This window comes from Argopecten irradians, chromosome 7, assembly GCF_041381155.1.
Source record: "Argopecten irradians isolate NY chromosome 7, Ai_NY, whole genome shotgun sequence".
Lineage (NCBI taxonomy): Eukaryota > Metazoa > Mollusca > Bivalvia > Pectinida > Pectinidae > Argopecten > Argopecten irradians.
The window spans coordinates 36,511,489-36,583,577 of NC_091140.1; the positions used below are offsets into that span (position 1 = coordinate 36,511,489).

Sequence of the window (72,089 nt, forward strand, 5' to 3'; positions counted from 1 at the left end):
CGCCATTGCGTCATCCGTTGAATGACACGAAATCCCCAGGTCCAAACCCATTCACCCTCCACATCCTTGCCATTGGCTCGAATCCACATTCCCCCTAAACCTGTAAAATTCTTAGGTATGTATAACATCAATATATGTATCGACAATTTTATGAATATATGGGAAAATAAACATGATGTTTATTTTCGAAACAGCACACGACAGCAGTAGACAATTTACTCTCATACTTTTTATAGGTTTTTGTTTAATAACTAAATCTGGCTTTTTGATTGGCCAATTCCTTTTTGAATACCACTATGAAATGAACAATTCGACAGTGGCGCGAAACCCCGACGTTATTATGATATCACAATGGAAACATTGATGTTGTGTTTTGATTTGAGAAAGAATTTTGAAAAACCAATGGAATCTTATTTTAACACGTATTTTATTTCATCAAATATTCTAAAATATTGATTATTAGTAGTGATGTCACTAATAAAATTCCAACGGGGTAGAAAAGAATTTTGTTTACAAACCTTTGTAAGAATCTGCGACGCTGATTCACTGTTTCAAAACAAAATTGTTTTCATACCCCGAACAAATTTTTAAAAAATAGTGATAGAATTGAAGTCTGAATTCCTATTTGTAGTGTGTCCCCGGAAACTTGTCCTCATTAACTTCATTGTCAAGATACAGGTATGCAGATGGTCTAAAACAATAGAACAAATATCAAAGGAAATGAATATAGTGAAAAGGAAAAGGATGGGGAAAATAGCACCAATTTCGAAAAAAAGGCGCAGATTTTCTTCCTCTCATGACCCGTACGCGGTGACCTTTATGGGACTTCAGGTGAATGTTGTACTTGTTTTCTGTGCTTTTTCGCGATAATAGCATCAAACCGAAATCTAGGTGTAAAATGCTTTCATAAATGGCATTTGTTATCAACTACTATGAAAATTGTGGTAGGTTCGGATGCTACCGGCCGTCGAAAAGATATGAAGTTTATTTCAGACGAGGAAGTTATATTTCAAATGCTAATCTGTAACTTTTTGATAACAACTCCCACGAAATTAACTCCATATTAAACACTCATTGTTAATTCTTGGTAAACTTACCCCGTATTTAAATGACAGATCTCAGGAAGGAATCGACCTCTTCATTGTCAACTCTGATAAGCTCAGCATCCATGCCCTCACAAAGCTCCTTTTGGAGGATTCAATAATTGCGAAGGTAATTTGTATAATCATTAATTCGAACAGCAGCAATACACATAGGTCGCATTGAACCATTCATTTACTTTACTCTCGTACAGTACAAAAGGTTTAAAAAAACCATCACAATTATTGCCACATTTGAGGAAGGAATTGACCTCTTCATTGTCAACTCTTGATAAGTTCGGCATCAATGCCCTCACAAAGCTCCTTTTGGGGGATTAAGTAATTAAGATTATTTTTAAAATCATTAAATCGAACAGCAGTAATAAACATGGGTTGCATAAAACCATTCATTTACTTTACAATGTCTCGTACAACCCATATAAGGGTTAAAAAAAACGACAATAATTGCCACAGTTGTAGTATTTTAATAACTAATTGAACAACCAGTATATACATGTAAACAGTTTAAATGCAGCATATATGAATCTAAAATCAATAAAATACCATTTAACACAACAATATCAAAATAATGACACTAGTTACGTTTTATATTTCAATTTTTCGTATAAGAATAAAACTTTCTAATTTGATTTGTGTTACAATAACATTTTAATTAGTTTGTTTCTTTTATCTATTAATTATTTTATCATCTAAGTATATATTTTATTATTATTTTTATTGTTTATTTTTACTGAATCCTCCTTCTTCTGAAACATCGTCACTTTTTCTTTTGTTGACATATGACATCTATTGTTTCCTTTTTTTTCATTTAAATATTCATCATTTGTTGTGGTTGTTATTATTTGTTCAAACCTGGTAATAAACAAAATAACGAAATACGTACGGCGTTTTCATCCAGAGATCTTGCACTATCAAAATAGTAGCATTTACGGTTAAAAGGCATCCATTCTTCAGAAGGACATACGCCTAAATTGTTGAAAAAGAAGATGTTACACAAACAACACTACCTGTAGACATTCTAATCTTCCCTTCGTTTCTCTCCGTGATTTCTAAATAGGTTGCTGATGGTGGTAAGGCTTAATCATAATAAAAACAGATTCCGTCTTTCCATGGCACAGTATTTGTGTTGCCTTTCTTTTTTAGTTTTTGCTTGTGTTCATTTGTGTATATCATGTTCTATTCAGTCAAGGTTACTAATAAACATGATTGGTATACTGTATAATTTGGTTTTATTGATTAATTATTCTTGATGTATTTCGTCTGATGCATTTTTTACAGTAAGCACTGATGCTCATGAAGTTATGTATTCCCAAGCGTGCTCAAGCATTAAGACACAACAAAAAGACAAATGTTGATGGATTGAAATAAAAAATGAGTTAAATATAGGTATTGTAGAACTTTGCCTTGGATATATGGATATCAGATAAATTATGTACTAGTAACAGGAATAGATGTACCTAGACCATGGTGACAAGTGTGATCTCCAATATTCATGTTTACAAAAACTTCCACATCTGAGCAATTGTGCTGGAAACAGCCAACATCCCCCATCTGTTACCGCGAAATATCAATATATGTAAGAATCCAGTAGAAATACATGAATTCAAATAACGAAATCAAATTCCAAAAATTATATCGCTAGGCATTAAATCGCGAAACTACCGCTTGCTTGTCCAGTTTGACACTTCTGATTAAAATATATTATTACATGTGTATGGAATCTGATCTCAGTTTAAGGTTCCGAATCATGTAAGTTTAGCGACCCTCAGAAAAAGATTGTTCCTAGTTTCTGAATGATCCCCGACATAAACTACGTTTCCGAAACAAAACTAAAAAAACTATTTACTGAAGGTCTAAGATGAGGTTACAACATCAAACAAATGAAAGAATCACTGTATGATCCATGTAAACAGTATTGTTTTATATTCCCATTTTGAAAATTATAACCCATTTTGGTAAGTGAGTGGATTTTAAACAATGGAATGGCTGTTAATGTACTTTTTTGGCGCAATTAATCTTAATTTTACAAAAGTGATATTAAACTTGTTAGAGTAGTGATAAATTCCCGCAATCCCTATTATTTGCGATACAATAGTTAAGGAGAAAAACATTAGGCAAACAATCTTTAGGGCAGAATATCTAGCGACGTGAAAAATACTTTAAATGATTTTTGCTAAAATATGTACGTGAGTGTAAGAGAATCAATGATAATTTAAGATTCACCGATTGCTTTAAATAGGGTTTTATCAGTTTCCATAAGATGACACGAAACTCATCGTTGATGTAATAAAACTGTATTTAAATATGCACCCAAATATAATTTTTTGAAACTACACGGGTAAACACACTTATCAAATTTAATAGGTATTGATTTGTTGTTATATTTGTATGATTGATATAATTGATTACTATGCAATGAGACTTTTTCTTAAATCATTAAAATTTGTCCAATGAAATACTTCATAAAGGCAGTGATATGGCGGACTCACATGTGAATTGTCTACATCTAATAGTGACGTCATGGTTCCTTTTTCAGCAGATACCATCATCAGATCACAGGTAAGCTGTTCACGGTCGTGGTGATTTTTTTTACAAAGTCGGTATCGCTTGCACATCCTCATACATTGTGTATCCCTAATGATTTCCAAGTGAAAAAATATAACAACTAATAAACTTCCGAACATGATCTTAGCGAAATGTTCATTAACGAGTGCAATTTGAAATAAAAAGCCTCTTGTTCGATATTTACAGAAATGAATTAAGCCTATCGTTTACATACTACCGAGTCCCTTCAAAGTCATGCACATGTATCATCTACTAAAGTATCTACAGCGGATCAGCAAAATGTAATGAGTTTGTCTTCTATAAATAAATAATGAAGTTACTCTCAATGTATGAAGCAACTTGTATAGTTATCATTTTTAATCAGATAGTTGAGAATTGGTTACTTAGAAGTGACTTTCCACGAATTGATACGATCTGTATGACACCGTGTATATGTAAATTATCAAATACAGCTACGTTCGTGTAAAAAGCTACTAAAATATTATATGTAACTAGGGGATTCCACTTTGGATGGTGTAATTGAGTTATTATTTATGAATTAGTCAATGTAAACGTCATTAAATTTTATCAATTTTCCTTTAGCTCAATAACTGAATCACACCAGCATGCGCTGTAACAAGATTACAATTTCTGACATGTATTGCATTAACCTTTTTCAGCAATATCATAATACATTTCTAGATACAAAAAATAAACTTGTAAAATACATTCGAACTAGTAAAGGATAGAGTTAAATGTTGCAGCTGTACATGGATTTGAAATTACATCAGTAATAAACAAAATGGTGGAAAATGTGGATTCTGCTAATCAATTCAAGAACGAGTAGTACAGCTTAATACCGCTATAAAAAGGAACACGAGAATTAGTCATAACAACAAATAAATGTCTATAAAGTGTAGCAGGTTTTAATTGTAAAAAGAAATACGGCCGTCTTCCAACTTCGCGTTAGGGGATTTTCATCAATCGCGGGTTCGAGCCCGGCTGGCGCTAAACTACTCTGGCCATGTTACATTTTGTGCCTTAGATAAATCTAAGTGGAAGTATTAGAGGCTTTCTTGGAGAGAAAATCTGGATTGGTGTGTGTTTGGGGACGAACACGTTTGAAAGCAGGTAGTATTGTAGCAGGTTTTAATTGTAAATAGTAGTACAGTCGCCTTCTTGCTTTTCAATGCCAACATTGCTGTAAATGTGTCCATCTTTAAAACAATATTTCGCTTCTGAAACTCTAAAATACAGCTGTTTTCCGCCAGTACCGAATACACAAAAATATATATAGTTATGAACTTTACCCCCTATATAGACACTTCAGCCTTCATATCAATGGATATGTTTTAATGTCTTTAGAGTAAAGCAATATACAGAAGAGATGAAGGAAGACAGACAGACTGAAAAGAGGAATGTGACTGATTACAAAAAAAAGAAGGAAAAAGAACAGTGAAAAGAAAGAAATATGATTTATTACAAAGAAAGAAAGAAATAATGCGAAGAAAAAAAATACACGAGATGTGAGCAATGATTTACAGGCATAATTCTTCTATTAAAATCTTGTACCAACTAGTATTTAACAAGACATCTGAATATAGATGTTACATGTACATACTATATACATACTTATATTAGCACAATTAAATAAATTGAAGCACAAAGGCTATCATAAAAAAGTAATTAATATAGAAAAAAAATATCGAAAACATATGATTAGTGGAATCATTTAAATCACAAATTTCGAAATATTAGACAAAAGCTTAATAGATCAAAATAGCTTCATGACATGATACAATAAATAATGAAATCATCGGTATATAAGTTTGTAGAGCTGATTATCAAAAAGGATTTGTTATTTCAACACGCACTTTAGCAGAACATTTGCAATATGATCATTCTGCCTTTTCATAAAACAAAATGTTTTCTTAAATGTAACAAAGTGATACTAGTCAGCAGAGTTTTCTAGAAAATGTCTTTAAATACACTACTTTCACTATCTATCTTAAATGTTTATGTATTAACTACTATGTAAAAAAACATAGTTCCTTTATTCATTCCAATAGGTCCAAATGTCAAAGAAAGGTATATGATATACTGTAGTGAATTACTAAAAAAGGCGGATCTTTGTCACCTATCTATTGACCACAAAACAGTGCGGGAAGACTACATGTCAAAATGAGAAAACTTATTTTAACGCACACACTGTACAGCTATTGAGATATAAATAAAGCGTCACGTCTAACTGACACGGTGATTTTTGCCCTGTAAGACTTCTTACGAACTTAAAACGGTATTTATTGAAAAGAAAATATTTCAAAGGAAAAGCTTCATCATCTGAAGACCCAATATGGTCTAGCATTCAGCTTACATTTGAAATGTTTTCTAGCACGTTAATGACGTAATACCAAAACAGAATGAATATATACCTACTGTTAACATACATGTTCTAATATTAGCGGAGTCAAATTTTAGCGCAAATCCGAAAATAACTGTAAAATTAGAATAGATTACCTGTCGTAGGTTTTCTTCTCTCCATTCTACCGTGAGCAGATAATTAGTCGTTGAATTTAAATTGTAATGTTCCTAAATAATTTTATATTCCTTTTCATTGTTGAATGCTTCCTTAACAATATCGAACTTCATTTCCACCTCGTTGCCATTGCAAACGGAAGGGAATACATTGTCTAAATGAACTATTTGTTAATTGAATTGACCAATCAGAGCACACTTGGTCAGGATCCTGACCTGTCTTGTCATTTAAGCGGAGAGAAATCGTACTATAACAGGTAATCCAGTCTGACTGTAAATCATGATTAATAAGCCAGATAAAAATTGGAGCAATTTTCACTGTTTCAATAACAGAACCACCCTTTTACAAAATTTAATGTTGAATGAGCGTTTCAAACACAGCTTGAAAAACGCTAAAATAAAACCTCCACTAAAATGATTACGTTTATAATGTTTATTATGGCGTTATCCATGGATGTTATGTAGAAGGTAGAAGTAGACATCTAGTATTGTAAAGTTTTCACTGGCTTTAAAATCATCTCTCACGGTTCCAAGGTGGTGTATGTCAATAACGTCGGGATGTTATAGGACGTTTCACATGCCATGGTAGCAGATCTCATACACCTGACATCATGCCAACCACGCATGCCTATCACAGCGCAGTTTTCGTAGCTGGCGCCATCGGGTTCGGTATCAAACCATGCGGTGAATGACGCGGGATCTCCAGGTCCCCAAACCCATTCTCCCTCCACATCCTTGTCATTGGCTCCAATCCACACATCACTAACCGAACCTGGCAAAATATGTATAACATGAATATGTATCGACATTGTTTATCAATATGGGGTAAATAAACGCGATGCTTAGGTTTAAAACAGCAAAGGTTGGTTTTCAGGGGAAACGACTTACTCTAATGTAAAGAAATATCAATATAGATTTTCTCAAATATTAAACGTTTAAAGAAATTTTGGTTCGAAGAGCTCTCTTCGAGAACTTCGATTTCTTTCCAGTCTTAGACCCATCACGCGCTTACAGCCGGACATTCGAAAATATTTTTTTTCTAAAACTTGTTTCAACATCGATGTAAAATAAATAAAATTTCATCGTTTGTAAATAGACAAAAATGATAACGAAGCTTGATGGTACCACACGATCCGCAGTAGTACACAAAACAAGTTTCGAATAGTAACCCGACTAAATTAAATGTGTAATAATTGTCTTTAAAACGACAATTTATGTACAACGCTTATAACCGAATTGCGATAATTTATCTACGCAATAATAAATCATAGCTTTCATTTTGTTTTTGCACTAAAATGTGTCTGGACTGTAATAGGTAAGTACGCAGTACCCTTATTTACGTGTACAATATAACTAAACCTTATGACACTAATAGTCAGGTTCCGGGAAATACAGGTTTTAATTCATATAAGTTAAGTTGGAAAGCGTCTAACAATCACACAAGAATACACAGGAATCCATATTAGGCTAGAGTTTGATTCGACAATCTATAATGCATATTATATCGGAAATTAAGTTTATGTTTTCTTTACCAAAGCACAGAATGTTATTGGATATGAAATTTATTTTAGACGAGTAAGTTATATTTTAAACGCTTCTATCTTCTGTAACTATTAAATAATAGCTCCCACGAAATTAACTCCATATTTAGCAGCCCTTCTCTCTTTTTTTTCTTTTTACACTCATTGTTGATTCTTGGTAAACTTACCCCGTCTTGAAACTTCAGACCTGAGGAAGGAATTGACCTCTTCAGTGTCAACTCTGATAGGCTTGGCATCCATACCTTCACAAAGCTCCTTTTGGGAAGGTCATTTGTATAATAATTAATTCAAATAGTAGTAATAAACATAGGTTACATTAAACCATTCATTTACTTTAAAAGGTCTCGTACAACACTTAAGGGTTAAAAACCACAACGGTTTCCACAATTGCAGTATTTTTGTATGTAATTGAACTATGAGTATATTATGTTTTTTAATTACATATATTTACATATGCCACTATATAGTCAACGGGAAGGGAGTTGCGTTCAAATTAGCGTAAACGCAACGACGTATGAATACAAACCCAGAGCAGGATCGGACTACTTCTAGTTCACGCTTCGGTAAAGATTCATATGATAATCTAAATAAACTTTAATTACTTAATTGATATTTTAACTTTTCACAGATAAAATATTTGCTTTGAATTAATCATAGGCTAAGAAAAAACCGATTTCGATCTTTTATTGGTCTCAAGACTAATCCTTAGGCGACACAGACAATATTATGTTCGTTAGTACTCGGTTGAAAGTAGGCCTACTGTATGAAGTTTAAACAAAGTTTCCTCGTTGTCGGATTTCAAAATAACAATAAAGAGTTGGTGTGAGTTCCAATTAATTATGCATTCGACATCAAAACATAATATGTGTTCAAAAATTGTAACGGTAATAAACAACAAAATGAATCGCTGGTCTGGGCTACAACCGGGGGCTTTCCTCAGGAATGTTCGGTGAATTCCATAGTTACGTCATTCAGACACCATGCAAACACTTGTCTATCATCCGTACAATCAAATAAAAATCATGACTATGAAGAATTTAGTCTCTATCGCGTTCGTAGACCGATACATACATGACAAATATGGAGCAGCTCAACGGTCATACCATCAACAAGCTATATAACTTTTCTCGATTAAAAATCAAATATGGCGGCTCGCTCCACTTCGGACCGCATCTCTACCCTGACAACGATACATACCGGTTGTCGTTCCGCCTGAGTTAGATCTATATCAGTTTTTATTTGGAATGGACTTTATTGATATATGATCAAATTGAAAAAAAAAACCAACCATATTTTAAACATAATTAAAAGGTTTCATTAATATATATTAAATCAAACTGCAGCTATAACATTTAACAATAAACTATATCTACGGCCATCCTGACTACCGTAGTTACCCAGCTTAGCAACCAACATCATTTTAAATTTGATCACGAACATGTAAAAATAGCCTTATTTATGTAAATATATAGATTGAACATTGTTTTGATTGCGTTAAAGGTGGTATGAACGCAATGGGATACAGACATATTCTACATGTAGCGCTAACGCGCTACATTGAATATGTCTATATCCCATTGCGTTCATACCACCTTTAATGCAATAAAAACACTGTTCAATCTCTATGTAAACATATTAAATGTAGCATATACAAATTTACAATCAATAGATTATCATTTAAAACAACAATTTCAAAATATTGACACTAGTTATTTTGTTATATATATGTATTTCGTTTTTTCGTATAAGAATGCAACTTTCTAATTTGATTTGTTTTACACTCGTGGAGGAAAAATGATTTTTTTTATTCATTAATTTTCTCACTAAAGTATCATTTATTTATTATACATATGTTTTCACAGAATCCCTCCAAAACTTTACCACTTTTATTGACTTGAGATATTTATACATCTATTATCTTAGTTGTTGTTATTGTTTGTACAAAACTGATATCCAACAAAATCACAATATACTTACGACATTTTCATCTGCAGAAGATTTTGCACTATCAAAATAGTAGCATTTACCGTTGAAAGGCATCCAATCGTGAAAAGGACATAAGTCTGGAAGGATGGAAGAGAGAAGCTGTTACACAATCAACACTACACATATACATTGTGATATATCACATTACTTTCCCATTCGTTTCACTTCTGGAATTATAAATAGGTTGTTGATAGCGGTATGGCTTTAAAATAATAAAAAGGTTATGTCTTTCAAAAGCAAATTGTTTATGGTTTACCTGTGTTCATTTGTGTGTATCACGTTCTGTTCCGTCAAGGTTGGCAAGAAACATGATTGTTTTATTTTTACCGTATTTGATTATCTCTTCTGGGTGTATTTCGTCTCATGAAATTTTAATTATGAATGGCAATCAATGTCGGAGTTAAAGATAGGTATTGTAGACGTTAAACAACTTTCCCTTGGATATGTGAAAACCAGATCAATGATATTGTAATCTAGAAACAGGAATACATTTACCTAAACGATGACAAGTGTAGTCTCCAGATTTCATGTCTACGCAAACTTCCGCATCTGAACAATTTTGCTGCAAACAGCCAATTGTCCCCGTCTGTAACCGCGACATATCGACATATGTAAGAATTTAGTAGAACTACATGGATATAAATCACAAAATTAAATCCCAAATAATATATCGCCAGACATAAACTCACAAAACTAAATTTTGCTTGTCCGATTTGAGAGTTGTAAAATGACATTCATCGTAAATCTGATTAAAATCAATTTTTACATGTGTATCAAATATGATCTCATTTTTGAGTTCGGGATCGTGTAAGTTTACTGAGAAGCAGTAGGAGATTGTTCCTAGTTACTGGACGATTACCGGCATGTTAATTAGCACATATTGTTTTCACTTAATGCATATTACGTTTCCGAAGCACAATGAAATAAAAAAAAACTTAAAAGCAATAATAACATTCTAAAATAATATTTACCGTTGGCCTAAGATGATGTTACAATATCAAACAAATGCAAGAATTCCTGTGTAATCTATGTTAACAGTATTAATCTCGTTTTTCATTTCCATTTTTAAAATTATAAGCCGTTTCGAACAGTAAGTGGACCTTTAGCCATTGGAAATGCTCTAAACGTACTATTTGGTGAAATCAAATCTTAGTTCAAAAATAATATCAAACATGGTAGCGAATGATAAATTTCCGCATTCAATATATTTGCGATACAATAGTTATGGAAAAAATAGCGCAGTTCTATTTTAGCGCAGCATGTCTGGCGGTGTGAAAAATACCTAAAACGAATATTGCTAAAATATGTACGTAAAAGTAATAGAATCAACAATAATTTAAGATTTATCGAATGCTTAAAATAGGCTTTTACTAGTTTCAATAAGATGACACGAAACTCAGTGTTGATGTTCGTTTTTGTAATAAAAACTGTATTTAAATATGCACAACATGATTCAATATGTAATGATATTCATTTTTTATGATTGATAGGATTGTTTACCATGAAATGATATTTTTTCTTGAAAATGTAGAATTCTAATACGTGATAAAAGCAGTGATATGGCGGACTAACCTGTGCATTGTCTACATCTAATAGTGACGTCATGGTTCCTTCTTCAGCAGATACCATCATCAGATCACAGGTAAGCTGTTCACGGTCGTGGTGAATTTTCTCACAAAGTCGGTATCGCTTGCACATCCTCATACATTGTGCTACCCCAATGATTTCCAAGTGAAGAAATGATTTGTAATATACATTGGAGCCCAAGTCGACGTGTATATAACTCGTACAAAGGCTTAATACAGTTGAAAGAAAAAGTGGTGCCATAAAAATAACAACAGCCAGTGAACCTCCGAACATGATCTTACCGGAATATCAATTAACGAGTAAGATTTGAAATCGACAGCCTCATATTTGATATTTGCAATGTATGCAAGCTATCATTTATATACTACTGAGTCCCTTCAAAGTCATGTACCGTCTACCTTAAATATCTACAACACTAGCTTGGTATACCTATCAAGTAACCTATCAGATAATTACAATGAAACTGCCTTTTATAAATGAATAATGTATGGAAGCAAATTTTTTTTCTCATTACCATTTGTTGAGTCCTTTCAATACTTTGAGATGGTTTTTCACGCATTAGTACGATCTATATTATTCCATTTATATCTAAGAATTAACATAGCTACGTTAAAAGCTACTAAAATATTGATACTTAGTATATACTTAGGATTTCCACTTCAGATGTTGCAATTGAGTTGATTTATGATTTATGAATTAGCCGATGTAAATGACGTCTAGGCATAAGTAGCAGTAATTGTAGGAAACTATATGTACTTAGCACTGCCACAGTTACGTATTAACATAAGTGTTATCACCCCTTTTTATGTGATAATACGAAACATTTTCATAAACAACAATAATTTTAGAATTAATTTCTTACTAATTGGCCGTCATTTAAATAAAATTATTCACAATTAGGCTTAGATAAACAAAGATAACAAATGATCAAAATCATTGTTACTAGAATATGCTGTTTAGGCTAGGGACCCACACAAAATGTACAGAGAAGACTATACTTTTTATCAAATTTTTCAAAGCATCATTAAATTTTCTACGTATTTCACATTAAAATAGATTAAAATATAATCATTGACTGATATGAAAAAAATGTTTTATCATTTTTAGAAAACCTTATGAATCACAAAAGTGTAGTAACAGTCATAAATACTAATACAAACAAACTTGTTTGTGCCAGTCTCACGAACATTCCTTAATTTTACGGTTTTATTCTTAACTTGAGACCCCCGAAAGAGAAACCTTTCAGAAAATAAGGAAAGTTTCATTTCATTTCATTTCAGAATATTTTATTGTCGGATGTTAAAGATAATCGAAATTGGGCGACAGGCAACATGCCTATATACGCCCTCTCCTTACATATTAACAGTACATACAAATCAATATATACAGTGTATATATACATAATAATCTCAATTGCTATTTTTATTTAATGATGATGATATCCTAAAACATCAAGCTAGATATTGATAACATAATATACAAAATGTCTCCTAGTTTATATCATTACAAATAGAAAAAATAATGATTTTACAATATATTCAACAAATTCAACGAAATCTATTGAACAAAATTCAGCGAAACCTATTGGTATCACTGGCAAAGCATTTTATTTTATCCAATATATCTTTATTAATGTTAATATCGTGTCTTTCAGAGCCATGTAAAAATGTTTGTATTGTCAGTGGTATATCATTGGCAAGTTCCAAGATAGAATTAAAGGGAATTAATTTACTTAAGATGTTTTCCTAAACTCCCTTGATGCTTTTCTTCGAAATTTTGTTAGTTAAGAATTCCTTAAAGTTAAGAAATATTCATGAAATCCCCCCTCCGGAATACCTATATCTCCAATGATGGCCGGTCCCTTCTCAACAGATAGATTCTCATTCCTTAGACGTTTCGACACCTTCCACATCGGTGCGCCGGCTGGATTGATCAGGTCCAGACAGGGGCGGATCGGCTATCCCCTCCGCTCAAATGTGACTGTTTGACTGCGGGTAGTTGTCATCTCCTCTGAAATTTGAAACATGTAATTCTCACATTGTCGTTATTCTAGTGTGTGGGTATCAAATATTGTAATGTGCCAGCATTATTTTCTTTGTAGATTCAGTCTGCTGAGGTCGACCACATGGTTTGTTTACGAAAGATTGTGTACATTACCTCTTGGTTTCACAACTCTCGTGTTACTTCGAGATTGTCGCGACGACGTTCGGAAGAGTTCGGAAGGATTCGGCATCTTTCGACCCTATTTTTTACTTTTATAATTAAAAATACTTCCAGTGCTGCAACTTTATAAAAAATGGTAAAATTAGAAAGATAGACCATAAAATTTTAAGAAAAAAATGAAAAAAAACCCACAAAACTTATTTATATTAACAATCTGTTAATTTATGCTAAGGCAAATATTCAGAGGCATGGGGTAATCGGGAGATAACCACTGGTTTTGGCCAAATTTCCGACATCGGATTTCACCGGTCAATAAACTTGTCACATATCATTCACATAAAAACGAGGTGGTGCAGTAATCATTCGGCGTTTGTTTCCAAAGATTTTATTCAAATTTTTTTTTTTTTTTTTTTTTTTTGGGGGGGGGGGGGGGGGGCGGAGGAGGGGGGGAGGGGGTCGCTATTGCTAATCGGCCGGTTATCATATGATGTCCGGGCGATAACCGACATCGTAGTCATATGCATATCGCCCAAGTATCTTACAGACAACGAATAATAGGTGTACTAGGCCCGGCCAAATGTCGGGTGGTGTGATTCACGGCCGGATATAGGACGATACTTAAACGATGTGTGGCTGGGTAAGAAAATCTACCGGAGAGTTTTAATTTTAAGTTAAAACTGTTCGGGCACCTCCCCGATGCTATCTGAAAGCCTCAGCAACCAGCCGGCCATGACTGTGTCCAGTCGGGGCCATGCCAAAATGGCTAAAAATCTAACCTAAGCCTAATCTGAAGGGTTTGTGAGCAAAGCATAAGTATTTTCCTTCCAAGTGATACTCTCTGATCAGTTGTTTGTGTTCGACCATTCTTCTATTTACCGTACTGCTCACAAGATGTCAAGTTCACAATTTATAGACTTACCATAAAGTTTTCCTTCATATTTATATGTGGAAATACTAATGTCCCTCTGTGAATTGGATATTTTATACGGTTCAGTTTGTTTGCCTAGTAGGTAAGTGATATAAAACAAGTACCATCAAATGCATACGGACGTTTTAATAATGGTTTTTATGTAATCATTACTTTGTACTTTGTTCCATTAGCAGTAATTGGCACCAATTTTAGCTCCAAACACGACTCAATTATCTGTCTAAAAGCCTTTTGAGCTACAATATTGCAGCTACCATTCGATATACTTTCAAAGATCATCAATAATAAATGTAGCTAGATTTGATTGCGAACACAACACATGATTTCCATCATATTATTGTCGAACAGACGTTTTCTCTTTAGATCGAACTTATGAAGAAATGAACGAAAGAAGGTAATAATGAGCGAATGAAAAGAACAAGCGAACAAAACAAAAACAAAAGAAAAACAATCAACGAACGTCCTTCTTTCCATTCGTATGTTACATTAAACGATAAATGCGCTGGAATCTCACAAATGACGGTAAAATTTATGGAAAATAAACGAATTGCCATATTCGCGGAAGCATATTTCCGCTATTTTCTTATACATGACCTTGAAAAATCATGAAATTTGCAGATAAAGTTTCAACCACAATCAATATGCAATAAATCGATAATGTAATCTTGTTTAATGACGCTTACAAATTTTACGGGGGAAAAATCAAAATTGCGATTTTTGATGTCATATGTCGCCATTTTTTATACTTTGGCTTTGCAAGTAGTCATTATAGTTTTACTTGAATGCATGATTTTTCTCATATTAAATCTTCAAGACATTTCTACGGTAAAATTTATTTTTGACCTTTGTTTGATCTCATTTGACCACTAGTGAACTCGTGATCATGACAAAATGATGACGTGTATCGCGAGAAAACGTGCATAGTCATAGTGTTTTTGGATAACTAATTCATAAACGCATTCGTAAGAAGATCTTACAAATGTGTTGTAAACCACTTCAAAATACTCAAAGTACTCAACTATATGATTAAAGTTTATTAATTTACCATTTGCTTCCATACATTGAGAGTAAATCCATTATTTATTTATGAATGGCAGGTTTATTGAGTTTCGGTGATCAGTTACTAGGTAAGGTATACCAAGCTAGCGTTGTAGATATTTAGGTAGACGGTACACGGCTTTGAAGGGACCCAGTAGCGTGTAAACGATTAGAACGAATATACGTACCCGGCCTGCTATACCTTTCGGCCGGGTACGAATTGGTCCCTATGTGTCGTAGTGGAGCACTGCCTCCGAAAATCACTCGGGCACAGTTTTCTATACTTTTTTGTAGGTTTCTAATTATTTTATACGTATACATGCATTTACATATTATTTTTGTCCAAAACAAACATAACTACCATTCTTGATATCTACCATACCGCTCACACGACGTCATATTCACAATTTCTTGACTTGCCGTAAAACTCCCCTTCAGAAAGACCTTCATATGTATTACATAAAAATAATGCCTCGGTGGGAATTTGATAATCTATGTGGTTCAGTTTTATTGCCTAGTAAATAAAAAGCGATATCGAACAAGTAAGATAAAATGCAAATAAACGTTTTACAACGGTTTGCATAATCATTACTTTGCTCCATTAGTTGTAATAGGCACCAATTATATCTCTGAAGACGACACCAATTTCTGTCTAAAAGTCTTTTGAGCTACAATATTGCAGCTAGTAAACGATAGCATCAATACACTACACTAAACATGAGGCTTTGTATTTCAAATGTTACTTTTTCATTCATTCCCTGGTAAGATCACGTTCGGAGCTTTACAAGCTGTTGTTATTTTTTTTGCATCACTTTTTTTTCAACTGTATTAAGCCTCTGCACGAGTTCTTTCCATGAAAACCTTGGATCCAAATGTATATTACAGACCATTTCTTCACTTGACAACCATTGGGGTGGCACAATGTATGAGGATGTACAAGCAGTACCGACTTTGTGTGAAAATTCCCCACGAACGTGAACAGCTTACCTGTGATCTGATGATGGTATCTGCTGAAGAAGGAACCATGACGTCACTATTAGATGTAGAAAATGCACAGATGAGTCTGCTATATCACTACTTTTATCACTGCTTTTATTTTTCATCAATTTTAAAGAAAAAATGTCATTGCATGGTCAACAATTATATCAATCATAAAAAATAAATAACATTACATATTGAATTATGTTGTGCATATTTAAATACAGTTTTTATTACAAAAACGAATATCAACACTGAGTTTTGTGTCATCTTATTGAAACTAGTAAATGCCTATTTAAAGCATTCGATAAATCTTAAACAGTTGTTGATTCTCTTACTTTTACGTCCATATTTTAGCAGTATTCATTTTAGGTATTTTTCACGCCGCCAGACCGGCTGCGCTAAAATGGAACTGCGCAATATTTTTATAACTATTGTATTGTAAATATATGAAATGTAGATATTTTTCACTCGCTTCCGTGTTTAATATTACTTATAAACTAACACTCGATTGCACCAAATAGTACGTTTAGAGCATTTCCAATGTCTAAAGGTCCACTTATCTTTCGAAACGGCCTATAATTTTGAAAATGAAAATGAAAAACGATATTAATACTGCTAACATAGATTACACAGGAATTCTTGCATTTGTTTGATATTGTAACATCATCTTAGCCCAACAGTATGTACATTATTTTAGGATGTTCTTTTTGTTTTTAATATTTTTTTATTATTGTGTCTCGGAAACGTAATATGCATTAAGAGTAAACAATATGTGCTAATTTATATGCCGGGAATCGTCCAGTAACTAGGAACATTCTCCTACTGCTTCTCACTAAACTTACACGATCCCGAACTCCAAAATGATATTTGATACACATATAATAAATGTTTTTGATCAGATTTACGATGAATGTCATTTTACAAGTCTCAAATCAGACAAGCAAACTTTAGTTTCGCAAGTTTATGCCTGGCGATATATTCTCTGGGATTTGATTTTTTGATTTATATTAAATAACATAAAGTTCTACTGAATCATTGAATCATTACATATGTCGATATGTCGCAGTTACAGATGGGAAAAATGGCTGTTTGCAGCACAATTCTACAGATGCGGAAGTTTGCGTAGACATGAAATTTGGAGACCTCACTTGTCATCGTTTAGGGAAATTATTCCTGTTTCTAGATTACAATAACATTGATCTGTCTTTCATATATCCAAAGGAAAGTTGTTTAACCTCTAAAATACCTATCTTTAACTCCGACATTGATTGCCATCCATGATTAACATTTCATGAGACTAAATACACCCAGAAGAGATAATCAAAAATGGATGTTATGTGTAACACTAAATACATGTAGTTATTAGATAAGGGAGATAACTCCTATAGTTATATTATCAATACACCCTAGGTCATATCTTTAAATAAGGTTATAGAACTTTCTAGAATAATATCATGTATAAATATACATGTTTGTAAACATGTTGATTATAAGTAGGGATCTAGAATGATCTATTTCCAGAAAGTTCTGTGTGTTTATTTGTTGACTGTGTTTAGTTAGATATTTCTAGAAGTAGAAGGTTCTCCAATATTCTTGAAATAGGGTTTAGCTATGTATACTCCAGCTGTCCAAGGCTAATCACAACTGTAATGAGACCTGTAATTAGACATATCAAGACTTGTACAGCGCCATATTAGATTCTATTGGGAGAGTTATTGTGACTTTATCTTAGGAGTGTTACAATGCATTGTGTGGATTTATTCATATTGCCCGGAACTTTACAAATTATCTGAGGATATTGATTTTCCTCATGGAGTTGTGAACATAGTTAATTAGGAACCTGGAAGGATTAAGGATTATACGAGGACATTCGCATACAGATAAGTAACATTTTAAATTCTCGTATTACTCTTGTACCACCACCAATTACTTTAAATATTGTAAACCATCTCTGTATAATATTGTATATATAATTAAATTGTGTTTTGAATTTAGCTGCTGGTTTCTCATTTATGTTGTTCTCTCTTGTAACACAGAAAAAAATAAAACAATCATGTTTCTTGCCAACCTTGACGGAACATAACGTGATAGACACAAATGAACACAGACAAAACACAAATACGTTGCCTATGAAAGACTTTACCTGTTTCTTTATTTTTAAAAAAGTGTTCTATAATACCAGAAGTTAAACGACTTGGGAAGTAATGTGATATATCAGAATGTATATGTGTAGTGTTGATTGTGTAACAGCTTCTCTCTTTCATCATTCCAGACGTATGTTCTTCTGACGAATGGCTGCCTTTCAACCGTAAATGCTACTATTTTGATAGTGCAAAATTTCAATAATATTAGAATCCAGCTTGATTCGTTAATCAGTGAAACACGCAAGTCATATATTGCCCAACACTGGTTGGCATGAATGTAAAACATGATGTCCCAAACTGCAAGTCAGTTGTCAATTTCAGCCGTCGAATTTAGATTTCAGCATAAAAGCATCCGGAGACGACTCCCAAATCGTATAGCCATATGACCTCACAACCCCGCATGCATAATGTTTTTGGACATCGATTCGCTTTAGTTTTGAGAGATCGACTGAATTGGACGATGTTTTCTCGGATTGCTCAATGTAGATGAAAGTGTTAGTAATGAATGTTACAGAAGGTGAAAGCTAAATATTTCCCGAAAACATTCTTGAATAGTTTGTAGAACATTATTTGGAATATATGTGTTTTTAAGGCGTTTTAGATAGAGAAAGTGTCATTTCCATGTGACGGAGTTGCCAGCATTGGTCTTTCCACTTAACCAGTAGCCTTATATATAGTAACTTTAAATCATAATCTGCAAGCGGCTGTGATGCGATACCGTCAATGCCCGCCGCAGTCAAGAGAACTAGAAATGCATGTAAATGTATCTTTAAATAATGAAATGGATAAGAGAGACAACCCAAAACATAATCTTAATATCATACTAGTCATCAAAAGGTGCTTAAAGTTACATTATTTATTTATTTTTGGGGGTTTTTCCATCTAAAGCTGTTGAGGTTAGAAAACGTGGATTCAATCCACGCGATGGGGTTTCTCCATCTAAAAATATTGAGGTTAGACCAAGAAAATGTGGATTTAATCCACACGATGGAACAGCCATTTTGATAATGATAAGTGATTGATTGACATTTACTTTCTATGTCAACATTAACATCGTCACCATGGTCACGTTTTTTTCGCGGGTTTATTTCTGTTTCTACTTTAAACAAAAATGCATATTAACGTAAACAGCCGGTAGAAATAGTTGAATATTTTGTGGGAACGCTGAAATACGGAAACAGTTCCACTTTGCCGACCCACCGCTAGCGACTTCTTTCGATTTCGGAAATGGAAACATTCAAACTGCCAGTATTGAATTTACAGGTATCCAAGGGCCTATTTCATGAACATTTCTTAACTTTTTTTTTAATTCCCAAACTTTTCAGTATCACAGAGGTCAAGGCAAAACATCTTAATGAACTTTATATAACTTCTGTAATGATTTCCTATTGGGAATCTTAAGTTAAGAAATCCTTAAAATTAAGGAATGTTCGTGAAACTGGCACATTCTTTTTTGTATTAGTATTCATGACTGTTACTACATTTTTGTAATTCATAAGATGACTTTTATGATTTTAGCTTAATGTGATATACATAGACAATTTAATGATGCTTTTAAAATAGGATACAAAGTATAGTCTTCTCTGCAACATTTGCTGAGCGTCCCAAGTCTCAGCAGCATAAGGATTTGGTTAATTATAGTTATCTTGCCCTAATTGTGAATAACTTTATTTAAATAATGGATAATTAGTTAGAAAACTTATTTTTATAGTATTGCTGTTGATAAACACCTAACTGTAAAAATTGCAGCTAATTATCATACACGTCATTTACATTGACTAATTCTAATGCCCAATTTCCAAATATTGACAAAAGAGGTAAAGTGTTTATAAATCAGGTATAGCCTATCTTAGTCTTCTCCTGATATTGGTGGTACATACAAACACTATAAAAGAGACCGCAAAACTAAATGATTTCCTATAGACGACAATGTTAAAGATGCTCCACCGCTGACAAATGTTATTTTTTCACTATCAAAAACAGGATCAGACGATTTAGCATTTTTCTTTAGTTACAAAAGTTACTTACTTTACACCATTACCGTCCTTGAAAAGTTTGAGCTTCTAATTTTACTTAAAGTTAAAAATATGAAAAATAATTAATTGCATCCCGAAAAAAATCCTGGGCACTATATCCTATATGGAATGATGTACTGATTGCGCATGCACCAAAGGAAAATAAATTATTTATATTTATTTTTTTCTGTTAATTAGACATATATATACACGATAAGACACCAATTATTGTTAAATTGATGAATATCATTTATGGTCTGTCGGCGGTGGAGCATCTTTAATGTTTGCCACTGTCCAGGTTAAATGAAGTTTTCAAGTCTGGTCATCCGTAACTAATTTTGAAGAAAATCATCTCACATACCTATGAATATTTTTTTAAATGGGGGGCGCCATCTTGTATTGAATACCGCACCAAAAATTGACCAAAATATAATAAAATTCCAATCTTTAATTACTCCCCCTGTCAGAAACAGACTTGATAGAATTTTATTTTTTATATATATATATTTTACATCTACATGTATTACCCAACCCACAAATTAAATTAAACATTTGAAACTGATCCACCCTGAATACCCAATCAACAGCCTCCGAAACATTCACCCTACTATAAAATCTTGTGCGCAAAAGGGGATTTCCAGGAATCTATTTTTGGTTTGATTCTGCGGTCCCTTTAACATATACAGGGTGAGGTTTATGAAAATTAGGGGAGGTAACTCCTTGATAAAGAACGATATAATTTTTAATCATATTTATTTCAACTTTATAAATAAACAACATATACAGGCTATAAAGTCTGTAAAGTTTTACACAAATTACTAAATGACAACTCAATGACAGCATTCGAAGTTGACATCCTAACTACGTACGTAACAATATTTTAGCACCTTTTTACGTAGCTATATTTTCCATTTAAAGGGACAATTCATTCTACATTGAAATTTGTATATATATCGGAAAACCCCCAGTTCTGAGATAATTCGGTTTTACGGTGATATGTCAGAAAATCGCATGGTAGTGAAATGCCAGTCCCTTGCTCGTAGAGTAATGCTACTTTTTTTATAACGGCTCAAATCGCTCTGACAGAAGTGTGTTAACCTTAATAGGTGAATTGTCTTGCATAAAAAATCATTATATCACCTGAACAGTGGTTATGTAGTTCATTTGTTTAACATGCGTGACTATGGCTCGGATATGGGTACAGCGTACACACTGTACCTGTCTAATCGTATTGATCAACGATTTGTAATGACAACGGTATCAATTGAAATATTAAACAATGACGTGGAATTTGTCAATATCTTATGTTATATGTTTCATAAGAAATGCAGAAAAATACATTTATGCCATATTTTGCTTCTTGATTACGTAAAAGAATTTATACAAGGGGTAATACAGATCGTACCAATGCGTGATAAACCACTCCAAAGTACTCAAAGTATTCAACTATTTCAAAGGGACGGATTCAGGCTTTGAGGTTAGAGGGGGCGTGGAACCAAGCGAATCAGGCGAGGGGTCTGGGGACCTAGGCGGCCCCCAGAAGCTCTTGAATAAATGGTGCAAAATCCTGCATTCTGTGGATTTTATAAACCTATTTTCCAGAAAATATTTGAAGCCATTTAAGGATGTTCCTTATGGTTTTTCATGTCTAGTGTCATTTTCTAAATTTTAAGTTTTAATCTAATCCCTCAATTTTGTTATTTACACAATTGCAATACCCAATTCTTAATATTAACACGGACATGAAGCGAAGAAAGGCGGGGTCTAAGGGCCGCCTAGGCCTCCAGAAGCTCTCGAATAAATGCTAATAAATCCTGCATTCTGAGGACTTCGTGTACACTTTTTCCAGAAAATAATTGAAGCCATGTAAGCATGTTAGTTCATTATTTTTTGACGTCTTATGTCATATTTTGAACATAAAGTTACAGAATTGCACTGCCTAAAATCTGAATATTTATAGAGACACGAAGCAAAGAAAAGGGTGGGGGTCTGGGGGCCGCCAATTGTAGGTTTTTATCAGACTAATAAAAATGTATGTGAACTTTTTTTAAAGATATAAGTTTATATTTTTATGCAATATCTTTCAAATTAGATAATTTACTTTCGTTAACATACACAATATTCATATTCGTGTATTGAACAATGAAAGAAAAGAAGGATAGTAGTCTGTCTATGGCCAGACGCTGCCAGGAATCTTAACTATCATCATGTTTTCTAATAGGAACACTTTCAAAAAATAAAAAATAAATCATAAGCCTTTTACCATGTACAATAATTCTTAACATCGTTTGTCCTATATTATAACATTATCGTTAAGATATGTTTTTGTTGAAACAAAAAATGAAGGCAACTGGCCATGGAGTGCACCCAGACCCCTATTTTTATTGCTCTTATAACCTTCTACAAAAACATGTATTTTATTGCCTTGATATCCTCTTTTGAAAATGCAATGAGGACCCCTTTTGATATACGTTTCCATCTTTTTTCATACATTTTCTGTCGCATTTGGTATCTCCCATTGGTTTGATTTTCCACTTTACACACATTTTCTTAGGACAAATAAAAGGCTCATAGAAGCATCCGACGTCAGTAATGATGCTGAATACCTAAATTAATTTCACTTGTAACTGACGTGTTGTTTGATTTTCCACTTTACACACATTTTCTTAGGACAAATAAAAGGCTCATAGAAGCATCCGACGTCAGTAATGATGCTGAATACCTAAATTAATTTCACTTGTAACTGACGTGTTGAAGGTACGCACACGTTTGTGCATTGATAGTCGGATTTAATACAGGACTTAAATGCTGATTCAAAAATGTGTAATATATCATTTACAAACGGAAGAACGAAGGGCATGACATAAAGTCAACCAGCGAAGACCCATGACCAACTACGGTCTTTTATTGCTAAGGATATCGAGATATAACCTGCCAATATTGGATATTAATGACAATAAATTATCTAATATATATAATATAGTAAACTTGGGAATTTACAGGTTTTTTTTTTGAGGAATAAAAAAATACAAAAGGGATATACGTTGCTCCTTTTAAGCGATGGGGATACCACCTTTACTAATACGAAAAAAATATATAATTATTCCATTGCGCCTGGATACAAGAGTTTTCATGCATGTATGTACCACAAAGTCGAATACATTTAGATTTTAAAATGAAATAATCAAACGGTAAAGGTAGAAAATGGAGCTTTCTGTCTAATTCTCACTCTTTATCGTATTCCTTCTTTTTTCCCTTTTCCTTTCTCCCTCTTTTTTTCTTTCTTCTTTTCCTTCTTTCCCCTCTTTCTTTTTCCCTTCTTTTTCCCTTTTCTTTTTTCTCTCTCTCTATTTTAGAGGGGGGGGGGGGGGGGGGGGGTTGGGTTACGCCGGGTCCGCCCCCCTTGGATCCGCGCCTGATATCTTTAATGATAATAAATCATTAACATTTGCTTCCATACATGGAGAGTAAATTCATCATTCATTTATAGGAGACAGGATTATCGAGTTTTGGTGATCAGTTGCTAGGTAATATATACCAAGCTAGCGTTGTAGATATCTAAGGTAGATGATACACGGCTTTGAAGGGATTCAGTAGTATATAAATAATAGCCTTGATACACTATTGAAAATATCAAATGTGAAGCTTTGGATTTCAAATTTTACTCGTTAATTAATATTCCGGTGATGTTCGGAGGTTTACTAGCTGTTGTTATTTATTTGGCATCACTTTTTCTCTCCACTGTATTAAGCCTTTGTACTAGTTATATACACGTCGATCTGGACTCCAATGTATATTATAAGTCATTTCTTCATTTGGAAATCATTGGGTTGGCACAGTGTATGAGAATGTGTAAAAGATATCGTCTGTGTGAGAAAATCCACCACGACCGTGAACAGCTTACCTGTGATCTGATGATGGTATCTGCTGAAGAAGGAACCATGACGGTACTATTTGATGTAGAAAATGCACAGGTAAATCCACCATATCTCTACTTTTATCACGTATTACATAGGACAAATTCTACTGATATAAAAAGTGTCATTGCATGGTCAGCAATTACATTGTATATCAATCATAAAATATAAATAGCATTACATATTGAATTCGATGTATACCCGTTGAGTGCATATTTGAATACAGTTATTATTATAAAAACGAACAACTTACCTGATACAGGGGATACCGTGATCAGCAAGGAGGTTCCACCGGTTGTCACATGGTGGTTCGCTTAGGTGTACTACCCTATCCCCTGTACAAGGTCAGAAGGGGGGGGGGGTTAAAAAAATGAAAAAAAAGAACAACAACAAAACGTTTCCTGTCATTTTCTGGAAACTGATAAAAGCTTAGTTTTTAAAGAATTCGGTGAATCTTAAATTATTTTACCGTTCACGTACATATTTTAGCAGAAATCATTTTAAGTATTTTTCACGCCAGATATTCTGTCCTAAAATTGGATTGCATCATATTTTTGCTCCCAATTTGTTGTATCGCAAATAATAGGAATGTGGAAATTTATCAATTCGCTTACATGTTTAATACTACTTTGAACCTTAGAATCGATTGCGCCAAAATAGTACTACTAGCTTTATACCGTTTTTACCTAACCAAAATAGTACGTTAACAGCATTTCAAATATCTAAAGGTCGACTAACTTACCAAACCGGCTTATATTGTTTTTGAAATGGGAATGTAAAACGAGATTGATACTGTTGTAGCCTCATCCTATGCCATCGGTATACCTTCTGATGTTATTGTTGGTTATTTTCGGAAATGTAGTGTGCTTTAAGAGAACAATATGTCCTATGTCCTATGTTAGGGATCGTCTAGTAACTGGGAACTGTCAAATGAGATCACATTCCATACACATGTAATGATTTGTTTGAATCAGCGTCAAACTGGACATGCAAACTTCAGTTTCGCTAGTTTATGCCTGTGATATTGTTTCGTGGATTTAATTTCGTGATTAAGATTCATAAAGTTCTACTGAATTATTATCTATGCTGATATTTCGCGGTTACAGATGGGGAATATTGGCTGTTTGCAGCATAATTGCTCAGATGTGGAAGTTTGTGTAAACATGAAGATTGGAGGTCACACTTGTCACCATGGTCTAGGTATATGTATTCCTGTTGTTAGAAAAGAATTGTTCTGTTACACATATTCCGTATTTGCATATTACAGACTTATCTGCCCTTGCGGGTATGTATTGATTGTTACGTCATGTGTTTTCGAGCCTAACGTCATACTTTTCGGAGAAAATGACGTGAATTGCGCTCACAAAATAATGACGTAATAATCGATACCTATACGCAAGGGAGCTAACTCTGTAATAAGCAAAGACTGAATATCCAAGAGAAAGTTCTACAATACCTATATTTAACTCAAACATCAATTTCCATCTATCAACGTTTGTCATTTCGTTGTGACTTGATGCTTGGGTACGCTTTGTAATAGATAACTTCATGTGCACCAGTGCTTACTATAAAAATTGCATGAGACAAAATACATCAAGAAGAGATAATCAGATAATACGATCTACCAATGATATTTATAACTGACCTTGACTGAATAAAACATGATATATACACCCAAATGAACACATGCAAAAACTAAAAAGTAAGGCAACACAAATACTGTGCCTTGGAAAGACGGAATCTGTTTTTATTATTATAGAGTCTTACCACCATCAGCAACCTATTTAGAAGTCACGAAGAGAAGGGAAGATTAGAATGTCTATAGGTAGTGTTGTTTGTGTAACATCTTCTTTCCATCATTCTAGATATATGTCCTTCTGACGAATGGGTGCCTTTCAACCGTAAATGCTACTATTTTGATAGTGCAAGATCTTCAGATGAAAATGCCGTAAGTATGTTGTCATTTTGTTGGATATCAGTTTTGAACAAACAATAACAACAACAACAAATTGTGAAAAAATAAATGAAAAAAAAAGAGTAATAAATATCAATAGTCAATAAAAGCGGCGACGCTTTGGAGAAATACAGTAAAAATAATGAAAATAAATACACTTGTACTTAGATAATAAAATTGTTAATGAATAAAAGAAAATAAAACTTATCAATGTTTACTTCACAAGTGTAAAACAAATCAAAGTTGCGTTCTTAAAATAAGATAAAACAAAATAACTAGAATCAATATTTCAAAATTGTTGTTTGAAAAGATAATCTATTAATTTTAAATGCATATGTGTAACATTTAAACCATTACATGTGATATAAAACATATAATATTAGTTCAATTACATATTAAAAGACTGCAATTGTGGCAAATATTGTTGGTTTTTAACCCTGATATGTTGTACAAGATCTTATAAAGTAAATCGATGGTTTAATGCGACCTATGGGTATGATTGCTTTTCGAATTGATGATTATATAAATAATTTTCGCAATTACTTAATCCCTCAAAAGGAGCTTTGTGAAGACATGGATGCCAAGCTTATCAGAGTTGACAATGAAGAGGTCGAGTCCTTCCTCAGATCTGAAATTTCAAGACGGGGTAAGTTTACCATGAATTAACAATCATTGCATGAAGGGAATAACACAAAAGAGTGGCTTGTTAATATGGAGTAAAATTCGTGGTAGTTATTATTTAAAACTTACAGAAGATATAAGCCTTTGAAATAGAATTTACTCAATTTTAATCTCATATTCAATAACCCCGTGTCGTGTTATTTATGTTGTCATACAAATAGCATTATGTTAGTTAAATAAGAAAAGATCAATATAATTTTATCTGATTCATACATACTATTTTTGCAGGTTGGTGGTATGTATGGTTTGGAGCCAATGACAAGGATGTGGAGGGGGAATGGGTTTGGGGACCTGGGGATCCCGTGTCATTCACCGCATGGTGTGAAGGCGAACCTAATGGCTCGGGCTACGAAGACTGTGGAATGTTAAGCAAATTCGGTTGGGCTGATGTCAGGTGTTGGAGGACTGGTGTCAACTCGGCATGTGAAACGTCCTATAACATCTCGTCGTTATCGAAATACACCACATTGGAGCCGTGAGAGATGACTAATAGGATGCTTAAGGTTACAGAATGGATGATGACGCATTTCATTTGAAATATTTTCATTTCATTCAAATGAATAACTACTGTTTTATGTTCGTAAGAAGCCGTACAAGGCAAAATCACTCTGTCAATAAGACCTTATAAATACCTTATGTATATCGTAATTGATGTACAGTTTGTGTGTATTAAAATACATTTTCTCAGTTTGACATGTATTCTTCCCGAAATGTTTGTTATGGTCAATAGAAAGGTGACAATGATCTGACTTTTCTGGTAAAACAATGCAGTTCAAATATTTCAGCCCATTTTGTAAAGTTGTGTTTGACACTCTGTACCTAATGCAATGAATAGAAATTGTGTTTAATAGAAAATAATTAATAAATGACCATTTTTTTTACATATCTAGGGAAATAAAATGTTTTTGTGTAACAGAACGTTTTTGTGTTACGTCATTAACGTGCTAAAAACATTTAAATTGTAAGTTAAATGCTATTAAATAGACCATATTCAGGTCTTAAAATGATGAGGCTTTTCCTTTGAAATATTTTCTTTTCATAAAAAGACAAAATACCGTTTTAAATTCGTATGAAGCCTTACACGGCAAAATCACCATGTCAGTCAGACATAATGCTTTATTTATATTCCAGATGTGCACTGTAGGTGTGTGTTAAAATAAGTTTTCTCATTTTGACATGTATTAATCCCGCACTGTGTTTTATGGTCATTACAAATGTGAAAATGATCTATCTTTTGAGGTATTACACTGCAGTTCAAATATTTTAGCCCATTTTAAAAACCTTTCTTTAACATTCCGCGCCTATTGTAATGAATAAAGAAACTATGTTTTTACAAAGTAATTACTAGATCAACATTGAATATAGATGTATAAAAGACAGATAGTGAAAGTAGTGTATTTATAGACATTTCCTAGAAATGACGAGTATCAATACATTACATTAAATAAAATATTTTGCTGACGAGGAGGAGGAATGATTATATTGTAAATGATTTGCTGAAGTGCGTGTTGAAATAACAAATCCTTTTTGATAATCAGCTATACAAATTAATATGCAGCTTTTTTCGTTATTTATTGATAATGTACCAAGCCTGTCTTGGTCTGTTTATCTATTGACTAAAATTTGGAATTTGATCATGTAAATATTTGGTATTTAGTGATGCTGTGCTTATACAAGTATGCACATAGTATGCACATGTAAAACTGATGCCTGTAAATCATTGCTTATATTTCGTTTAGTTTTGTTCGTTTTCACATTTCTTTCCTTCTTTCTTTGTCTATTACAGACGTAATTTCAATTCAATGTAGAAATGCAACATTTGACACTATCCTTTACAAGTTCGAATGTATTTCATAAGTTTATTTGTATTTGAAGTTTATTATGATATTGCTGTAAAAAAGGTCGTGCGATATCTGTCAGAAATTGTAATCTCGTTACAGCGCATGCTGGTGTAATTCAGTTATTGAGCTTAAGGAAATTTATTAAAATTAAACGCTCAGAAGTTTGTATATCTTTCTACAATATTGTTTTGTTTGCATTTCAGTTTTTACTATAATAAATAGTCGTAAAGTCATTGCCGGTTACTTGTTGATGGCTTAAAAGTTGTTTATAATCAACTGTAAAGAACTAATCATAGGAGAGATACAATATAGATGTGAGTAGTATTAGAACCGTAAATGACAACCAATCCGGAATACTATAAATGTGAGAAGGATTACAAACACACAACATTCCTCCCTTCTAAACTGTGAAATACTGAAAATACAGTATTTATATTATGACTAGAACACACAGTCATTGTTTTATTAATCAAATAAAAGTTATTATGAGCTGCGGAATTTGTTGTTAAACCTTTTACTGTCGGAAATTTGAGGATCACGGATGGCTAAGGTATCGCAAACCTTAGTTTGAATCTTTTAATGATTTTCACTTGCAATGTTTTCGAATTTGATAATACTGAAGGTGCATTGCGAATCACTACGGACTATTCAGAGTCACCATATGTGGCATTTGGGGAACCACTTCCGGTTCTGACGGCGTCTGATCACCTAATGGCGTGATAGGTGCTGGTAGGTATATCTTCAGTGGAATTTGAGCATGAACTGCCATGTGGTATTTAACGAAAGCTAAATTGTTATTCACACCGATTCTATATACAAAGTGTCACCATACTACGCTAAAGATTACAGCATGTTAATTTGTTTCTGTTTTCATCATACCTTATTCTTTTGACGAACGGAAACTCTTAGATTTTCTTCTATAATGTCTTTATGACAAGTATTTCTTATTTGAGATTCCTCTGTATTGAGTAATTGTAAATAAGTGAAAACACAAATGATGACTCAGATGAAACGATAAGTTTGTCTTTCTCTTATTTCATTTTTAAAATTTTACTTAAGCCCAAACCTTCAGTTCATTTTTATTTATTACATGCATAGGTACATATAGGTAGAGCCTAGTGCATACTAGTATACCTGTACTATATAGCGAGTCATTATCTAAAAATATAAACTTTACGTGCAAATATGCATGTACTTCATCCACCAACACCTCACTGCAAGAGCAATGCTAAACAAACATTTATATTTTTGTCGTTAATTTCCCTTCGTCATATTGCATGGGTAGCCATGCAATACAGCCTCGGACGATATAAGTGTATTGCCCGAGAGCAGCCAGTATTACACTTGTAGGTATGAGAGGGAAAAAATTGAATACATTAGTGTATAATTTGCCCTCCTTGGTCTACACAGTTAACCAGTAGATCTACTCTGTTCTACTTTTTACAGCAACTTTAAATCATTATCTGCAAGCGCCTGTGATCCAACATCGTCAACTCCCCTATGTCCGCCGCCGAAAAATGAACAAGAAATGCATGTAAATGTATCTTTAAATAATGAGAAAGACAGCCCAAAACACAATCGTCATACGGCTGTAGTTGGTGCTTAATGTTACAGTATTTTTCATTTGTGGGGTTTCTCCTTTCAAAGCTGTTTAGGTTATGCAAAGAAAACGTGGATTCAATCCACACGATGGAACAGCCATTTTGATAGTGATTAGTGATTCATTGACATTTACTTTCTATGTCAACATTAACATCGTCACCATGGTCACGTTTTGGGCAGATAGATTTCTCTTCTCCATCTTTGAGTGCACAACCTATGAAGTGAGTTTACATGACTTGATGGGATCATTCGAGATTTTGCCTTTTCACATGTTTCTTTCTGTTTCTACTTTAAACAAAACTGCACATTAACGTAAGCGGACGGTAGAAGAAGCTGACTATTTTGTCGGAACGCTGCAATACGGGAACAGCTCCACCTCGCGTTCCCCACCGCTAGCGATTGATTTCGATTTCAGAAGTCATAACATTCCAACTGTTAGTGAAAAGCCTTGCCAGGTGGTTTGATTGGTCAAGGCCTGGATATACCAGCAATACATACTGTCTAGATTCTTGCGGCTATTCCTCGTCTACCAAGTACCAATTACATCTGTATAGGCAATGGAGAGGATGATCAGCGGACCCCTTCGTTGATACCTACTTCCTTTCGCAAAACAGTTACAAACACCTTTGTGAAACACACTCACACATTTCGCAACTTTTTCGCAAATATTTGCGAACGTTCGTAAGTTACGAAGACTTGTGGAATGGTGCTCGTGAAATTCACGTACATTTGTAAAGAAATATTGCCTGTGTAACAAAACGTAACAGCGCGTGCGAAGCCGTGACAAAATTTCCAGACGGTCCGTGATGGAACACGTACCCCGGAATCTCACGGTGATTTAAAGTTTTCTGACGTTCTGTTGCGTTTTTTCCACGTATAATCACGGTTGATGCAGATTGGCTGCACGTTTTGTGCCGTTTTGTCCAGGTTTGTCAAGGCTTTGACGGCAAGCCAAGGTGGATGATAGCCGTTTCGATACGTTCTGTCAAGGCACATCACGGCTTGTAGCGGTTGAAATCCGACGTGATACGGCGTGTCACGTCTTATTACGGTCTTACGTTGCAAGCAATATATGATGGAGTATCGTTGTCTGGCCTGGTACATATTTGCTACTTCACGGAATTATTTGTATTAATGTTTTGATAAATAGAAATAGTCAATATAAAATACATTTAAACCATCAAGTTATACCGAAGCTGTTATTGCAGAAGGCAGATTAAGTGAGAACCATTACAGAAAAAAGATATTTGCGTATAAATACTTGAATATAATAATTATTTATTCATACCAAATATAGTTAAGATTTTCTTTTCTTTAACACATTTTGTAATGAAAACGTGTTTGAAATGACATTTTCGGCGGTAAATATTTTTCATGTTCCAAAAAAACCCGGCATCAGACTTTCAGCCTTGGCGGACCGTAAAAACTTATCGGAGCTTGATCAAAACGTGTAAAACGTAGCAGACCTCATCGGATCGTAACAGGCCTAGAGAGGACGTAGTGGTATCCTTGATAGACCGTGCTAAAGCCGTAGTGTAACTTTAATTACCTGGAACAGCACTTTCCCCTATATCCACGGTCAACCACATAATCCGTAAAAGACAGTGGCAAAACTTCAAAAGACCTAGCTCAACTTGTATACAGAGACATATATCGCCAAAATTCCACAGCGCACCACGTTTCGGGCAAACGGGGCTACCGTGGTCGCCGGGAAAATAGTGTTAACCTAGCATAAGTTAAGAAATTCTTAAAATTAAGGAATGTTCGTGAAACTAGCACAAATTATTAGTATTCATGACTGTTACTACACTTTTGTAATTCATAAAGTTTTCTAAAAATGATAAAACATTTTATTCATATTAGTCAATGATTATATTTTAATCAATTTTAATGTGATATACGTAGACAATTTAATGATGCTTTTAAAACTATGATAAAAAGTATAGTCTTCTCTGCACATTTTGTGTGGGTCCCTAGCCTAAACAGCATATTCTAGTAACAATGATTTTGATCATTTGTTATCTTTGTTTATCTAAGCCTAATTAGGGCTTTTCACCATGTGGTGAAAAGACCTATTGTTTTTGTTCTGTTTTTTATTATTATTATTATTATTCTTCTACACTTTTTTTTTGTGTCCAAAAGATCTTCAAAATGGTAAGAGGTATGCCAATGGCCTTATTATCATATTGTTTGGCATGAGTTGAAGGGGTGACAGCAACATTTTTAAGTAGGTCAAAAATCCAAGATGGCCGCCATGACGTCATACCTAAAAAGTTTAAAACAGCCATAACTCAATAACCGTTTAAGATACAGCAAATATATTTGATGTTTTATGTAGATCGTATAAAAGACTAACTTTTATACAATTACAGCAATTAGGTCAAAGGTCAAACTAAAAAGTTCGCTATGAGGTCAAAGTTCACGAATTTTTATTTTTTTGATTTTGCGAAATTTCTTTTTACATATCGATGCAGAATGTCATTCCGATGAATTTGGTGTCTTTTATTTTTCGGTAGCACTCCCGGTTAATGCTGTATGCCATTTTGAACAATCCTTTGATCTTTGCTAATTTCCCGCCAAAATGTTTAACATTATATATTGTCGAACTGAATGAATAATATAGTCTGCAATTGCTATAGAAAAGACCCCTCTAATGTTCTCTAACGTTAAATATGATTTTCATCTTCATCAAAAAAACAAAATGGCCGCTATGACGTCATATCTTAAAATTTAAAAATGCTTATAACTCACTAACAGTTCTTTTCACAGATTTCATCCGATAATATTTTTTGCAGATAATCTTAAGCGTAAACTTTTTCTCTCTACATGTTATTACAAAAAATGGCAACTTCCGGTTTTCGGTAAGGGTCAAATGTTAAAGGTCCTGTTTTTAACAATAAACTTGAAAACTTTTCTCCTGAAGTTCTGTAAGGTCTAGGATCTTCATATTTCATATATAAGATGTCCAGGGGATGGACTATAAAGTCAGATACTAGGAATGACCTTGACCCATATTCAAGGTCACATGAGTCATATATGTTCAAATCTTTAAATGACTCAACAATAACCAAAATGACAAGAGTCTTCATACGTTCAAGGTCACAGGGGTCCAGAGTTTAAATATACATACCGGGATATATATACTTAACAACACCGCAAGTGAGATGACGTTAAGGCGCATTCGATCTCGTTATCATTCGCTCGAACGAATTTGGAAATATTAATTGGATTAAGATGAGAGGTCTCTTCGGCTGATCAAACTTCATGTAGATCTTCACTAAAACATTTTTATTCGGGGCTGAAAGTCAAGGTCATTTATTGGTTACAACTTCAAAACCCATGCATTACCTAGTTCTTAACTTACCTGGCTATGACGGTATTGTAAACTAAATATAGTGAAAAGCCCGCCAAATTGTCTATGACAATTTCTAGTTGTAAATAAGTTTATTTAAATGACGGCCAATTAGTAAGAAATTTATTCTAAAATTATTGTTCTTTATGAAAATGTTTCGTATTATCCCATAAAAAGTGGTGATAACACTTATGCTGATACGTAACTGTGGTAGCGCTAAGTACATATAGTTACCTACAATTTCTGCTACTTATGCCTAGACGTCATTTACATTGGCTAATTCATAAATCATAACTCAACTCAATTGCAACATCTGAAGTGGAAATCCTATGTATATACTATCAATATTTTAGTAGCTTTTTACGTAGCTATGTTTACTCTTTTAGATATACATGGAATAATACAGATGGTTCTAATGCGTGACAAACCATCTCAAAGTACTGAAAGGACTCAACAATATGTTAATGAGAAAAAAAACCCACAATAATTAGCTTCCATACATTATTCATTTATAAAAGACAGTTTCATTGTATTTATCTGATAGGTTACTTGATAGGTATACCAAGCTAGTGTTGTAGATATTTAAGGTAGACGGTACATGACTTTGAAGGGACTCAGTAGTATATAAATGATAGCTTGCATATATCAAATATGAGGCTATCGATTTCAAATCTTACTCGTTAATTGATATTCAGGTAAGATCATGTTCGGAGGTTCACTGGCTGTTGTTATTTTTATGGCACCACTTTTTCTTTCATCTGTATTATGCCTTTGTACCAGTTATATACACGTCGACCTGGAATCCTATGCATATTACAAATCATTTCTACACTTGACAACCTTTGGGATGGCACAATGTATGAGGATGTGCAAGCGATACCGACTTTGTGAGAAAATTCACCACGACCGTGAACAGCTTACCTGTGATCTGATGATGGTATCTGCTGAAGAAGGAACCATGACGTCACTATTAGATGTAGACAATGCACAGGTGAGTCCACCATATCACTGCTCTTATCACGATTTACAAATTCTAAATTTTCAAATAAATGGCATTGCATGGTCAACAATTATATCAATCATAAAAAATGAAAATCATTACATATTGAATTATGTTGTGCATATTTAAATACAGTTTTTATTACAAAAACGAACATCAACACTGAGTTTCGTGTCATCTTATCTCATTTAAGGTATTTTTCACGCCGCCAGACATGCTGCGCTATAATAGAACTGCGCTATTTTTTCCATAACTATTGTATCGCAAATATATGGAATGCGGAAATGTATCACTAGCTACCTTGTTTAATATTACTTTTGAACTAAGATTTGATTTCACCAAATAGTACGTTTAGAGCATTTCCAATGTGTAAAGGTCCACTTACTGTTCAAAACGGCTTATAATTTTAAAAATGGAAATGTAAAACGAAATTAAAACTGTTAACATAGATTACAAAGGAATTCTTGGATTTGTTTGATATTGTAACATCATCTTAGGCCAACGGTATATATATTATTTTAGGATGTTATTATTGTTTTTAATAAAAAAATTTCATTGTGTGTCGGAAACGTAATATGCATGTGCTAATTTATATGCCGGGAATCGTCCAGTAACTATGAACAAACTCCTACTGATTCTCACTAAACTTACACGATCCCGAACTAAAAAATAAGATGATATTTGATACACATATAATAATTGATTTTGATCAGATTTAAGATGAATGTCATTTTACAAGTCTCAAATCGGACAAGCAAACTTTACTTTCGCGAGTTTAAACCTGGCGATATATTCTTTGGGATTTAATTTTGTGATTTATATCTATGTAGTTCTACTGAATTCTTACATATGTTGATTTGTCGCGGTTACAGATGGGGAAAGTTGGCTGTTTGCAGCACAAATGTTCAGATATGGAAGTTTGTGTAAACTTGAAATCTGGAGACTACACTTGTCATCGTTTAGGTAAATGTATTCCTGTTTCTAGATTACAATATCATTGATCTGTTTTTCACATATCCAAGAGAAAGTTGTTTAACGTCTACAATACCTATCTTTAACTCCGACATTGATTGCCATTCATAATTAAAATTACATGATACGAAATACGCCTAGAAGAGATAATCAAAAACGGTAAAAATAAAACAATCATGTTTCTTGCCATCCTTGACGGAACAGAACGTTATAGACACAAATGAACACAGACAAAACACAAATACGTTGCCTATGAAAGACTTTACCTGTTTCATTATTTACAAAAAGTATTTAATAATTCCAGAAGTGAAAAAAAATGGGGAAGTAATGTGATATATCACAATGTATATGTGTAGTGTTGATAGGGTAATAGCTTCTTTTCCATCATTCTAGACGTATGTCCTTCACACGAATGGGTGCCTTTCAACGGTAAATGCTACTATTTTGATGGTGCAAAATTTTCTGCAGATGAAAATGACGTACGTATAATGTGATTTTGTTGGATACCAGTTTTGAACAAAAATAACAGCCACAATAAATAATGAAAAAATAAATGAAAAAATAAATTGATAAATATCAAAAGTCAACGTTATGGGGAATTTGGTGAAAATAAAAATAAAAATAAATACCTGAAAAATAAAATTATTAATGAATAAAAGAAAACATAACTTATCGATCATTTTCTCTACAAGTGTAAAACAAATCAAATGAGAAAGTTGCATTTAAATACGAAAATTGAAATATATGAATATGTGATTTTAAATGCATATATGTAACATTTCAACTGTTTACATGCAATCAAAGACATATACCAGTAGTTCAATTATAATATATTAAAATACTGCAATTTTTTGTGGCCAACATTGCGGGTTTAAAAGTAATTTAATGGTTTAATGCAACCTATGTTTTTTTCATACTGCTATTCGAATTATTGATTATACAAATAACCTTAATTACTTAATCCCTAAAAAGGAGCTTTGTGAAGGCTTGGAAGCCAAGCCTGTCAGAGTTGACAATGAAGAGGTCTATTCCTTCCTCAGATCTGAACTTTCAAGACGGGGTAAGTTTATCAAGAATTAACAATGAGTGAATCAAGAAAAAACACAAAGAGTGACTGCATAATTACGATTTATTTTTTTATTATTATTTGAAGTTTACAGATGCTTGTATCCTTTAAATGTAATTTACTCGTCTGAAATAAATCTCATATTTAATAACCCCGATTCGTGCAACTTTGTTTTCGGTCCCGAATATAGCGTTCTGTGCGTTGGATAAGAAGATATAAACCTAATTTCCGATTTAATATAGATTATAAATTGTCGAATCCGAATCTTGTCTACTCCGGATCCATGTGTATTCCGGCGTGTTTGTAAGACGCTTTCAAAGTTAATATATAGTAGTTAAAACCTGTGTATTCCGGAACCTTTGTATACCAGTAAAATAGGCGGATCCTGGTGACAAATGGTTTTAATGATTAGTTATACTGTCCACGTAAGAAATGATATTGTAAACTGTTACATGTAGAAAGCTATAGTTTTTTTTAAACCTTTACACTGAAGTAAATCGTTTCCTGCAAATCAACGTTTACTATTTTAAAACTAAGTGTTACGTTTATTTACCACAAATTGCTAAACAATATCGAGATATATATTTTTGCTATACATCCCTACTAATTTTACAGACTTGGCGAGAGTGTGGATTGGAGCCAATGACAAGGATGTGGAGGGGGAATGGGTTTGGGGACCTGGGGAACCCGTGTCATTCACCGGCTGGCGTAATGGCGAACCCAATAGTAACAATGGCGACGAAGACTGTGTCATCATGAAACGTTCCGGTTGGGTTGATATATCGTGTTCGATGAAGCTTCCCAGTTCGGCATGTGAAACGTCCTATAAGATCTCAACGTTATCGACATACACCACATTGGAGCCGTGAGGAATTACTATCAGTCAATCCAGTCTAAACTGACAGTTTTTCGCATTTGCGCTAAAATTTGACTACGCTGATATAAGTACGTTTGCAGTAGGTATATATACAGTCTTCAAAACGTCTAGTGTTGCGTCATTAACATATTCAGGTCTTTAGATGATGATTATTTTCCATTTAAACATTTTCTTTTCGATAAATACCGTTTAAGCTCGTATGAAGCCTTACATGGCAAAATCACCGTGGCAGTAAAACATAATGCTTTATATATAAATAGATGTGAACTGTAGGTGTGATTTTATATACTTTTTCTCCTTTTGACATGTATTCATTCCGCACTGTGTTTTATGGTCATTGGAAAAGTGATGATTATCATTTTTTTGTGGTATTACACTGCAGTTCAAATATTTTAGCCCATTTCAAAGGCAGACGACCTTTCCGAAACGACTCTTATTTTTTTAAACGGAAATGTAAAACGAGATCAATAATTTTGTAGAGTCGCAAAAGTTATTAACTTACTGTTAATACTACACGTATCACCAACTTCTGAAGAAATTAATAAGAATAAATAATATATTAATTTTCAAACGTTTTATGTTCCCTGCCGTCGTCCTAAATACTGCGCAGTAGTTCATTATCACTGCGCTAGACGGAAAATCAGCGAAATCAATCTTCACTGCATTTGTTTGGTGTTGTAACCTTATCTTAAGCAATCGATATATATTTTCTTTTGTTATTTATGTTTTTAAGAAGCCTTCAAATTCTGCAGCGGAAAGGTATTGGCCTTTAAAAACCTTCCTTTGACATTCTGCACCTATAAGAATGAATAAAAAAAGCTATGTTTTTTTATGAAATAGTTAATAAATAAACATTGAATATAGATGTGTAAAAGATTGATAGTGAAGGTATTAAATTTATAGACATTTCCTAGAAAACTCCACTGGCAAGTATCACTATGTTACATTTCAGAAGATATTTGGTTATGAAAAGGCAGAATGATCAAATTGCAAATGATTTGCTAAAGTGCGTGTTGAAATAACAATAATCAGCTCTACAAATCAATATACAGCAGATTTCGTTATGTATTGTATCATGTATACCAATCCTGTTTTTTGATCGGTTTATCTTTTGACTAAAAGGAGTAGATATGATAGGACCAGTAGTTGGCCTCAATTTTTCAGGCCGAAAAATATTGACTCTGATCCACATCAATTTCACATCAATAAATACTCTCATACTTGCCATTCATCAAAACATAACTTTTTATAACCATGTACACGATGTGCTCCACCTATGACGTCATCAAATTGATGATTTTCCTCTTCTCGCCAAATTTTGCTAGAAATCCATCATCTTTAGGTTAGAAAAGGCTTGAAATGGATTTGGCCGCCACCTTGGAGCAACTTTATATTTTGCATGGATATGCCTAAATACACGATACACAACGTGTGAAAATCTCTTTCTGCTCCACGAAGGCGGCCACATTCATTTTTAGAGAAAACCACTCAAACAGTATGATTTTTCAAGGATTTTTGTGAAAATGGCGGGAAACTGCATGCTGATGACGTCATAGTGAACATAATTGGCACATGTGGGATATTTTCGGGGATGTAACGTGTTAGCAAATGTATTCAACTGTTATATGGCAAAACATGTTGTTCTTTACTGGAGAATTAATTTTGGGGCCATATTCGAGTCTTCACGTACTTCTCCTTTGGAATTTGATCATGTACATATTTTGTATTTAGTGATATTGTGCTGATCCAAGAAAAGTATACAATGTAAAAGTTATGCTTATTATGAGGCTGCTGTAAAAAGATCGTGCGATATTTGTCAGAAATTGTGATCTTGTTACAGCGCATGCTGGTGTAATTCAGTTATTGAGCTAAAGGAAAATTGATAAAATTTAATGTTCAGAAGTGTGTTTATCTTTCTACAATATTGTTTTGTTTGTATTTCAGCTTTTACTAAAATAAATAGTCGTAATGTCATTGCTGGTTGCTTGTTGATGGCGTAAAAGTTTTTTTTTTTTTTTTTTTTTTTGTATAATCAACTGTAATGAATGAATAATAGGAGAGTTACAATATAAGTGTGACTAGTATTAGAACCAGAAATGACAACCAATCCGGAATACTGTAAATAAGAGTAGGATTGCAAACACACTTCATTCCTCCCTTCTTAACTGTGAAATACTGAAAATACAGTATCTATGACTAGAACATACAGCCATTGTTTTATAAATCAAATTTATTATGAACTGCGGAATTTGGTTTTAAACTTTTTAATGTTTGAAATTTGAGGATAGAGGGTGGCTAAGGTATCGCAAATCTTAGTTCGAATCTTTTGTAGGAGATTTTCACTTCGGCAATGTTTTCAAAGCTGATGTTACTAAAGGTGCATCGCGAATCACTACGGACTGTTCACAGTTACCACATGTGGCATTTGGAGGAACCACTTCCAGTTCTGACGGTGTATGATCACCTTAGTGGCGTGAAAGGAGTTTCCAATGGAATTTGAGCATGAATAGCCATGTGCTATTTACCGGAAACTAGATTGTTATTCGTGCCGATTCTATACAAGAAGTTATAAGATCACGCTTAAGATTATGTTATGTTGATTTGTTGATGTTTTCATCATACATTATTTTTTACGAACGGATACTCTTTTACATTTTTTTTCTCTAATGGGTTTTATTAGCCACATTTAAATAGATCCTATTTGAGATCCTTCCGGAGGCCTTATCATTATATGTGTAATATTGGAAACTAGTGAACTTCATCTAGTGGAAGGTAATATTTGAATATACTATCGTAAGCAGTTACAATGCAGATACAGTTTAATTTATATAATGCACTATAAATATTTGAACGATCACTTATTGTGTTAATGATATCAAATTAGTCTTTCCATATTATATAATATATATTTCATGAGTAACTGTGGTGTAGTTGACATTCTCTCATACCTTTGGGTGTAATACTGGATGTTCTTTTGCAATACAAGCTTGTCGCCCGCCTGAGTCTGTACTACATGGCTACCCATACAGAATTACCATTTTCATTGTAAATTTTAACATTTTTACAGAAACTAGGCTGGTTTTGAGATAAAATATGCAAACAATGCGTTGGAAATATCACGTTACTTTCTGTTTATGGAGAATTGACATGCAGTCGCAGTTTTTCTTCTACCTTAATTTCAAAATGGCAATACAACGTCTAGGTATAATAAAAAGAAATAGTCATCATGTAGGATAGGGATATTCTATTCTAGGGATGACGAAAAGCTGTAAACCCCTCGGCAAGCCTCCAGTTTTACACGATTTTGTGATCCTTGGGTAGAATATCCTTATCCTTCATATCCACTCATGAAAGAGTCGTATAATATTAAACAAAGGTGGTGGTAATCAACAAGTGTTATATTACACGAGCTAGTAGGCCAAGTGATATATCGCACGAGCTCGTATGCGAGTGCAATATAACACATATTGATGACCATCATCGAGAGGTGAGTGTTATGATCTAGAGCACAGTAGACAACTCCGGGGGTAGCTCTATGGGCAAATTGAATTCATTTTACGTTTGCCAGTCCTTACGTTGATATGCTACCTTGGTATAGCTTATATATAACTTGTAGAATGAACTCATTAAGCGTTTGTTGCGTTTGATGAATTTGTCAATAAACCAGGATTTTTTTAATCTACGGTATCTTGATCATTAAAATTAAATACAATTACCGTGACGAACTATCATTCGAATTATCACGAACAATATACTTGATTTCCATCCAGAAAATTAGTATTGTTATCGAACAGAAGATCGCTTTAAAGTTTTATAATTATCATGCTAGTTTCACTGTAACGATATAATATCGCTTAAATATTTGATATTTGAACATGAAAAATGTAACTTGATGATTTCGCTGCCAAAAAAGTATATGTCCAACAATAAGATAGCCGAAATATAGGGAGCATTTACTCCTGCTTTTGAATAAAGTGGCTTCAATCACCGCCATGTTCAGTACATTCGAGTTTTGTCGGAATTCCGAGTCGTATAACGTGACCGACGTCGACACGACCTGCACGTGGTGAGCCAGGTAACTAGGGTAAGCGCACAGGTGTTTGTTGACGTTTTCCTTCTGCCTAATGTGAGCAAATTATGCTGGTATATGTCTACACAGTGAATATTTTAAACATGTAATTCACAAATTACTGTTAATTAGTGTGTGCAATGTGCGAGCATTATTTTCTTTGTAGATCCAGTCGCTGAGGTCGACTTTGAAATTGATTCATTTAACCCCCTAGAGAACTCCTGACATAATGTCTGATGATATGTAATGAGAAAAAAAGTGCTGGAATGCATTTAACTAAACGTGAACGATTTACAGCGTACGGTTATGAAGTTATGAACGTTTAAAATCAGTTTTTTTACATTTGTGATCTTGACATTAAACGTGATCGTACACAATCGAAGACACATTTCAAGAACTCATCATCATGTACGTTCATAACTTGTCCAAGGTTGAGGGTCTTAGCTTGTTTCGTACGTGAGCTAGAGTGTTAACAAAGTTTGTGGAAATAATGAGAATAAGAAAAACAGAACAAAAACAATAGGGATTTTCATCCGAAATGGAAATCACTAAAACATTACATTTTTACGATTAAACCTAAATATTAGTTGGTTGAAAATAATAACAATAACAAAAAATATAAGATTTTAAGAACGTAAAGCCATTAAGATCAGATTAAAAAAACTAATTAACATTTAATTGCATCACACTGATAAGATAATTTTATGATAAATCAGGATATTTGCGATATTCATTTTAATTAGTTGTATTCTAGCTTCTTGCGTCTCTCGTTGTAGACTAGCACAAGCCCAGAAAGACTTGCAAAATTTGTTATAAAAATAATAGAAATGAAATACGTTTGAATTGAAATGTAATTGTTGAATCTTGCTTCACAATTCATACAATTTGTTTTAAGAGCAAATAAATTCATTACCCCCATGAAATCGATCAAAGCAAGATTCAATCCTTAAATGTATCTCAAAAGAAAAAAATCTTCTGTCATCATTATATACATATGTCTTTTAATTAAATAGTCATATGAATATACTTTCTTATTGTCGTTACGCTTGTATCAATTTTTGGGGTTGTGTATTCATAGTTACATCATATTCACCATATTGTGCTTTGAGTTAATGACATAAATGTAGGGGATGTCCACTCTAAATACTACACAGTACACATGTCATGTATATACCAACAATGTGGTCGTCGCTGATTTAAATAGATTTCATTCAGTGGAGTCAATAAGGTACCAGACATGATTCCGTTTGAGCAGTGCTTAGTTGGGCAGTCATGGGTAACTTAGGTTATGTTTTCATATTCAGACTTTATTGTGATGATGGCTATCAGGAGCCATCGGTACGTCATTCAGCTCCATATACGTTGGCAAAGCTTGACAACAAGATGTGCATAGGTATGTTATGTAGAAGATAACGCAGGGTCAGATATATATGTTGACTGTTATGAATTCCAAAATAAAATATAAAGAAAAAAAAAAGAGTTTAAAACCAAAAACAAAAAAAAACCCTTATTTTCGTATATACCTAAATATTTGTGAGTATGGAAAGAATGTCAATAACACAAATTTGTGAAAGTATAAAAAAGACAATACCCTTGCGATCTGACTGAAAAAAAAAGTTTTACATTTCTCTTCCTAATTGTAATTAGGCAGTTATCAATCACCGGACTCGTGTAATCAAAGTTACATCATTACATTGATATAAAATGTGTCGTCTGCTCAAAAATCATTTTTTCTCACAACCAAAAGAGAGATAAATGTTGGTAACACCTTCTCAACAACTTAATTATAATGAATTAAACGTTAATTTTCATAACGCGGGTCGTACATTATATTATGTGTCCAACCATCGTCATTATTATCGCAAGTTAGTTGAGTACTGCTCCAGACGACAAAACAGCGAGATGAATCTTCGCTGTTGACATAGAGAAATTTGCACTATGTTTTGGTGCTCGATGGTTTTCAAAAATCCCTGAATTCACTGACAACTCGAGTGCGATTCCTAGAAGATGAAATCCATAAGGTTAAAGACAAACACATTGAAATCGAGAAGAGTGCAGAAATGATAAGTGATTTGTATGACGACATGAAAGACTCCACATTAAAAACCAATTCAGAGATAAAAAGTATGAAGAAGACAGTAGAGATGGTTGACTCCAACACAAAACAAATTGAGACAGTGGTAATGACAAACAAAGACAACCAGCAGGCAATATTAGACACTATAGAGGACATACAGTGTCGATCAATGAAACAGAACCTGGTATTCCATGGACTCCGGGAAGACAAACACGAGGACACTGAAAGTAGACTGAAAGACTTTATCTACTATGAACTATGTATCGAGAAAAACATTGAATTCACAAATGTCCATCGTTTTGGCAGGCATGTATTTGGCAAATCGCGGCCGATCGTAGCAGTGTTTATGTACCAAAAAGACCTGCAGCTAGTTCGAAAAAACGCACATTATCTTAAGGACACAAACTTTTGGATCAATGAGCAGTTCCCCAAAGCTGTAGAACAACGGCGTAGAGAGCTATACCCTATTCTGCGATCGCACAAAAGAGCAGGCCACCAAGTTAAACTTGTGAGAGACAGACTTTACATCGACAATCAACTGTATGATGGTCAAGAGACACCTAGTAGATCTTTTAGTGAAGTTGTTCTATCATCCAATGTTAACAATGGTAGAATTGTCAAAAAACGATCACGTGTTCCCTCTTCCCCATCTATGCATAATAATGCCCCGTTATCCAGTCGGCCACGTTTGTCATCTGATCGTGAGCCAGAACAGTCACGTGTGCCTCCTAGTACTCCTGGGCAACCAGTAGAGGAACGGAGGGTTAGCGAGGGTAACCTCGTCCTGGCCCAGTCAGGGCAGTCACGTGTGCCTCCTAGTACTCCTGGGCAACCAGTAGAGGAACGGAGGGTTAGCGAGGGTAACATCGTCCAGGCCCAGTCAGGGCAGTCACGTGTGCCTCCTAGTACTCCTGGGCAACCAGTTGAGGAACGGAGGGTTAGCGAGGGTAACCTCGGCGAGGCCCAGTCAGGGCAGTCACGTGTGCCTCCTAGTACTCCTGGACAACCAGTTGAGGAACGGAGGATCATTGAGTCTCGTGAGTCTAGTACCCATGACACCTCGAGCTCCCAGTCAGTAGGGGAACAGAGGTAGGACAGGGAGGAGAGTGAGTTGTCGGTCCTGTCATGGAACATTGGTAAAGGGCTCATTAGTAAACTCACCGACGGAGATTTTTTAGAAATATTATATAAATATGATGTCATATGTCTGACTGAATGTTGGATAACGAGTAATGACGTAGTTGAGTTGAATGGATTTTGTACATATGTTTTTCCCAGACCTACTGGAAAAGGGGGTGGTGTTGTGCTTCTGCATAAAAACCATTTAAAAAATATGTTTTCTATCGTGGAAAATATTGTTGATTGTATATTTTGGGTAAGGATTTACTCTGGTAATAAGTCAATTTTTTTGTGTGTTTTTGTTATTTTCCTCCGGAAAATAGTATCTTTTATAATAGTTGTGATATTGATATATTCATGAGTCTAGAGGAGTCAATAAGCCGTTACAAAACAAATGGTAATGTGTATGTAGCCGGTGACTTAAATGCTCGAACAGGAACTAGGCCAGATTATATTGTAAATGATGGGCTTGATGATGAATTGTTTGATGATATGTTTTATAATAACGATTCAACTAGTTGTCCTCGTAGTAATATGGATAAACATGTAAATACATATGGTAGAAAATTACTTACATTGTGTAAATCTACAAGTATGCGAATAGTTAATGGTCGTCATACAGGCGATAAAAATGGAAATTACACCTTTTGTAACAACAACGGAATGAGCCTAATTGATTATCTATTAGTTGATTGTGATTTTATTTCAAATGTTTTAAAATTTGGCACGGGCGAGTTCAATACTATGTCTGACCACTCACCGTTGAGTTTTTCCTTCAATATGTGTAACACTAATATAATTGATGACAGCAATAATGTCTTATGTAGTGGTAGTACAACAAAAACTGTGAGATGGAACAAAGACAATGTAGATAGTATATGCAATGACCTTCAAGCAATAGTTCAAGACCTTCTTAATATATGTGATATGTCGTTAAATTCTCAAGAAAAAATTGATGAATGTGTAACCAAATTTTGTGGTGATATAAATCATGTTGTTTTACCAAACTGTAATGTTAGAAATACAAGTAATAAGAATCAATACCCGCAACAGTATAAAGGTGATAAAGAGGACAAACCATGGTTTACTGATGAATGTAAAAATAGATATAATGAGTATAAACGTGCATTATTTAATTTTAATGTTAACAAGACACATGATAATCATGCGGTTCTTATAAGTAAAAAACAAACTTACAAAAAGTTGGAATATAGACTTAAGCGGCAATACAAACGACAAGAAGGTGATATGGTAGAGTTTCTCAGAAAGAATAACCCCAAGAAATTCTATAAATATTTTTCAAAGCGTAAAAATCATGTATCTCAACCACATATTAGTATGGATGAATTTTTAGACTATTTTAGTAATATTAGTAGTAACATTGATACAGATGACACTAGTGACGAATTGTCGCATAACGATATAGATTCAACAATATTTAATGAATTAGATGAACCATTTACTGAAGAGGAGATACATTTTGCAATTCGTAATCTGAAAAGAGATAAAAGTTGCAGTGAAGATCTAATTTTAAACGAATTATTCTTAGATTGTGAAGATATTTTGATACCTTGTATATCAAAACTCTTTAGTAGAATTTTTGAATCCGGGTTCTTTCCAGAAGTGTGGTCACGTGGCTCCATTGTCCCAGTACATAAAAAAGGTGATATAAATAATGTCAATAATTATAGAGGTATAACTTTAGTCAGTTGTATGGGAAAGCTATTTACCGCAGTGTTAAACAGAAGGCTGATTAAGTGGGATAAGGAAAATTCTGTTATAACTGATGCTCAATTTGGTTTTAAAGCTGGTCACTCAACAGTAGATGCAATATTCGTCCTTCAATCACTAATTAATAGAACTCTTAATAAAAAGAAACGTTTGTACTGTTGTTTCATTGATTATAAAAAGGCATTTGATCTTATTGATAGAGGGAAACTTTGGTGTAAACTTATAAAAACGGAGTTCAAGGAAAAATTTTTAAAAATTATTAAGTCTCTCTATGAAAATGTAAAATCATGTGTGAAATACAATGGTCATATATCAGAATATTTTGATAACAAAATCGGTCTCTTCCAAGGCGAAGTTCTCTCACCAATTTTATACAGTCTTTTTGTGAATGATTGTGAAATGAATTTTATAAAAGAAAGTTGTCAACCGGTTGAAATTGGTATGATATCCCTGTTTTTACTTATGTACGCGGACGATACAGTGCTTATTGCAGAAAGTCCGCATGCTTTACAAACTATGTTGGATGCAATGTTTTTGTATAATAATGAATGGAAGCTTACACTTAATGTAGAAAAAACTAAAATTGTAGTTTTTAGAAATGGTGGTATTGTAAGACAAGAAGAAAAATGGTTTTACAACCATAAAGAAGTAGAAGTGGTAGATGATTTTAACTATCTAGGTATGTTTTTTAATTATAATGGTAAATTTAACAAAACTCAACAACATGTAGCTGAAAAGGGCAGAAAAGCATATTTTGCATTATCAAATAAATTAAAAAGTCATTGTTTTAACACCGAAACATTGTGTTCAGTATTTGACACTTACGTAAGTAGTGTATTAGGTTATGCATGTGAAGTATGGGGTTTTCATAGAGCACTTGAGGTTGAAAAAGTACATGTTAGTTTTTGTAAAAGAATTCTAGGCGTCGGTAAAAACACTTGTAACGATCTTGTATACTATGAGTTAGGTAGATTGCCTATGCATATTATCAGGAAAATGAAAATATTGAAATACTGGGTAAAACTTAAAGAAACCGATAATTGTATATTAAAAGCATGTTATGAGCAAAGAATATTAGATAATGATGATTGGATCATGAATGTACAAGCCGAACTGAATAAGCTAGGATTGGGGTATTTGTGGAATAGTACGTATGAGAGTAATATTGTATATAAACTAATTGAACAAAAATTTTATGATGTATGTACTCAAGAAATTTTAAACAGGATACAGAATTCCTCAAAAGGAATTTTATATCAACATCTAGTAGACAATTTTGGTTTACAATATTATTTAAAGAAACCCATTGATAAAAAGTATAAAAACAGTATTACAAGTATACGATTAAGTAGCCATAAGTTAAATATTGAAAGTGGTAGGTTTCAAAATGTAGCACGACCTAATAGAATATGTACAGTTTGTAATACCAATGATATAGAAGATGAGTTTCACTTCATCCTTAAATGTCCTCTTTATACCCAACTACGAGTTAGATATCTGAAACCTTATTATTTTTATCATCCAAGTGTGTTCAAACTTGTTCAATTACTCAGTGTAAATAATGTTAAAGTTTTAAATAATCTCGGAAAATTCTTAAAACTTGCATTCCAGAAACGTTCTCAGTCTCTTAATACACCGTAACTGTATAGTATCTGATGTATGATAATTGTGTACTAATGTTTGTGTTTTATTGTATACAATCACTCTCCTGTACATGTTTAAATTGTTCAATATGTATTAAAAATGTACTTTGTGTCTTATAAGCCGCAAGGCTTACGGAAATAAACAAATTGAAATTGAATTGAGAAATCTGCACTATGTTTTGGTGCTGTAACATCATCTAAGGCCATCGATATATATTTTATTGTATTGTCATTGTATTTTAATAAACGGATTTTTTTATTGTGGAAAGGTAATGGGCCTTTAATACTTGATCGCTCAGTATAGTACAGGTGAACTTCAAGGTATGACTCATATGTATTGTTTTCTTTGGTGATCTTAAAATCACGACTTCGGCCAGAAAGGCACATTCGATAGACCAACAATTGACTTCCGTTTCGTAACCAGCTGTTGTAGTTACAGTATGTAATGCTTGATATTTATTTATACAACTGTTTACACAAGTTGGTACAACTATTACCGTACTCTACTAAAGAGCCTTTTCTATTTTTCAAGCGTTCTGGTGATATTTATGCTGCCTGAACGTCATTTAAAATGGATTTTATCCACCTACATGTAGTTATTTCAACTTGAAACACGATATCGTCCAAAACCACATATGCTTTAAGTTGATATGTTATCTGTGACTGATGACTACCCACGTGAAAAGGATTCTGACAGCAGCTCTTGTAAGCTCCTAGAGTATTCCGTACACTAAAACTCACTTTTAGGATTCTGGAATTTGCATTTTGATTGGAAAATCCAAAAGGTCACCAGAGAGTGACCCCTAATGGGATGTTGTCAGATACTTTACGAAACGGCGGACAAATACTTAACTCAAGACAAAAGCAAGAAAATAATTTGGAAGTCTATGTTGATATGAAATAGTAGAAAAGATATTACTATCCCAAATATTTCGAATCTCTTACAAATAATTGAACTAAGTCGTTAAAACAACTTTGAGTGACTTTTAGAAAATATAATTTAAAAAAGTTTGATTTGTGATTGTCAATGTGTGCGTGATGTTTGATGCTACGTTTAATTATTTTGTGTATGGGAAAATCAATCCTTACGTCATAACACAACACTTACCTATACATTTGATAACTATTGGAAATACAATTTAAAGCAGAATATAAGTACAAATGTACTAATGCCCTAAGGAGAAGACAATTCAAAGATTAAATTTGACCACGACCTCGATCTATGCTTGATTAAAATGAGTAAATCCTTTGAAAGAAAGTGTTATGGAGTAAATATGAAAATGTAGAAATTGATAAATATGGTGTATGTCACGAAACATATTATCATTATAATTAGTGTAATACTATATCAGTTAATTCAGTTGTTAATTCACCTGCAAACGTTTGAGAAAATTTGTGAAAATAAATGTAAAATATTTTTGTCAGAAAAAAACTCGAGATAACTACTTAATGTTATGATTAAACGTGTGATATAACATACGATACAGTTTATGCTTGTAAAAGATCTATGTACCTGGTACTTAATTTACAGGTATACTGTTTAAGCGATATTGGAGATAAACTTTTCTGAACTGGGTTTATGAGAACCAAGTTAAATGTATTATCTGACGTACATTGGGTTATTAACTTCATTTTTTAATACTAACTTGTCCTTGGAAAGAACAAGTATACTATTTATATAACGTTAATATCAAAGGGTGAAAACAGGTAGATTGTCTAGCCCGAAATGACTTCTTTCTAATGAAGTAATGTAACAGCGCATTTAAACATACCAAACTTACCCAATGTCCTATACAAATCGTTGGTTAATCATACTGATTCCGTGTCAAATTCCGGCAAATTCATTGTAATGATATAGAGCATGATTGCATATTCAATAAACGAATCATTTTGTAGGGTACTTACGGTTTAAAACAGTCTCTTAACACTTCTTTGTTTACTTAATGTTAATACTATAGTACATTTAAACGTATACAGTTGATTTATTTGGCTGGATTTCAATGCGTTCAGCAAAATGGATTGACCATATTATATATAAATCTATCTTTAAGAAAATAAGCAGCTTTTAGTCATGAGCCAAGTGGAGACAGAAGACGTGTGAGTGAAATCTTATTTTGGAAACAAATTACTAAAGGAAAGGTTCATTAGATCAGGTAAGTCGCGTTTCTTTTCAAACTTTATAAGAACATTTACGTAGCATACTACCGGTTTCATTTTCGACACATTGCGTGATACTGTCTCTTTTAATTTGGCAAACCGCATAAGTGAAAATGGTTGAAAATGGTATAAAATCAATAGGTTTGTATAAGTTATTTTTTGTCTTTGAATATGTAATATATTAATGCCTGTAGCACTGATCGGAATATTAAAGTACATGTACTTGTATATTGTATGTACGACATATGCTTTTGACTACCCCTAAAAAGCAGTTACTTTAGATAGTCGGCGTCGCTAGGATGATAAAAAAATCCTCTCCATTCCTAAGAGAAAGTATGATTTTCGTTTTCGATACTTTTAGCAATGTCGTGAACTAATTAAGCAAGTCCTACCAATAACAAAATTATTTTGTTGATTAGTTACAACAAAATATATTATTTTACCAAATGATTTCAAATAATAGTAAATTCATGACATTTTGTCTTTTTGAGCGACACAAAAAAGAATCAATGACACTACATTTAATGTATTTGACTGCTCTAAGACAAAGAAAATACTTAAAAGAACTGAGTTAGTCTTAACAATATTATTCGTTAATTGCATCGGACGTTCTGTATGAACATAAGTTGAAGCTACAAAGTAAATTACCATTATACAGTATATAGACGTGTTTGGATACTTTACATGTAAACATGTCTGAGTGGGGCCAGTTAAGCCTCACTTGTATAAATAATACAGTTAAAAACAAGCTGGAATTGATTACAAGTGATTTAGCCTTTCATCGGATTGTAGAAGTTCAATGAAATCCAGAGGCAATGTTATCGCTGTACTAATCCTTGTAATCCTTACATACTTGACCGTGAGTAATGGTGACAACTTTAACTCTGTCAATATACATGTACAATTCGTTATCTGAGAGTGTTCTATTCTGCCTGAATGTAGGGAACCGACTGTATCGCATGCTTTTGAATAAGAGAAATAGTTTACACAGATAAAGTCATTGGAATAGAAGTCGTGATTGATTCGAGATATATACGCAATATTTACCTCTCAACCAACATTATATACACGACCCCCTATTTTTCTCTTCTATCAAGCAATTATTTACATTAATTGTGGGTTCGGGTTTTATTCGTTTAACGTCCTATTAACAGCCAGGGTCATGTAAGAACGTGCCAATTTTGTTAATAGAGGAAAGCCGGAGCACCCGATAAAAAACCACCGATCAGCGGTGAGTACCTGTCAACTGCCCACACGGGATTCGAACTCGCGATCCAGATACGATGGGCTTTTGATAATATGTCGAGAGATTTTTTTAACCACACGGCCACCGCGGCCCTTACATTATTTTCTTAAAGAGGCTCCACCGCCGACAGAGCATAGATGATACTCATCATAGATGATACTCATTATTTGAACAATAATTAGTATTTAATCGTGTATATGTATGTCTAATTAACACAAAAATAATGTAAAATACTATATTTTGCTTTTGGTGCATGTGCAATCAAGTACTTCATTCTATATAGGATATAGTGCCACGGAATTTTTACGGGATGAAATTTTTTTTTTATTTTTTTTTTATTTTTAACTTGAAGTAAAATTAGAAGCTCAAACTTTTCCATTGTGGTAATGTAAGTAACTTTTGTAACTGAAGAAAAATACTAAACCGTCTGCGCTTGTATCGAAATAAAAGGTTTTAGAAAAGTTTCAAAATATATTTTTCAATGGGTTGTTAGTGACATCAGATTCTTGTTTCAGTGAAGTAAATATTGTACTCTTTGACGTCAGACCACGCCGTCAAGTTCTGGTCTATAATTTCATTTCATATCTTCACAATATTGTTTGTAGTTGTAAAGTATTTCATTAAGATAAGTTTCCATCTTAAAGTTCACTTTGCATCAATTCTGTGTTGTATCTAATGTTTATAAGGCATTGTACATGTTTGTCTGCTCGTTTTAAGGATTTTCACAGCTAATAGATAACAGTAGAAATATGATATGTCAAAATATTCGCCCGTTTATAGTACATAGGACTTTAATTACATCATTATTTATCAAACCTCTGTCAAACGTTGTATTTCGAAACCTTTTACTTTACCTACGAATAATCAATGTTCCTGATGAATGTTGATGATAAGTTGCTAATAAACAAAAATAAACATATGTTGATACGGGATTTTTCAAACAAACCAATGATGCAAATTATATTCAGATGACGTATTTCTGCCATTTGTTTTATTCATGCTTACGTATTTACGATAATGTACATTTAATTTATATCAATATTTATCGTCATTTGATCACAGATCGTGATGTGAAACATTACAGTCCACACTTCCTATAAATAAACATTAATGGGGTACTGCCATTGTAAAATTCCCCATGTATCGTGCTTATCACTTATAGAGTAATACACCATCAAACGATAAAACCCTTTGATGTTCCCCACCGTTAACTTTAGTGATACAACATTGTATTATATGCCCCTATGCCATAAAACTCTTTAACAATGTCCGCTAGCCTCATTTAAACTTTTCATTGCTTAGTTTGTTTACTAAACATAACCGAGCCTTTAAGTCTCCAGAATTTAACTAAGTGACGAATTGATATGTGTCACGGTCGAGTGAATATTTGTCACATGTTTTTGGTTTGATAACAAAGCATTAATTATATCTTTTCAATCAATACAGCGCAGGTTCTTTCACTCCTCATGACTATAAATCATCTGTAGATAAACTCTGCAGTTAAAAATCAGTCAGACGTCAGAGTATTGATAACCTATCAGTTGGCGATCGACAAATCTGGCCAAAATATCCACTTCTTCTGTGAGCCTCCTCTTGTCAGTATCGGATTTAAAGCACGTGTCGAAATCTCACGAGACAATGAGCAAGTGACCCGTTACCACACCTCCATTAACAGAACAATTGTATTTTTATTGATATATTGGTCCGAAGTCAAAATGACTGACTTTGTACATATCACCATTTGGTAAGTATCCAGTGGGTTTTGTATCACGTATATTTGCTATATAGTGCACCCATTCCCGTTCCCATAGGTTAGCTTATTGATTTTATTTTCATTTTTATTCAAATAGTCTATATGTTTTTAATGTATTTTAATAACATACTTTACGTTAGAAAATTTCATTTTATTTGCCATGCCACCAGTGGTTAAATGGCATTCATTATGCATGTTCCGAATTTGCATATTACAGAGTTATTTACACTTGCGGGTAGGTACTGATTATGACGTCATGTATTTGCGATCGTAACATCAAACGTTTCGCAAAAAACGACGTGAATTGCGCTCACAAAATGATAACGTAACAATCGATACCTACCCGCAAGGGAGCTAACTTTTTTATATGCAAAGACGGAATGTACGCATACAATGACTACATTTAAGGAAAACAAATCAGTTAATTAGGTAATATGAGAAACGTCACGGAATTTACACATTAGTTTCGTTTCAGAAATAAATAATAAATACTGTAAAACCAGTTTATAAATGTACACACGTATTGTAAATGTTCAGAAATGCATCACACCATTGCATATATACAACAACCGCATATATATGTATATTTAATTGTGGTTGTTAAGATGATATAAATGTATATTTAATTGTGGTTGTTAAGATGATATAAAGCAAATTTAATCTAGTGATAAACACTGAATAATGTTACTTTAGCCTTTGGTTATGTAAAGATATACCTATATTTCATCATAGTTGTTTTAAATCCCAAATAGGAATTATTCTTTATGTTCAATATTGTATATGTATAACATACTGTAAATGAAACGTTAAGGAAAAATATTTTTTTCTGCTGTTTGTAGTTTATGTTCAATCGACGTCGAGAATAGTTATAGTAGTAAATGGGTACATGGGTATCATGAAATGAGTATTTCCAAGAGGAAAATAAACTGTTGACAACGAAATAAAAGGTTTTAGAAAAGTTACTAAATATTTTTTTTCAATGGGTTGTTAGTGACATCAGATTCTTGTTTCAGTGAAATGAATATTATATTCTGTGACGTCATCAGAGTTTTTTTATGTATTCATCATCGTGACATTAACAACTGTTGAAAAACACTCTTTATTAGATTTCGAATCTTTTAAAAACTAGTTTGAATATAATTGCCAACATCACACACTATATAAACTATGGTGAATAGAAATTAAGATAATTGAGATAAAATAATCGTTATCACGTAAACGTAAGAATAAATCTATTTAATAACAAAGTTGTCAAATTAATTGTATTCAGGCATGTATGTTTCTGTCATTGACAGCAATACATTGTATACCGTGAAACTTGTCTATAAAGACCAAAAAGGGACAAACAGAGTCATGATATGCAGATTGTATTGTGTTGAAATAAATAGTTTAGAGAATTTCTAAATGGTATAATTGAATATTGTGAAAGAATGCGATGAAATGCTAAAAGTTCGATAACCTGTCAACTTCGTGAAAATAAAGAACATAATTTGTTCTATTCAAAGATAATGTAAAATTATCATAACTCTCTCTTAAATGTATTAACTTTAATCAAACTCTAATGGTGTGGTACACTTAATTTATTCATGCTGTGGCTTATTTTTTGCCTTATATGCCAAAAGGATGTGATTAAATTCCACGATTTAGACTCTTACAGTTTTGCGGTGATCGATTTTCACGATTTCGTACTGCCCGTTATATCGGTCTGTTATTGCAACTGAACGCAAAAATGGGTCGGTTTGCATTATATAATTACAAGACACTACCAACTAAGTATTGATCCTTGGGTAATTTATCATAATCCACGAACACGCGAACTTTCAATTGCCCACGCAAACGAGTTTGTTTATAAGACAATAATCGCTGTTCCGTGGGTGCCTGCGTTGTGATTTATTTATTATCGTAAACGACATCAGTGTAAACATCATTATCAACAATCTACCTAACGCAAGGAAAACAAACACACTGCATGGATGGAAAAACACTTCAACACTACTGATTTTTAGATGTGAGTTTTCGCATTGACAAGCTACTTTAGTAAAATGTGATCAGTAACAAGTAAATCACTTAAATAGATAGAATAGTGTCGTTGATAAACCCGTGTATATGAACAGTTATTTCTGTAATGGTAATTGAATGTTTACTTTGTTTTTAGCTCAAAGTCCTATTCCGTCTTTGCATATTACAGAGTTAGCTCCCTTGCGGGTAGGTATCGATTGTTACGTCATTGTTTTGTGAGCGCAATTCACGTCGTTTTCTCCGAAACGTATGACGTTACGCTCGCAAACATATGACGTCACAATCAATACCTACCCGCAAGTGCAGATAACTCTGTAATATGCAAAGACGGAATTGACACGCAAGGGTCATTTAACGATGTGACAAGTTTCGGACCACGAGTACCCGGAGATGAACACCGACCAATGGCGCTACCTAGATACTGTGCCACATGCGATTCGAACTTGATGGGGGCGGGCTTGTTGTAAATTGTTGGAACATATAATTTGATATTAATCACATTAGTCAATGTAGTGTTATTACTAATATCTATACATCTGCTACATGTTCGGCTGTGACCAGAACAAATTATTTATGAATGGAAAAAATAATAGTTTGAGAATTCCAACACTTTTTGATGTAAAAACCTTAACCTGACCACGGGATACTACATATTTCCTCCAATACACCTGTTGCCTAGTTGGTATATTATGGAATGATTTGTATAACTCTCTATGGAACCACACGCCGAGATAAAAACTACGTGTTTATATACGAACATAAATATTTTCATTTTTATTCTGTTCTGCGTCAGTGGTCGTCCGTTAACAATATCACAGAGATATGACCTTTGTCCATGTTACGGACCAACCTTTAAGCGAATTACGAACTGAATTTTCACTCAAACGTAAAAAGAAACAAATTAAATGGCACGGCCCCCTATTATCTGTTCTTCACAACATACCGTCTGTTCTGAAAGAAATGTTAAACGTACTAAGTAGTCGATATAAGAAATTCCAAATAAGTCGCCCTTGGGTGAACCCTCTTTAATGTCATACATCAGTAGATACTCATTTAGTGGTTGGATATAATCTATACAGAAATATTTATCTGTCGACAAAACGCGGAGTAATTGTGTACGGTATACCCAATCAACCGGATCAAGACACAATTGACAGGAAACGTTTTGATAGGATTAGTATTCATACTACAAAGTGAGCGCACATGAATTTCTGAAAGGAACTCAACAAAAAATGGATTTAGAATGGATTTAGAACGCATCCACGTGTGATTTCTGGCATCAAATGAAAGTGTTAATTTGATTGGTTGTAATTTTGGATTAACTGGACATTTCCTTACATCACAATGGGGAATTTTCAATTCCATACACAGGTCAGTGTATATACATACATGTAAACATGTCATAAACTATCTACATGAATAATAACATTCTATTAATTTTTATCAATTTTATATGTGATCGTGTTTACTTGTTGCTTAGTGCCTCGGGTAATACCGAGATAAGATTTGATTTTTAGTAAGAAACATCCCTCACATGTCTACTTTAATGTCCTTCATACCTTTTTCACAGTTAATTTTGTTTATAAAGACGTCACTTTGAAGTAAATATGGTTTTCGATATTTCCTTTGTGCAGTTGTATAACAGTCAGCTGTATTCTATTCCTTTCCTGTCACCCTGTATTCTTTATACATTGTACCTCCAATTAAGCTACTAAATGTATAATTTCACTAATTTTGTTTAGTATTGAATATCGATTTCGCTTATTTTCTCTCGCATTGATTCATATATACATATCTGTCATTGATATCTAACGACTTGAAGAACAAAATGTATATTTTCGTGACACCAATGAGGTTTAAACTTGAATATTTTAATCCCTATATTGGTTTTTGAATATGTAAAATGTAATGACTTAAATATCATACCTTATATACTACACATGTATACATATCTATTATGTGTTCAATTTCATGTCTCAATTATGGAATTTACCGCTTATCTCTTCAACATATTGGGTGTTTCGACAACCTGGTCTTTATCGATAGCTTAAGAAATCGGTCATTCGAAAATATCACCTAAAACTGTAGTTAATGTACTCAGAAAACCTTAAACGACCTTCTGTCATTATATGTTAGTATCGTTTGTGTATTCTTAAGGTTTAAACACACAGACATTTGACTAGTAATATGAAGATTTAATTGCAAATAAATGTAAAGACGACAATTAACATACAGAAATACATTTAGACAGTCACCTGAGATTTAAAGGTAAAAATGTTTTATTTCTTCGGATGTATACATAATGTGAACGATTTTCTTAACAAAAGTCAAATAAAGGAACGGTAACTGTGAAACCAGAATCATATTTTTAAAATGCTGCATTGCCGACAGAGCATAACTGATACCCATCATTTGAACAATAACTGATGTATGATCGTATTTATATGTACATTTGTATTTAATTAAAACAAAAAATGCATATAAAATAAATCACCTTGCTTTTGGGGTATGCACTATCAATAATTTATTCCATATAGGGTATAGTGCCATGGAACATTTTCGGAACGCAATTAATTATTTTGAATATTCTATCTTGAATTAGAATAAGAAGCTCAAACTTTCCAAAGGTGATAATAAAATAAAATAAGTAACTTTTGTAACTGAAGAAAATACTAACTCACTTTAATTAACGGAGGCTATTAGGTTACAAGTCAAACCATTTGAACAATGTTTTCGTCATGTATATATATCCAATATGTATCCAACAAATTTACCGGCTGATGACGAAAAGGTTACAAAATGCCAATCTAGTTGAGGGTACTGTCTAAAACAATTTTGATAATCTAAATCATTTTATTGGTTTTCGAATCACTCGGTCACTCGACTTAAATGCGTAAACACCGAAAAGTGTTAAAGTTATGGAAGCGCCCAGTTCTGAAAAATAAAATGAAAACAAAAAACTATTTACTATTGTTCTACAACAGTAATCGATACATTGCAGTCCTTACAAAGGGAATATAATATCAAAGCTATCAGAAATGAACAGAAATGATATTGGGATGTCGGGTAATCAAAACGAGAACCATTGGTAAAAGCCAACGCTGGTGTGTGCGATGCGCCTTTTAATATAAATTTTATCCGGATTTAAATCTAGATTTTATCGGGGATTTTGAAACAGAAGATAAGATTTATAATAAAATCACCTCACTGTATGATATGATTAATTTCAAGTCTTTTGGTGGTATGATTATCAAAATGTACCAGTGTACTGTTTTCATTTCCATTGAATATATCGCGCGGAAAGTTAATCAAACAAAACAATAAACACTTATTGAAATATGTTTGCCTGCCAGTTATTTATTCTTTAAAAGCCATACTATGGTACTTGACACAATGCCGTTAAGTGACCCATCCCGCCTGCTGTGGACATTGACTAATATGTATTCTAGGTATTAGTGATGTGTATAAAAATAGAGAAATGGATTACATGAACGTCTGTTGTCATGTGTTGCATAAATAATCACATCTGCCGAGTCAAGAATATCAGTATTGGAATAACAGGTGTTTTACAGTGAACTCCGGTTTTAAAAAGTTAGTCGAATTATCAATTAAACACGTTTAAGAAACCACAACTCATGAAATCCAACCAGAGGATTTTGTCTCAATGAACATAACTTAAGTATGCTACAACATTGTGTGTCATAGCGTTTACGTAAATACAGGAATACATTACATAAAACGATATTAAAGCTTGGCAATGGATTTTTGTTAAATGCATAAGATCATAAAATCCGTTTCGTGAAATGTAGAGTTAACCGTATGAAATGTCAAAAGTAACTCGACAAGAATGTTTGGATGAATAGAAGAATTATGTAAATTAATGTAAATAAGGGCATCATTTAATTAACTGATTTTCTAATACAATCAAACCTTGACATCTCGAACTTACTTAATTCCAAGACCCAGTCCAATTAGAAACGCTACTTGTTTTCCCAGCCAGCTTTACATCTAACTCTCAACCCCATTTAATTTCAGGGCTCAGATCAAGTCTAACTATAGCCTTCGGAAATCGAGATAAAGATGTTCGATAAATTTAAAGTCGTGCATTGAGAGTGCCAACGGCGAATTGACCTATAATGTAATGTCTGTCATTGTCGAGATAAAAAATATCACATCAACCGCTACTCACGTTTTTTTCACTAGGTAACCATGCCCTGATATCAATTATGATTTTTTATAATTTCACAAATACAATACATTTCGATATTATAAATTGTGCATCAATCCTATTATAGTATGGCAGATGACTTTTAAAGCCCCGAAGACAAAATCTTCGCATTGTGTATTGGTAGACCGATGTATGGCTAACGTCTTCGGATATATTTCTAAGTAGTATTAAATCACAGTAGCCCTTCACCCCTTAACTGTTAATATCGACCCTTCCATTGATTGATTTATTTGTTTCCATTATCTTACTTGGGGTCCATAGGCTAAATGATGAGACCACTGATAAGAAGAGCCATTTACTATATTTGTGGGATTCAAATGATCCCGATCAGAAGATTTCACCTCTTATTATATTGACTTTATCTCAACGGACAGTGGACGCACGAGGTCAACACCAAGCCATATGATATCGGTCGGTCAATATATTTTTCGTATTAATCTGTAATGATTTAGGACAATAGACATCAACATCAGCTGTCAAGATGGTAAGATTTTGTTCCATTAACCTCATTATTTACTACTGCTATAGAGAATATTACCATTTTATTGCATTGCTATTGCAATGTATCATAAATATCATCGTTTCCATAACACATCGGTTTTGTTAGGTTTAATATATTTATGATACGAGTTCAGATGAGTTTGTCTATGCGTTAGGACTAAATTTATGCTATATATATGTGTGTGTGAGTGTGTGCGAGTGTGTGTGTGTGTGTGTGTGTGTGTGTGTGTGTGTGCTTGGCGTTTTCTTTGCATATCATCTCAAATAAAGCCAACCCACTAAGCTACTATGCCATTATACGTGACGGTGTAGCATATTTTATCCTTACATATATATATATATATTTTTTTTTTTTTTCAAAAATTTTCAAAACACATACATGATATTTAGACATTAATAATCACACACATATTCTAATAACTAATGACTTATTGGTGGGTCAGGCATCGGATAAACACGAGACGTTGCTAGTAGATTCTTTAGAACAATCATCCAATACGTACTCTCACCATATACTATACTGTTTAAGAAGCAGCTTCAATAGAATCGATTTCTTGATCATTAGCTAGATATATATGCATTGACAGATAATGGGCAGAAGCAGTTCATATCTCAATGTAAAATTCCTATTCATCCTCGGAATGTTCTCTGGTAACAAATAATTGGAAATATGATCAAAATAATTGAAAGGTCAATGCATAAAGTATATTTATAACTGTGGAAAGTACCTCCAATATATGCAATGCTTTACCACTTACTTCAAAACTAACAATTTTTCATGCAATGGAAAGCATTGTATTAATATTAAAAAATATAAAAAATGAAAACATATGGAATAAATGGATTAAAAACGATAAAGTTATTGTGGAACTATATTTTATTTACTCCCGGAACTTGACACATTTTCCCGCCAAATTGGAGCCAGCTGTTTCGCGATTCCATCAATTACTCGGCTGTTCCACCAATCGTATAACGTTGAAAAAACGAAGGTTTATTTCACCGGAACACTAAATTTAAATGAAATGGTCGGTCGAAATGTAAATATAAGGACTGTTTTTTATTTTTATTTTTACTGGTGTGTAAACTGCATTTTTGTACAGATATTTCAACATGACGAGCGCGTCATTAAAAATATCGGTACAAAAATGCAGTTTACACACTAGTAAACAACAAAAAATAAAAATCATTCCTTAATTAGCTTTTTTGTTGTTTTGTGTGTTTGTTTTGTTTTTATTATTATTATTTTTTTGTGTTTTTGAATCGGAATCTTATAATTGTTTTTGCAAACTCATAAGATAGCAAAATAAAGATTACCGACAAAACAAATTGTTATCCATAGTCCATTGTTATATGTTCATATGTATGTACTCGAGTCATGGGATCATTTAGACAAACCATATTTGTTATGTCTGTATTGCAAAGTACATTTATCAGTGTATTGATGTCGGGATCATAGGATCTTGTGTTATGTTAACCCGATTAGCATGGCGTTAATATCATTATCCAGGCAATCTTGACAGATAATCCCAGTCAAAACAAATACATGTGTGACAGCCTGTCCAAGGTACTATATAAATCATATATGTTTAACACACATTTAGTTAAATCTGTTTTGTCTATCACACAGGAGGACGAAATGGATTCCGGTGAGGGTGCTGTGATACCTGGTGAATCCCCGGTAGCAGACGACAAGAATGGCAGTGGACAGTACATAGAGACAGGAAATTCAAAATCCAAATCACCAGTTGGTTCCAGGGAAAATTCAACCTTGGACAAAAATCACAATAATGAAATCAAGAAATCGCCGGAACCGGATCGGGAAACGACGACAAAGACACCGGAAGCTCTCGCGAATGGAAAGCGGGAGGCAACAAATGTTCAGATAGGAAAAAGAAGTGCAACGTTGTTTCTTAGTTCCCATTCGTTAAAATTAAGTTCTAAAGCTAAATCTGGTGTTACAAAAGCTCCATCACGAGAAGGGAGAAAGCCTCCGTCTAGGGCACCAACGAATCTCTCACAAACATCAAGTAAAAACAAACAAAGGAAAAGTATTGAGCCTCCTGATGAACTTAGTCAACTAAAAATAATTAAAAAGGAGTTTACATTCACGGGATATGATATCATGGCAGATGGTATGTATAGCATTTTATATAACTTTTTCATACATTAATTGGATGCTGGCACTTAAAAAATAAATGAATTGATAGGGTGCCTATTTCATATATGGATTATTTATGCGTTGTTCGATAAATTATTAGCTCTCCCAATACAAAGTTGTTTTGACCAGATACTGTAACAATAACCCAACTAAACATATTCCGTCTTTGCATATTACAGAGTTAGCTCCCTTTCGGGTAGTATCGATTGTTACGTCATTATTTTGTGAGCGCAATTTACGTCGTTTTCTCCGAAATGTATGACGTTATGCTCGCAAACACGTGACGTCACAATCGATACCTACCCGCAAGGTTAAATAACCCTGTAATATGCAAATACAGAATATCTATATGTGAAAATAAGTGTGTCTTCTTTATTTTTATGAAAGATTATTAAATTATGTCTGGCGAAGAAAAAGAATATCTTAATGTGCGGACAAAGTATTTACCTATGTCATTTTGCGAATAAGTTTCATTGACCGTCTATTTTCCCATTGTGATCCCTTGTTCTTGTATCTAATCAGAGAATCTTTCAAAATCTATTACACTTTACCATATTTATTTTTACCGCGGTCTCTGACATCACAATCTATACCATCCCACAAGAAGGATGACTCTTTAATATGAAAAGACGAAATATATTTTGATACTGTGCCTATAATTTTTTGTCACCAGTGGAACCAGTCCCTGTGATTCCCGAGGATGAGAAGCTTGCCCATGAGATCCAGAAATCCTACACTGACTCGTGTAAACAAGTAGGCGTGATCCCAGTCCGCTCTCTCATACCACAACTTTGTAGTCCCGTCGTCCAACTCCGGTGTCGCTCCCTAGGTCCCAAAGGAGCTGATGCTTTAGCCATTACTCTAGTCGTAAGTGTTGTCCAATTTTCTTGCAAAATTGATAATGATGTAGAAATTCATAGAAACTAGGTCAAGATATGTTGATTTTTTCCTTAATTTTTTTTATAACAAGTAAAATATTGGAATAACCTCTTTAATGTTTAATTTACTTAAGTGCATTGTCATCAACTAAACAAAACTAAATCAATAATTAAGCAATAACATTTTGTATGAGTGCAGGAAATATATTGTCAAATGTCTTATAATGACGTCACTGTCATAGAAAGAGAGAGAGCATTTCATATTATTATTTTGTCTCGAACCTATTTTTAATTTTCAACTCGTGTTTTTATATCAGAACAACCCAACCGTGACCAGTCTCGACCTGGAGGATAATGGGATAGGTCCCGAGGGAGCTAAAAGTCTCGCTGAAATGCTTGATGTCAACCATAATATCACAGACGTTGTAAGTACTTCATATACGAGGTACAGTTCCTCATTTAATTGTGATACAGTGTTAAAGATATAGTTGTTATAGCATTTCGCGTTACTACATTGAGACATACTGAAATGTGTAACGATATGCTTAGCACTTATGTCTTGATATGACCAATTGTTTCATGAAGACAACTTTTATCTGATAGGAATTTTCATTTTATCCTTATTTGACCTGACTCTGATGATATATAGGGAACGCTTTCTCGTTGAAACACGTGGTTCTGTCGTTATGTCAATATAATATTTTTATTACACGGCATAAATATTAAATATAATTTTGAAATGTATCGATAAAAGTTGTATCCGAGTCTTGATTTCATTTGTATACATAATGGAACTAAAATTAAAATCTACCGATCGTATTTGCTGCGTTTTATTTTTGGAATTTGATAAGCATGTGCTGAATATCCTTTAATTGTCTACCATGAAAAGATAATTATCAGGCATTGTTCTTGGAAATCAAAAAAGTTGTCAGCTAGTCTATCTATTAATCACATTTACGATAACCGATGTACGATATTGGATATTCCAGACCTGTTCACGTCCGGCTGCAGATAACAATGTTTCATATGATTATATTTTATTTGCTTTCAGAGTTTAGCTGAAAACTTAATATTAAAAGAAGGTCTAAGTGCAATAGCGGAAATGATGAAGAACAACTTTTACATTCAGTCTCTTGATCTTACAGGTAAGTAATAAGTACTCACTTAAAAAAGATTTGTAATTAAAAGATTAAAAAAAACATATTTTGATATATAAAAACTATTATATGATTTCAAATATCTGGTCTTTCGATCATTGTACAATGTTTATCTATGTGTCGGTTTAATTGTTGTTACTAATTTATATATGCTGAAAATCTTCTAAAAGAAAAGTAACGGACTTCGACCTTAATAAAGCTATACAAACACCTGCAGTTGTTAAGGTGAAATTGACCTAGTAATTATGTTTCTGTCTGCAGGTAGTGGATTTGTAGATAGTGATGCCTATATTGTAGCAGACTTACTAGAGGTAAGTGTTTCTGGCTTATAAAGAAAACTAAAATAAAAGTATGTAAAGGGAAAGAAAAATAAAATCAGAAAATGTTTTGTTTTTAATTCCATTATATCTAAATGTAAGTTAGAGTGAGGCAAGATATGATATAACTAAAGATCGGTAGAATTCAAAGTCGGTGTTCAAGATGTTAAAACGCTGACAAATTAGTATTTTTCTTCAGTTACAAAAGTCACCATTACCTGTCATTGAAACGTTTGAAATTCTTTTTAATTTCTAGATAAAAATGTTAAAAATAATTAATCGCGTCCCGAAAAAAAGTCCATGGCACTATGCCCTATATTGAAAAGAGTATTGATAGCGATTTCACCAATAGTAAAATAAATTATTTTATTTTTTTTTGTGTTAATTAGACATAAGGTTATATGAATAACACCACTTTATGTTCTAATGACGAGTATCGTATATGCTGCGTTGTTGGTGGGGCATCCTTAACTTTTTAAAATGAAACTTTTTTTAAACCTAACATACACATCTAGCGCATATTATAAATATCGCTGCATTTTTTTCGTTGAGAAATAATTAACATATTGTTCTCTGCTGAATAGAGTTGAAATTTATTTTCTTTATCTAATAAACAATATTAATGATTGGTTAAACCTTATTGCTCTTACAGAACAACAAGATCCTAAGAGAATTGGTACTTAGTCATAACCAGTTTGGTGATAAAGGCGGGTATGTCATTGCTCAAGCTCTAGGTACGTACTAGTGATGTTAAGGTGTTTGGTTAATAACGGAGTTGCCTTGGGCAATAGTTTGTCTTCCAACAAATCATCTGTTGCCCTCAACCCCAGTCAACAACTGTATACTGTAAACCTTTTTATCTTCGCGAAATACATATTTTCGCGTCATGTCGCGAGACAGCTCGAATGCTAATTCAAATATTTCTCAAATTATTTTAAAACGCGATGGTTCGATCACGCTTACGTTTTAAATTAATTTTGATATATGGATAATTTATATTTTAGCCCAAAATGATACTTTACGGATCATTGATTTAAGCTGGAACCACATACGAGGAGAAGGTGCTAAATCTATAGCCGCTTGTATACAGGTAGGTAATAATGTTTCCAGGAAAATAAACGACCGAGATGAGAAAAGACATAATATTATTCACTAAAAATGAATATAAAAATTTTGTTTTATGTGCATAGTATTAATATTTTTGTTTATAAATGTTAAGCCATGCATGGCCAGGAATCGAAGTTTATTTTATGAACGATTTTGATGTTAAAACTCTGGGTGTGCAGACTTTTTCTGACAATTTTAATTTGATATGAGTTTTTTTTAATGAAAAAGACATGATGACATTGTTCTTACAATACGTAATAGAATTAGCTGAATAGTTTCACAAACTCATTCAACAAATTCAAGTTTTATAAAAATACGCACTATTTCATCGTATGGTATTTTTAATTCCCTACGAAAGAAAAACATCGGTTTAAGAAAAATGGATCTTTCTTGGAATGGCTTCACTACCGGGGACTGTGCTATATTTGGAGTGACACTGAAAGATAATACAACCCTTAAGGAGTTAGACCTTTCCAATAACCAATTAGGGGAGACTGCCTTAGGGTTCCTAATGAAAGGCATTCAAACAAGTGATGGTCTCGAAATCTTGAGAGTAAGTCATTGGAAAAAGTTTGGTCCTTTTCTATTTAATCATTTCTGAGAAAAACTTTTATCTTATTGATCTCGAAAGAAGATTTCGCTAATTCAATAACTGAAGCTTTTTTATATCACATTAGATTAATCTCAACAACGATTGTTAAGACTGGTTCTTGATATGTTTCATTTTTTAAAAAGACTTTTATGTTATGTAGTTGTTATTGTGTTTATTCCGAGACAAAAATCAATTTATCAAGATAATTCTATGACCATTGTGAATACTAAAAAGTAGTCAATTTTACAACCCAGACTAACTTGTTTAGTTGATTGGGTTTTTTATAACTATACAAATAGTTGTGTCATAATATATATATATGTTTTCATTTATACTGTAATTGCTCATGATAATTGCTTATTTGATGTTCGTTTCAGATTGGAGGAAACCTTATCGTTCCGAAAATGGCTCTGGTGATTTTGAAAACAATAGAACAATCGCAGACTTGTCGTGTCCATACGTTGGATATGGGAGTGAGTTCGATACACATGTAACATAGTTTTACGATGAAACATTAAAATTACCTATTTATTGACATGTATATCTAATGCATGTATATAGAAAGATAGCAATTGTTTCCAAAACAGAAATAATACTTAATAAGCAAAAAAAATAAAGTTTAAGATATTTTTTTTAGATATTTTCATATACATCCTAATACATAGATGAAATCGATAATTGACGTGGATTTAAATAAGAGTTATCTCCCTGTAATTCAGATATGGTCATTAACAGCGAAATCGTCTAACGATACATTCACGTATACAATAAAACAGAGACAGTGATCGTTTCCACTTTTGTTGGTTAATATGTAATGTTCATCTTATGCTGGCCATGATTATGTTCATCTTATGATATTTATGTTCAACTTATGATATTTATGTTCAACTTATGATATTTATGTTCAACTTATGATATTTATGTTCATCTTATGATATTTATGTTCATCTTATGATATTTATGTTCATCTTATGATGTTTATGTTCATCTTATGCTGGCCATGATTGTGTTCATCTTATGATGGTCATGTTTATGTTAATCTAATGATTATTGTGTTCATCTTATGCTGGTCATTCATGTTTTTGTTCATCTTAAGATGTTAATATACATCTTCTGAGGTTTATGTTCATCTTACGATGTTTATGTTAATCATATGATGGTCATGTTCATCTTATGATGGTCTTGCTTATGTTAATCTTATGATGGTCATGTTCATTACATCAAAACATGTTTGGTTCATCCCAATTTTACAATGGTATTAAATAATTTATATCCCGAACTTTAGGATACGGAGGTCGATGAAGAATTCTATACAATAGCAGACGAGATGCAAGCTAAGGGATCGTTCGAGGTGGCGCACGGTCCGGTCATCAAGCGAAGGGATCTGAAGACAAATTCCGCTGGAGCTATTGATGGAAACATGGACGCTGTGTACGAACTGTTCAAGTACATGAGCGACAACAACTACCGCGTTATAGACCTAATGAAATGGCTAGACAAGGATGGAAGCATGAGCATCAGTCGTGACGAGTTCAAGAAAGGGATGATTGTAAGTATATGATATAATAATTGTAGCGAATGTACAACTTACTATATAACATGAATTATTCGGGGGAACTTTATTTCATGGTTGGGTTTTGGTCTTTGAAATCATTTCTTGGACATAATCATTCGTGGTTAGTCGATATATTTTTACAGAAAAAAAACAATATATTTCGCAAGAAACAAGTTAATATTCGATTGTTGTTAAGGTTGGGGCCTTGGATTCAGCCAAGTGTCTACATAACGAAAAAATCTAAATAACGAAAACTTCGACATAACTGAAACTTCGACAAAACGTGAACTTCGACATAACAAAAACTTATACACAATGAAAATTTCATGTTATAAAGTGTTGTTGAATTGTTGAATAAGTTTATTAAAAGAAACTAATATCTATACATAATTGTATGAAATATAAATTGGATAGAAAAGCCAGAATATCTTTTTCGTACCTGTATTTTAAGTCATGAAAATGTCTTATAATGCATAAGCAATTTGTTGATATTTAGTAATCCATATCCAATGTATCAATTTTGTTTTGATATAATATTTGCGCTTTCTTTCGGAAATTAATTATTTCTGGTTATTTTGTACCGTTTGGCAACAAAGCTAACAATTTAGTTATGTATTAATCTACTGTGTTGTTCATACGAAAACGAACTAGATAATAGGACTTTAAGACAACTGTATATGATATTTAGCAATATTACGTTTATTGGTGAAAATTGCTTTTCATATCTTCAGACCGCCGAGGTCCCTCTGACCGAGCACCAACTAGATATTCTACTTGACAAACTGGATGTTGATGGTGACGGCGAAGTTGATTTCAAGTGAGTATTTTATTTCTTAAAATGTTCTGTGTGTTTTTTTATATCTGTAACGCAATTAAATGTATGCCTATTATGAATCACAAATTTTATTTTGTTTTCTGGAGCACATTATTTACGTGTCATCTCAAGTTCATATAATTATTTCCAACAATGGTCAACTGAGCTTATCATTATCCTATATAGCTCAAGATCATACTCAAATGAGGCGTGAAGCTATTACGTCTGATTCCCACAATATAATATTGTATTTAAACTTTCATAAAAAGGGAACTTGAAAGTTTATTGGGTAAGTATTTATGCTAGTTATGAACGCTATACTGTGTGTTTAAGTAATACAAAGGAAACATTAATACGCTTGTGTGTGAATTAATGGGAATATCAATTCAGCTTTGATTTAATTTTGTGAGGTAATGAAGCATCCAATAAATCATATATATCAGAAATCATCTGTACGTCATTGGCTGATTTGGAAAAAAATGAAAAAGTTCTGAGCGTTACTTTAAGTCGTGTTGAATAACGTTTGATGAGTACAGTAGCTACTACTGCTAAGCCTGATACATAAATGTGGCTATAAGTGACTAGTGGGTATGCTATGACCAGTACAAACATGTGTTGGTGGACGTATACGATCTTTGCTCAGTTACTCGTATTGTTTGTGTGAATCGCTTAACCTATTTAAAAGTCAAATTGCTTGGTTTAAAGGTTTATGCGGATATTTGCTTTAGCAGAACTTTTTGTTGCACATTGTTAACAAACTGAGGTATACTTCCGTTTTGGTTTCTATTTTGTTTTAGAGCTAGTTTTTTCCACAAATGACTTCGTAAAATACGAATTTTTAAGTTAAGATTTTATCTAGTGGAACTAATGAATTACATGGGTAAAGGTTATCCTTACTGTGTATAAACTTAAAATGTCTATACAATGTGTGTAATAGAGCTAGCTTTTCAAAAGAACGTTATTTATATTATATCTAATATATATGTATATTATTGTTTTCTGACTTTAGAGAACAGTTGGCCCCAATGTTCCTTAACTTAGCACTTGCATTAATTTAGAATTATGGATATGAATATGATACAGAAGTTCAGTCACCAATATCGACGTTAAGGGACCTTCAGTACAGAGGTTTGATTTAGAGGTCGATTTATACTACTAGCGGTAAGGAGCTTTCAGTACTGGGCACTGTTTTGGTGGTAAAGGCATGATACCTAGAGTTAATACACCTTCAGTAAGATTTATCTTGCTGCTCAACAGTGGAATTTAAAGCTAAAAACTCCTTAGCATACACGAGAACCTGAATCATAGTCACACGTACAATGTATCAGTTTAATTAGCTTAAATATAACTTGGTTTCAGAGAGTTGTTGTTAGGAGAACGAATGTTTAGAAGAAAGATGCGGCAAAAGAAGGAAAGATTGCGTTCTACCAAGGAGAAAGCTGCAAAGTTGAGAAAAATTGTGCTTGCAACAATCAATGAAAAACCATAACTAAGTTCTCGTACTGCATTTACGCCTTTAAAAACTTCCAAAGGCCTGAAACGGACCTCAAGAAAGAAATAATATTCAGGGATCATATGCAACGAAAGTATAATTTCAGCATTTATATGTGGGATATAAAATAAATTGCCATTAAAAGTGTTCATGACTATGACTTTAACTACGCATTGTGCCAAATAAACTTCATATCTTTTTGTACATAAGACTTTAATGGATTCAAATCTTTATTGATTGTTTGCTAGTGATCTAGTGCTATATGTTTAAAACTTACAACGGTTGCCTCACACACTATAAACATTCATATTTGAGCTGTAATCGCATTTTAACACTTTTCGCACCTGGAGGGCTGCGCTTAAATTTTATTGTGCTGTCTTTTCTGTATTTCGTATATATAGCTATGGTGGTAATTTAACGAATTCATCTTTGCGCTTAACTATTATGATAGTTTTTGCGCTATAATTTGGTTGCGCCAAAATAAATACATTAACAGTATGTAAATTTAGTAAACCAAGGGCTACAGAAGAAATATTAGTTTTGTATTTTGGAATTTTGTTTGATATTTGAAATATTTGCATTTCCAGTCTGATAAAGAAAGACAGCGATACACTCAATGAGGTTAAGTCGCAAATATTTGTTCGCAAATATCTAAAAATTATATTTTTATACTTTGTGATATATTGATATTCTCTTTGGAAAAATACCACAAACTTTATATTTGTTACTGCTTCAGTCCTTATGTAAATAAAATATAAATTATTATTAATATGTTTCATTCATTTTATTGTAATGGTGCTTATGATTATTCAAGTTTGAAAACTAAGGTATTCTATTGATGTTATGCTGCTCGATTTTTACAAATTATTCTTCCATTATCAATATTCTTCTTTTAGCAAATTAACGAATATATTTGTAATTATAGTGTGAATCTCTACATCTCTATATTAGTTGACAAGGATTGTCTCCGCCTTAACTATACTTTCTACAAAATGTAGATAAATCTTGAGTTATCATTTTGAGATTATTTTGTGTGTTATCAATGTGTATGAAATACGTGTTCTTTTTCAATAAAACATCTGTAAATAATGGCATTAGTTTCTTTCCAGTAGCTTATATAGGTGTATTGTTGTATTATTGATTGGTTTTAAGGTGCTATAACACACTTTATGGTAATTATGTACATTGCGTGTGTGTTCTGCTTTGGGCTTTTGTTATAATTGCTCAAATGTTCCAAAGTAGACTATGGAGTTCAATGCATGTAATTTGTTTATCATTTTGAAGAAAAACTGCAAGACAAATTCCAATATATGTGTTAAAGGTTTTTACGAATATTTTTTTCAAGAAACTTTCGGTTCCAGACAATTTAGATAAACTATAAAGGGAAGTAACTCGGATTGATAAACATAGTTTTTTCTTGCACAAATTACATTGTGTTTTCGTTTGATTTAAAAATCCAGAAGAAAACACTTTGTCATCTATAACAATATATTGCATTAACAATAGATTCATTAAAATCCTTTAATTGTTTTATATAGAGATGTGTCATCTCAAAGCCAGTAATTCGTGTCATTATTAAATTAGATTCTGTATAAGCACTATCCCAATTTTCACCAATGATTCGGTATTTTGTTATTGCAAAGTAGCCTTAC

At 33.2% G+C, this 72,089-nt stretch overlaps 4 protein-coding genes across 8 annotated transcripts; 3 read left to right on the top strand and 1 right to left on the bottom strand.

Annotated features, from left to right (window-relative positions):
* Window positions 1–5,102: 5,102 nt before the first annotated feature.
* On the bottom strand, window positions 5,103–10,271 carry LOC138328289 (C-type lectin domain family 17, member A-like). The gene is made up of 4 exons (XM_069275030.1): window positions 10,202–10,271; window positions 9,698–9,783; window positions 7,888–7,975; window positions 5,103–6,951 (listed from the first exon to the last, which is right to left on the bottom strand). The coding sequence occupies exons 1-4, from the start codon at window positions 10,233–10,235 to the stop codon at window positions 6,701–6,703; spliced, it is 459 nt and encodes a 152-aa protein (XP_069131131.1). The 5' UTR covers window positions 10,236–10,271; the 3' UTR covers window positions 5,103–6,700.
* Window positions 10,272–23,948: 13,677 nt separating this feature from the next.
* Window positions 23,949–29,439, top strand: LOC138326926 (C-type lectin domain family 17, member A-like). Its single transcript, XM_069272901.1, has 5 exons — window positions 23,949–24,536; window positions 25,586–25,679; window positions 26,345–26,427; window positions 26,992–27,079; window positions 27,343–29,439. Exons 1-5 carry the CDS (start codon window positions 24,249–24,251, stop codon window positions 27,591–27,593), a joined length of 804 nt encoding a protein of 267 aa, XP_069129002.1. The 5' UTR covers window positions 23,949–24,248; the 3' UTR covers window positions 27,594–29,439.
* Window positions 29,440–35,783: 6,344 nt separating this feature from the next.
* On the top strand, window positions 35,784–40,477 carry LOC138328290 (low affinity immunoglobulin epsilon Fc receptor-like). Its single transcript, XM_069275031.1, has 4 exons — window positions 35,784–35,872; window positions 36,275–36,360; window positions 36,854–36,941; window positions 37,563–40,477. Exons 1-4 carry the CDS (start codon window positions 35,821–35,823, stop codon window positions 37,814–37,816), a joined length of 480 nt encoding a protein of 159 aa, XP_069131132.1. The 5' UTR covers window positions 35,784–35,820; the 3' UTR covers window positions 37,817–40,477.
* A 9,951-nt stretch (window positions 40,478–50,428) lies between these two features.
* Window positions 50,429–71,526, top strand: LOC138328292 (leucine-rich repeat-containing protein 74B-like). Of its 5 annotated transcripts, XM_069275037.1 has the most exons (14): window positions 55,910–57,009; window positions 61,995–62,499; window positions 63,199–63,392; window positions 63,721–63,828; window positions 64,455–64,548; window positions 64,822–64,871; window positions 65,530–65,611; window positions 65,882–65,967; window positions 66,343–66,537; window positions 66,954–67,049; window positions 67,862–68,125; window positions 68,863–68,948; window positions 69,215–69,234; window positions 70,305–71,526. In XM_069275037.1, exons 1-14 carry the CDS (start codon window positions 56,983–56,985, stop codon window positions 70,316–70,318), a joined length of 1,821 nt encoding a protein of 606 aa, XP_069131138.1. In that variant the 5' UTR covers window positions 55,910–56,982; the 3' UTR covers window positions 70,319–71,526. The 5 variants fall into 5 exon arrangements, with proteins under 5 accessions (XP_069131136.1, XP_069131137.1, XP_069131138.1 ...); XM_069275035.1 differs by lacking the exons at window positions 55,910–57,009; window positions 69,215–69,234 and adding an exon at window positions 50,429–50,616; XM_069275036.1 differs by lacking the exons at window positions 55,910–57,009; window positions 69,215–69,234 and adding an exon at window positions 53,440–53,610.
* Window positions 71,527–72,089: the final 563 nt, after the last annotated feature.

Coding starts and splice junctions, on each gene's coding strand:
- LOC138328290 (XM_069275031.1), top strand. CDS start 35,821: ATGGAAGTTTGTGTAAACTTGAAATCTGGAGACTACACTTGTCATCGT. Junction 35,873..36,274: donor CTACACTTGTCATCGTTTAG/GTAAATGTATTC, acceptor CCATCATTCTAG/ACGTATGTCCTTCACACGAA. Junction 36,942..37,562: donor ATCTGAACTTTCAAGACGGG/GTAAGTTTATCA, acceptor CTAATTTTACAG/ACTTGGCGAGAGTGTGGATT.
- LOC138328289 (XM_069275030.1), bottom strand. CDS start 10,235: ATGAAATCTGGAGACTACACTTGTCATCGTTTAG. Junction 7,976..9,697: donor CTTCTGCAGATGAAAATGTC/GTAAGTATATTG, acceptor CCTTCCCAAAAG/GAGCTTTGTGAAGGTATGGA. Junction 6,952..7,887: donor GTCTGAAGTTTCAAGACGGG/GTAAGTTTACCA, acceptor ATATTTTGCCAG/GTTCGGTTAGTGATGTGTGG.
- LOC138326926 (XM_069272901.1), top strand. CDS start 24,249: ATGTTCGGAGGTTTACTAGCTGTTGTTATTTATTTGGCATCACTTTTT. Junction 24,537..25,585: donor TTGATGTAGAAAATGCACAG/GTAAATCCACCA, acceptor TCGCGGTTACAG/ATGGGGAATATTGGCTGTTT. Junction 26,428..26,991: donor GATCTTCAGATGAAAATGCC/GTAAGTATGTTG, acceptor ATCCCTCAAAAG/GAGCTTTGTGAAGACATGGA.
- LOC138328292 (XM_069275032.1), top strand. CDS start 56,983: ATGGGGAATTTTCAATTCCATACACAG. Junction 65,968..66,342: donor CTATAGCCGCTTGTATACAG/GTAGGTAATAAT, acceptor TCCCTACGAAAG/AAAAACATCGGTTTAAGAAA. Junction 66,538..66,953: donor ATGGTCTCGAAATCTTGAGA/GTAAGTCATTGG, acceptor TGTTCGTTTCAG/ATTGGAGGAAACCTTATCGT.